This window comes from Lampetra fluviatilis, chromosome 59 (assembly GCF_964198595.1).
Source record: "Lampetra fluviatilis chromosome 59, kcLamFluv1.1, whole genome shotgun sequence".
Taxonomy (NCBI): Eukaryota; Metazoa; Chordata; class Hyperoartia; order Petromyzontiformes; family Petromyzontidae; genus Lampetra; species Lampetra fluviatilis.
In genome coordinates this window covers 1,695,348-1,767,436 of record NC_136333.1, presented here as the reverse complement: position 1 = coordinate 1,767,436, position 72,089 = coordinate 1,695,348, and the positions used below count along the sequence as shown (strand labels likewise).

Genomic DNA, 72,089 nt, shown 5'->3' with positions numbered 1-72,089 from the left:
ACGTTTAACCTACTCACGCCGGCTTGTGCCCGCCCTCACAGTCGGGCATATTTGCGGAATACACCACGCCGCCGTTGACCCTGCAGGCCATTGACCGAGCAACCCAACGTTCCTACCAGCTCCCTCCGCAGATGAATGTGTTTTTGTCCGCGTGGGAGGTAATCGTAGCACTCTGGGGGGGGGCACAAAAAACCCCCCACGACCGCCTGCGATGGGGGGGGGAACAATTTGTCCTGTCGGACATCCGTGCAAAACAAGAGCTTGCTAGCTCATCGGATTCCTCCAGTCGAAATGAAGAGATCCTCATTGTGGACAATGGCACGGCTGGAGATTCGTTCCCGTTGCTGGAGCCGCCTTCTCGTGGCGAGCCAGGGTAACGGTTCCCCTCCTCGCCGTTATCGATAACCGATAACCGGTAACCGTCATCCGGTAACCGTTAACCGATTACCGAGCACGCGGGCGCGCGCGCGCCTCGCGCTCCGCCGAGCCACGTGACGCCGGCCGGGCCGGTGACGTCACGCGGCCCCGGGCCCCGCTCCTCCGCGCCCGAGAAAGAAGAAGAAATTTTTTGGCGCAAAAAAAAAAAACCTCTCGGGGACCCCCGTAAGGACCCCCGCAAGGGACCCCCTCTTTGGGCAGGGACCCCCCCCCGACCCCCGCCACTCACCAGGGGGACCCCGTCCCCCCCTCGTCGACCCTCATCCTCGCTCCGTCGACAGCGCCGCTCTCCGCCCCAGGTGCCGCTCGCAACCCCCCCCCCCCGACTTCGGCGCGCGGGGTCTGGAGCCGGTGACCCCCGCATCGCCTGAATCGGCGGCCGCAGCCTGAGGCCCAGGCCACGGGCAGCAGAGAGGACGGGGGGCACCCCCTTGCTGAGGCGGTCCCCTAATCGGGGGTCGCGCGGTTTGGCCGGTCAGCACCCCTAAAGGGGGTCCCCACACCCCCCTCTCCCCCCCCCCTCAGCTGTCGCGTCGCGTACGGCGTCGCGAACCAGACTTGAGTACTGTATGTACAGTAGGGGCCTCAGCCTGCTTTGTGGGGGTCCGGCTTAGGGGGTCCGCCGAGGGGACCCCGGGGGGGGGGAGGGGGGGGGGATCAGGGCGACGAGAGGGCCCCGTTACTCCTGGAGGGGGCGGCCGCGGGCGGGGACGGGCGGGCGGGAGGGGGCGCGGGGGAAGCGCGTGAGGGGTGAGTGGGGGAGGTGAGTGTGGGGTGTGGGGTGAGTGGGTGGTGAGGTGTGTGGTTAGTGAGGTGTGGGTGAGGTGTGTGCGGTGAGTGGTGTGTGGGGTGAGGTGAGGTGTGTGGTGAGTGAGGTGAGGTGTGGGGTGGGGTGAGGTGAGGTGTGTGGGGTGAGGTGTGTGGGGTGAGGTGTGTGGGGTGAGGTGTGGGGTGAGGTGTGTGGGGTGAGGTGTGGGGTGAGGTGTGTGAGGTGAGGTGTGTGGGGTGAGGTGTGTGGGGTGAGGTGAGGTGTGTGGGGTGAGGTGTGTGGGGTGAGGTGTGGTGTGTGGGGTGAGGTGTGTGGGGTGAGGTGTGGTGTGTGGGGTGAGGTGAGGTGTGTGGGGTGAGGTGTGGTGTGTGGGGTGAGGTGAGGTGTGTAGGGTGAGGTGAGGTGTGTGGGGAGGTGTGGTGTGTGGGGTGAGGTGTGTGGGGTGAGGTGAGGTGTGTGGGGTGAGGTGAGGTGTGTGGGGTGAGGTGTGTGAGGTGAGGTGTGTGGGGTGAGGTGTGGTGTGTGGGGTGAGGTGAGGTGTGTGGGGTGAGGTGAGGTGTGTGGGGTGAGGTGTGTGAGGTGAGGTGTGTGGGGTGAGGTGTGGGGTGAGGTGAGGTGAGGTGTGTGGGGTGAGGTGAGGTGTGTGGGGTGAGGTGTGTGAGGTGAGGTGTGTGGGGTGAGGTGAGGTGTGTGGTGAGTGAGGTGAGGTGTGGGGTGAGGTGAGGTGTGTGGGGTGAGGTGTGTGGGGTGAGGTGAGGTGTGTGGTGAGTGAGGTGAGGTGTGTGGGGTGTGTGAGGTGTGTGGGGTGAGGTGTGTGGGGTGAGGGGGGTGAGGTGAGGTGTGTGGTTAGTGAGGTGTGTAGTGAGGTGTGTAGTGAGGTGTGGGGTGAGTGGGGTTAGGGGTGAGTGAGGTGTGTGGGGTGAGGTGTGTGGGGAGAGGTGTGTGGGGTGAGTGGGGTGAGGTGTGTGGGGTGAGGTGAGTGGGGTGAGTTGTGTGGTGTGGGGTGAGGTGTGGTTGTGTGGGGTGAGGTGTTGGTGTGTGGGGTGAGGTGTGGGGTGTGGGGTTAGCTGTGAGGTGTGTGAGGTTAGGTGTGTGGGGTGTGGGTGAGGTGTGTGGGGTGTGGGTGAGGTGTGTGGGGTGTGGGTGAGGTGTGTGGGTGAGTTGTGTGGGTGTGTGGGTGAGGTGTGTGGGGTGTGGGTGAGGTGTGTGGGGTGAGGTGTGGGGGTGAGGTGTGTGGGGTTAGGTGTGGGGTGAGGTGTGGGTGTGTGAGTGAGGTGTGTGGGTGAGTTGTATGGGTGTGTGGGTGAGGTGTGTGGGGTGTGGGTGAGGTGTGTGAGGTGAGGTGTGTGAGGTGAGGTTTGTGGGGTGAGGTGTGTGGGGAGTGTGGGGTGAGGTGAGTGGGGTGAGGTGTGTGGGGAGAGGTGTGTGGGGTGAGTGGGGTGAGGTGTGTGGGGTGTGGGTGAGGTGTGTGGGGTGAGGGGTGATGTGTGGGGGTGAGGTGTGTAGGGTGAGGTGTGTGGGGAGAGGTGTGTGGGGTGAGTGGGGTGAGGTGTTTGGGGTGTGGGTGAGGTGTGTGGGGTGAGGGGTGAGGTGTGGGGGTGAGGTGTGTAGGGTGAGGTGTGTGAGGTGAGGTGTGTGGGGTGAGGTGTGGGTGTGTGGGGTGAGTCGGGTGAGTGGGGTGAGGTGTGTGGGGTGAGGTGTCGGTGTGTGGGGTGAGGTGAGTGGGGTGAGGTGAGTGGGGTGAGGTGTGTGGGGTGAGTCTGGTGAGTGGGGTGAGGTGTGTGGGGTGAGGTGTCGGTGTGTTGGGTGATGTTTGTGGGGTGAGGTGTCGGTGTGTGGGGTGATGTGAGTGGGGTGAGGTGTGGGTGTGTGGGGTGAGGTTTGGGTGTGTGGGGTGAGGTGTGGGTGTGTGGGGTGAGGTGTGTGGGGTGAGGGGTGTGGGGAGAGGTGTGTGGGGTGAGGTGTTTGGGGTGTGGGTGAGGTGTGTGGGGTGAGGGGTGAGGTGTGGGGGTGAGGTGTGTAGGGTGAGGTGTGTGAGGTGAGGTGTGTGGGGTGAGGTGTGGGTGTGTGGGGTGAGTCGGGTGAGTGAGTGGGGTGAGGTGTCGGTGTGTGGGGTGAGGTGAGTGGGGTGAGGTGTGTGGGGTGAGTGGTGAGTGGGGTGAGGTGTGTGGGGTGAGGTGTCGGTGTGTTGGGTGATGTTTGTGGGTTGAGGTGTCGGTGTGTGGGGTGATGTGAGTGGGGTGAGGTGTGGGTGTGTGGGGTGAGGTGTCGGTGTGTGGGGTGATGTGAGTGGGGTGAGGTGTGGGTGTGTGGGGTGAGGTTTGGGTGTGTGGGGTGAGGTGTGGGTGTGTGGGGTGAGGTGTGGGTGTGTGGGGTGAGGTGTGGGCGAGCGGTGTGCGTGGGGGTTAGCGTGGAGTGGGTGAGCGTGGTATTGGTGAGCGTGGAGTGGGTGTGCGTGGTGTGGGTGTGCGTGCGGTGGGTGAGCGTGGCGCTGTGGGTGAGTGTGGCGCTGTGGGTGAGCGTGGTGTAGGTGAGCGTGGTGTGGGTGAGTGTGGCGCTGTCGGTGAGCGTGGGGTGGAGTCATGGCCCCGTAGTGGGGCCTGGGGATGAGAGGGGGCAGCGGGAATGGGGTTGGGGTTATGGAGGAGGGGTAGTATAGCCATGACTGGGTTTGGGGTCAGGATTAGGGTCAAGAATGCAGTCGAGTTTGGAGTTGGGTTTAAGGGTCAGGGCTGGGTACAGAGTCAGGGCTGGGGTCATGGTAAAGGCCAGGCCTGGGTGGAAGGGTTGGGGGTTTGTGCTTCGTGGTGAGTGTTCATGGTGATTTTAGACTTGAAGCTTTCGTGACGGCAAGGATTCATATTCTTAGGTTTTTTCGGTAAAGTCACGTAGGTAAAAAATTAAAATTAATAAAAGTAAAGTAAAAATAAATTAAATAGCTGTATCAGCTATCGTGCTGTGACGGTTCCATCTGAAGACGGAAGTTTGTGTTGCCTCCGAAACGTCGTGCTTTTTATTTTATTTTACTTTTATTAATTTTAATTTTTTACCTACGTGACTTTACCGAAAAAACCTAAGAATATGTTCATGGTGAGTTTGGTGCGGGTTCAGGGCTTGGGTGAGGAGCCCATGCAGTCTAATTGAAAAAAGAAGCCGCACACCCTTGGGGTCTCGCCACGGTGGCGAGATGTTAACTACCTCGCCTGCTATGCAGGAGATCGTGGGTTCAAAGCTGACCCCTGTTGTATATTTCGAGTTTGCATGTTCTCCCCGTGGTATCATGGATTTTTCTCCGGGTCCTACGTTTTTTTCCTCCTCCAAATTCCGAAGCACGCATTTAGAATTTTGGCTCCGATACATTTCCACGTGACAAGCCACTTCGTTGAGCTATCATTTGTGGCCAGGTCGCTTCTGAAAAATAGCTACATACTGTAGCTCAATGGGCCTTACCTGGTAGAATAAAAATTTACCCGTAAAAACAAAGTTTTTCACTATAAATCCTTTATATGCGTGGCATTGGTTTTAGTTTATTATTCATTTCTGTTTTTCTTGAGTAAGAGTTTCATTTTTATCACATTGGTATTTTAAATTAAATATGAAATTTTAGTTTTTCCTAAAAAGTGGAAAATTTTGGAATTTTTTTTCACGAAAATAAATTGTCACGCACAACGAGTCTGTGTGCAAAATGTCCGCTCGATTGGATCACGGGAAGTGGGTTAAAAAACGACCGAAAGATTTGCACGGTCGTAAGCGCGCAAGCAAGCAAGCAAGTGAACTTAATATAAAGGATTTAAAAATAGTTTTCGTTTTTCGGGCACTGGCACCCATGGTGGTGGTGGTTGTGTTTCTGGTGGCGTGTGTAGTGATGGTGGTGGTTTTGCTGTGGGTGTGTCTACCAGTGTGTGATCAGATTTGGTGGTCGTGATGGTGTTTACGGTGGTGAATGTAGTCGTATTGCGTTTTGGTGGTCACGGAGTTTGTGTTCATGGTTGTGACGGTGTTGGTTGTGCTGTGGTTACAGCTGCACTCATGGCGGAGGTGCTGGACAGAGGTGTGAAGCGCGGCCGTGAGGATCTCCACGGGGACGCGGAGGGGGGCGCGCCGGGGGGGGGCACGCCGGGGGGGGGCACGCCGGGGGGGGGGCACGCTGGGGGGGGGCACGCCAGGGGGGGGCACGCTGGGGGGCGAGGAGGAGGAGCGTGCGGCGAAGGTTCCTCGCACGGAGCCCCCAGCGGACGCGGAGCCCGGGAGGCGGCCAAGCACAGAGGGGGCCCCCGGTAACGCTCACCACCACTCTCACCACCACTCTCACTAGCGCTCACCGGCACTCGCCACTCATCGATCGCCACTAAATTGCTCAACACTCACCACACACAGCCATCCATCACTCATCACCACGCTCACCGGCACTCGCCACTCAACACTCACCACACACAGCCATTCATCACTCATCACCACGCTCACCGCTCACCCACTCGCAGCTCGGCACTCACCGTGCACTGCGGTGAGTTTCCCGTGGTTTGGCGGCCGGTGCCTGGCATCTTCCAATAACAAAAATTGGTTGCTGCTTCATCAGTTCTTGTGTCAGGTGTTCGGTTGAGTCGCGTGGTGGCCAATAAGTGGATAGCAAAATTACTTGTTGTAGATCTCAGGAGAAATCTGAATAAACACTCAAATAACCGGACAACAATTCTCATTGTAGCTGATGACAAATAAAAAAAATATCCCAGATGAAGAATTCCTGCAACTGCCAGGGATACATCCATCCGGGTAATTGTTGGTCAAAGCTTTCTGGTGGTGGATCGCGAGGTTCACCAGAATGTATCCTCACGGTGCTCGGTGAATTGACCGCCGCTCGGTGAGTCCGTTACTCATCCAACGTGACTGGGGCTGTGGGACCGGATGCATCCTGTCTTTCAGCTACGGAGCTGGCGCCCCCATCACCCCCATCGCCCCCATCGCCCCCATCGCCCCCATCGCCCCCATCGCCCCCATCGCCCCCATCGCCCCCATTACCCCCATCATCCGCGGCCCCCCCGTCACCCCCGGCGCCCCTAGAGCCCCCAGAGCGCCTACCCTTGGACGAGGAGGGAGGGCGGCCCGACCCGGCCGCTCCGCCTGATGGCACCGGGGCCGTCGCCGTCGCGAGCGTCCCGCCGGACATGGAACCCGAGCGGAGCGCGGAGCCAGAGCCGGCGAACCGGAGCCCCGTGCCGGAGGCCGAGGCTCGCCGCGACGGCCCCACACCGCCGCCTGCGCCGCCTGCACCGTCACCGCCCGACGCCGCTGATGCCGCCGCCGCCGCGGTGCGGGTCAAGGCAGAGCCGCCCGACTGGAGCGAGGAGCAGCAGCAGCAGCAGCAGCAGCGCTCACCGGCGCTGGCCGCGGCCCGTGCCGCCCGTGCCAGGGCCAGGGCGGGCAAGGAGAACGTGCAGGGTGGTGGCGGCGGCGGCGGCGGCGGCGGAGAGGAGCCCGTGGACATGTCGACGGCGCGCGGGTGAGAGCGCCGCACAGCTCGCACACAGACGAAGGTGACCCGTGGCAAGGCACACAGACTGTGGGGGCAAGTGGTGATAGTGAGCACCTATGAAGGCTGACACGGTGCACGAGGTGGTGTGGCAGCCACCTTTGTCTCCCCAGTACTGATGTTTACTAGGCGAGGCCCAGGACTTAACTACCATAAGCTGTTCTTGTTTTAGCAGCTAAGGCCCACTGAGGAGATTTAGAGCTCTTGTTCAGAAGCGACCTGGCCACAAATAATAGCTTAACGAAGTGGCTTATCATGTTGAAATGTATCGCAGTCAAATACTCGAAAACGCATATTTCTAAATATGGAGGGGAAAACCGGGGAAACCGCAGGAAAATCCACACGACCACGCGGAAAAGGAAATACAGGGGTCAGGGTCGGGATCGAAACCACGACTTCCTGCATACCAGGCGAGGGACTTAACATCTCACAGGCGTGGACCGATTAATATATTTGTAAGCGATGTTGGCCATGAGCAAGAATTTAATTCGGGTCGCTGGTTTTGTAGCACAGTGCGCTAACCACTGCGCCACCACTCCCCACTATACACACACATACACAGCACCCTCGGATTATACCAACAGCCCACTGGGGATTATTGTGTCCGTCTGTCCGTCCGTCGTACAGGGAGGGGCTGGGTGGGGAGGGAGGGGCTGGGTGGGGAGGGGCTGGGTGGGGTGGGGAGGGGCTGGGTGGGGAGGGGAGGGGGAGGGGAGGGGGAGGGTGGAGAGGGACTGGGTGGGGAGGGTGGGGAGGGGCTGGGTGGGGAGGGTGGGGCTGGGTGGTGGATGGGAGGGGTGGGGCTGGGTGGGGAGGGGCTGGTCACCCCGTGGTGCCCTTATAAAACTCAACGTTTAACCTACTCACGCCGGCTTGTTCCCGCCCTCACAGTCGGGCATATTTGCGGAATACACCACGCCGCTGTTGACCCTGCAGGCCATTGACCGAGCAACCCAACGTTCCTACCAGCTCCCTCCGCAGGAGGAATGTGTTACTAGTGACAGGAAAAATGCGGACCGCGACGCGGGCACACACAGGCGGCCTGCTGCTCCTTCTCTAGTAATGTCATGGGATCTTTAGCGCTCGCGGCGAAGGAGACGCTGCCGAATGTTGTCATGGTTGATGCGTACGGTGGTATTAGCCAGGGTGGCCTCTGGGGATTGAACCCTGAACCTCTGTAGACGTGAGACTTCTCCCGTCAGTGAGCTGCGTCTCCGGCTTCCGGGAACCACGGCGCTGGCGCTGTCACTCGCTGACTCCGCCCCTCCTGGACATCTGTGACAAAGAGCTATGCAGCTGATCGGATTCCTTCAGTCTAAATAAAAGATTCTGATTCTGTCACCATTACCACCTCCTCCACCGCGTGCCGTTACCCAGGGACCTCAAGCGCGACAAGCGACCCCCGACCCCGGAAGTGATCGTTCTGTCGGATAACGAGTCGTCAAGCCCCCACAACAACAACAACAACCACCACCACCACCATGGTGGAGGAGGCGGCGGCGGTGGTGGAGGTGGTGGAGGCGGTGGAGGCGGTGGCGGTGGTGGTGGCCACTCTAACGGCATCACAGGCCCGGAGGACCTGAAGGTTTGTGAAGGTGCCAAGGGTCACCGTGCGCCATGAGGCACCTTGGGTGGGGCATGAGGCACCTTGGTTGGGGCATGAGGCACCTTGGGTGGGGCAAGGGTGGCAGCGCTGTGGTGACACTTGTGCCGCCTCACAGCAGCAAGAAGGACCCGAGTTCGATTCCGCTCCGTGTGGAGTTTGTATGTTCTCTCTCCCGTTGTTCCACTTGAGTTTGATCCGGGTTCCCCCGGTTTCCTCCCATAGCCAAACACACACACACAGCATATAATACTGGTAGGAACCTCCTGGTTACACCAGCCCACAGGGGATTATTGTGTCCGTCCGTCCGTCGCGCAGGGAGGGGCTGGGTGGGGAGGGAGGGGCTGGGTGGGGAGGGGCTGGGTGGGGAGGGTGGGGCTGGGTGGGGAGGGGCTGGGTGGGGAGGGGCTGGGTGGGGAGGGGCTGGGTGGGGAGGGGCTGGGTGGGAGGGGTGGGGCTGGGTGGGGAGGGGCTGGTCACCCCGTGGTGCCCTTATAAAACTCAACGTTTAACCTACTCACGCCGGCTTGTGCCCGCCCTCACAGTCGGCCATATTTGCGGAATACACCACGCCGCCGTTGACCCTGCAGGCCATTGACCGAGCAACCCAACAACGTTCCTACCAGCTCCCTCCGCAGGAATGTGTTTACATTGCTGCTGCCTAAACATCCCAATGTAGCAGGACGCTCCCGATTAAGAGTCTTTGGCCTTTCCCGTGATAAATAAGCTTTGCTGAGTAATGTGGCCAGCTCTCCCCTCTGTGTTGTTGAGGCCATCTTTCCGCCCCGTGTTGAAGCCGGTCCTCTGCCCCGTGTCCCCGCAGCGCTTCTGCTCGGAGGAGCGGTCCCGCCTCATCAAGCGGCTTGCTGATGAGCTGCGTCTGGAGGAGACGAAGCTTGTGCTGCTGAAGAAGCTGAGACACAGCCAGATCCACACGACGTCTCACAAGGAGAACAGCCAGCTGCGGGTACGCTCACCACCCACCCACCACGCAACGCCAATCTGACCTCGCGCGGACACTCGCCGCGGACACTCACCCACTGCGCTCGTTGTCGCCAGGGCCCCCTGGAGAGGCACGGAGTGCCGGGGGGAGGCCCCCCCCCACTCATGAGGGGGGGGCAGGGCACCCCCGCCCGGCCACTCCCCCAGCCCCCCGGGAAGACGAGCATCATGCCCCCCCTGCTACGCGGATCCCAGGTGAGGGTGAGAGTCGGGGTGTGAGAGAGGGTGTGAGAGTGGGGGTGTGAGAGAGGGTGAGTGGCGGTAGTGTAGTGGTTAGCACATCGCGCTATGAACCTGCCGTCCCGAGTTCGATTCCCGCTCATGGCCAACAACAGCGGTGATTATCGGAACTGCTCCTGGGCCACCCCTAGGTCAACTCAGCCTCAAGTGACTACCTGGTACGGTGTGTAAACATCGCCACTCGGTAGACAAAGGCGGCCGGGCGTGGTGCTGGCCACCCACCCCCTCGTGTGCCGTGCCGGCCTTCGTAGGTGCTCGCTAACAGCACTTGCCCTAACAGCCTGTTCAGGGTATATGGGGATCTTTGTGAGTGTGTGGAGGAGGCTCGTGAAGGACGCTACTCGTCAGTTGGAGGCAGACGCCCTCCAACAACAACGGAGGGCGGAGGAGCGACGCTCGCAACGAGCTGAGTACTGGGCGGCTAAAATGCATAACGTTTGCACAGTAGGGGGCACAGCTGGTGCATCTGCCAATCATCGCAGTCAGCCGATGGCACCAGGGTCTATCCCATGACCTGTCAGCGAGCCTTCGACACTTCATGTGGCCCCAAGGTGCACCTGGCTTGGCACGACCACCCTAGTGACGTCACCGTGACTTAGCGGCGAACGGCGGGTGTTGCTGTTGTTGTGTGGGAGAGAGTACATGAGGGTTAGTTGTGTAAAAGTGTTGAGGGTGTCCGAATGATTGGGGGTGAATGTAAGTCTGCTGGGGGCGAGTGAGAGTGTGAATGGCACAGTTGGGAGCACAGGTGGTGTGCATCTGTCAGTCATTTCGGTCATTCAACCCATGGCACCTGGGTCTGTCCTGTAACCTCCTGTCAGAGCCTTCGACACTCTACATGGCCTGTATCGTTGTGTGCGGTTGTGTGGCAATCTCACCGTTGTCGCCCCCCTTCTCCAGGGGTCGGTGGTGCGTGCCCCCCCTCCTCTGCTACTGGCCCCCCGCCCGGGGGCCCCCTCCCCTCGCTCCATGCAGCAGAACGCTGGCATGCACGTCTCCGCGGCAAACAAGCCATCCTACAGCCAGGTTCCCACAGCAGCTCACACTCTCTCTCTCTCACGTCGGGCAGCGTGGCTCGGTGTGGTTGAGGGCTGACGTGGCGAGACCACAGCCATGGCGGCTGCCTCCATCTCGTCGTGCTTATCGCTCGAGGAGCTTGTCCGTGCGGCAAGCGGTTTGAACCGGTTTTCTCGTGCGGCTACTGGTTACCCATCGGAGCCGATAGTGACGGCGCTACGGGTCGGGACGCGCCCCGACTGAGCTTGGCTGCCACCCCCAACCATATTCTTAGGTTTTTTCGGTAAAGTCACGTAGGTAAAAAATTAAAATTAATGAAAGTAAAATAAAAATAAAATAAAAATCACGACGTTTTGGAGGCAACACAAGCTTCCGTCTTCAGGTGGAACAGTCACAGCACGATAGCTGTATCAAGTGAGAGAAATTCCAAGAAAACAGTCCTTGTATATATACTGGTTGAGGTTGGGAGGAGCCAAGGTAGGCTCTAGATAGTATTTTTGTGAGGTTCGGTGCGGCTGAAGCACGCTGTTAGGAATGAGCCTTTGTTGCGTAGACTAGGTGCGGCTGCTGTAAAGGTGCGTGTGAAAGGGACTGAGCCTTTAGTTATGTAGAGGTGATGCGGCTGATACCGCTGCCAGGAAATGAGTCTTTGTTGTGTAGGCCACGCTCGCGGTTTCAGTGCCGCGGCGGCGGTGACATCGCTGACGATGCCCCCCCCCCCCATTCCGCGCCCTCCTACAGCACCCCGCCATGTCTATGGGGGGCCGCGGGGGCGCCGTCTCCGTGGCGACCGGCTCCAAATCCGGGCTGGTGGTGAGCCCCGCCGGTGGCATGGGGGGCCCCCAGGGACCGGCGGGATCGCTCCCCTCGCACCAGCAGCCCAAGGGGCCGGCGGGCATGGGGGGCGGGGTGGGTGGCGGGGGTGGCGGTGGCGGGGGGGGAGGCGTCGGCGGAGGGGGCGTGCTGGCCGAGTCCCCGGCGAGCCGGCAGGCGGCCGCCAAGTTGGCGCTGCGCAAGCAGCTGGAGAAGACGCTGCTGGAGATCCCGCCGCCCAAGCCGCCGGCGCCCGAGCTCGCGTTCATGCCCAGCGCCGTCAACGCCGAATTCATCTACCTGCTGGGCCTCGAGCAGGCCGTCACCACGCTGCTGCAGGGCAACGGTGAGGGCCCGCGGGGCGCCGGGAGGGGCCGACGTCGGTCTTTCCGACAGACCTGTTCTTCACCTGAGGACGGCTGCTTGCGTTGTGGCCGAAACGTCGTGAGAATTTAATTTTATTATTTTTATTATTTTATTATTTCCCTTCTACGTGACTTTACCGAAAGAACCAAGAAGATGAATCCCTGCAGTCACGAAAGCTTTAAATCGAAATAAAACTAAACCCTTTATTTTTTATTTGACCAGGTAAGGCCCACTGAGCTATGTAGCTCTTTTTCAGAAGCGACCTGGCCACAAATGATAGCTCTACGAAGTGGCTTATCACGTGGAAATTGACACCAGCCAAATACAGTGAAACCTTGGATTGCGAGCATAATTCGTTCCGGAAACGCGCTCGTAATCCAAAGCACTCGCATATCAAAGCGAATTGCCCCATAAGAAATCGAGGAAACTGAGATGATTCGTTCCACAACCCCAAAATACTTTATTCATATAAAAATGATTAATACAAAATACCTTTTTATATTTGTATAATTTAAATTTAATACAAAGCAATCAAATTTATTAATTACATTTAATCGTGGCTGGTGTGAGGGAGACGAGAGAGAAGAGAGGAGGAGGGTTATTGTGTAGGACGACTTTCACTTGCAGTACAGCTACTAAAGAACAGCCGCAACACTTGGACACAAGAAAAATCAATTCTTTACGCACACACACGTGGTCACAATACTACAGTAAACAGTCTACGCTCGCACGGATGTTGACTATACGAGTGAGGCATGCCGACTGAGACCGAGCATGGGAGACGATTACCCACAATCCCGCAGCGAGAGAGAGAGAGAAGAACCATTGGCTCAGTTGTGATCACGTGACGCTCAGCAGACGAAGCGTATGCTGTACGTACTGCTCGTATTGCAAGACCTCGCTCGTTTATCAAATTATTATTTATTTAAACAATTTGCTCGTCTTGCAAAACACTCGCAGACCAAGTTGCTCGCAATCCAAGGTTTCACTGTACTCTTAAACGCGTGATGTCGATTCTAACTGTGGAGGGAAAAACCGGAGGACCTGGAGGAAAATCCACGAGACCACAGGGAGAGAGAAATGTAAACTCCAAATATACAGGCATCATGGTCGGGATTGAACCCACGACCTTTTGTCTACTAGGTGAGGTAGTTATTATCTCGCAACCGAATCCGGCAGGCCGCCCTGGCAGAGGTCGCAAACGGGTTTTGATTCCTTACCCGTACCCGGCCGCACCAGGGTCGCAAACAGGTACCCGTACCCGGCCGGGTACGGGTAGCCAGGTATCGGGTAGGGTACGGGTATCGGGTACCCGGTTGCGACCTCTGCGCCCTGGTTAATCCTGCGGCTGTTAACTGCGTAATTTACACGTGCCGTCCGCTTCACATTTGAATCTAAAACACCGTGCGTGTGTGTGCGTGTGTGCGTGTGTGTGTGCGTGCGTGCGTGTGTGCGTGTGTGCGTGTGTGTGTGTGTGCATGTGTGTGTGTGCATGCGTGCGTGTGTGTGCGTGCATGTGTGCGTGCGTGCGTGTGTGTGCGCGTGTGTGTGCCGCGCACGGCAGGCAAGGTGCGCCTGCTGCACGTGGAGCCGTTTGCGTGCGGCCACTGCGGCACGGACTTCACTCCGCGCTGGGCGCGCGACCGCTGTGGCCTGGTGCTGTGCGAGCGTTGCCTCGCCGTGGGGCACAAGCGCGCGCTGCGCGCCGAGCACACGGAGCGCCTCAAGGCCGCATTCCTGCGCGCCCTGCAGCAGGAGCAGGTGCCCCCCACACCGCAGCAGCGGTTGCAGTAGCAGTAGCAGCAGCAGCAGTAGCAGCAGCAGCAGTAGCAGCAGCAGCAGTAGCAGCAGGGTCCGGGTACCACTACAACATACGGATCCCCCCCACCGTATAGCGGGAGCAGGTGACCCCCCCCCCCCTACACTGTAGCAGCAGCAGGGGTCCGGGTTCCACTACAAAATACAGATCCTCCCACCCGTGTAGCCTACGCAGGCGAACTGGGCAAGTTCTGTTAGCGAGCGCCTATGAAGACCGGCAACGGCACACAAGGGGATGGGTGACCAGCGCCACGCCCAGCCGCCTTGGTCTCCCCAGTGCCGATATGATACATCGTGCCAGCTACGCGTTTACGGCTGAGTCGACATAGGGGAGGCCCCATACCGGTCCAGAAATTCGTTGCCGATTGTTGGCCCTGAGCGGGAACCGACCTACTGGACATGTGCGAAGAAGAGCTTCATAGCTCATCGGATTTCTTCAGGATAAATAAAGATTCTGATTCTGACCTCGGGTTGGTAGCGCAGTGTGCTAACCACTGCGCCACTGCTCCTTTGCTGCGCCGCGACAGACACACGAGCGTACTGCCTTTGTACAGGCGCGGGTACCGCCACGGCTCCGTCGGGCACTCGCTACACCACCACCACCACGATGCTGCCGCAACACAGCCACTGACAAAGCCGCAATGCGACCACGGGTGCCCCGGTGCGTGTGTGGTGGCGTTGTGCAGCGGTGTGTGACCGTGCCGTGCGATTCATGTCGCTGCTGCTGCTGTTGCGCAGGAGATTGAGCAGCAGTTCAAGCAGCAGCAGCAGCAGCAGTCGTCCCTAACTCCGGGGAAGGGAGAGTCGGTGATTCACCACCGGCCCACGCTCAAGCAGGTGAGGGAGATGTACACATTCACTAAGACGCACCACACATCCAGCCATAAGTGGGCCCTGTTCCTGACCCTTCTTTCATTTGTTCTGCTGCAGTCCCAGCCACCCATGCTGCAGCAGAGGGGTCCCCAGGTGGGGGTGCGGGGTATGGGGCCTCCCTACTCTCCTGCAGGCAGCTTGCTGGGCGGAGCAGGTACCTCCACACACCGCGCACACACACGCGCACACACACGCGCACACACGTGCACACATACGTGCACACACGTACACACATACGTGCACACACACGCACACACATACGCGCACACACACGCGCACACACGTGCACACATACGTGCACACACGTACACACATACGTGCACACACACGCACACACATACGTGCACACACACGTGCACACACACGCGCACACACACGCGCGCACACACGCGCACACATACGTGCACACACACGCACACACACGCGCACACACACGCGCACACACACGTACACACATACGTGCACACACACGTGCACACACACGCGCACACACACGCGCACACACACGTGCACACATACGTGCACACACACGCGCACACATACGCGCACACATACGCGCACACACACGTGCACACACACGTGCACACACACGTGCACACACACGCGCACACACACGCGCACACACACGTGCACACATACGTGCACACACACGCACACACATACGCGCACACATACGTGCACACACACGTACACACATACGTGCACACACACGTGCACACACACGCGCACACATACGCGCACACATACGCGCACACATACGCGCACACATACGCGCGCACACACGCGCACACATACGAGCACACATACAAGCACACACACGCGCACACACACGCGCACACACACGTGCACACACAAGTGCACACATACGTACACACACACGTACACACATACGTACACACATACGTGCACACACGTGCACACACACACGTACACACACGCGCACACATACGTGCACACACACGCGCACACACACGTACACACACGCGCACACATACGTGCACACACGTGCAGTGCGCGCGTGTCCACACACACACAACAACAAACACAGATCTTCGTGTAGCCCAAATAGACTTTTGGGGAAAGTGCTGTTTGCGAACATCTAAAACTAAACTATTTTTATTTTACCAGGCAAGGTCGACTGAGCAAAATCGCTCTTTTTCATAGGCGACCTGGCCACGAATGATAACTCAACTTAGTGGCTTATCACGTGGAAATGTATCGCAGCCGAATACCCTAAACGCGTATATCTAAATGTGGAGGGAAAAACCGGAGGACGCGGGTAAACATTCACACGACCACGGGGAAAACACGCAAACTCCAAATATACAGGTGTCAGGGTCGGGATCGAACCCACGATCTCCTGTAAACCAGGCGAGGTAGTTAACATCTTGCCACCGTGCACACTCACCACCCAGTGCACACTCACCACCGTGCACACTCACCACCGTGCACACTCACCACCGTGCACACTCACCACCGTGCACACTCACCACCGTGCACACTCACCACCCAGTGCACACTCACCACCGTGCACACTCACCACCCAGTGCACACTCACCACCGTGCACACTCACCACCGTGCACACTCACCACCGTGCACACTCACCACCCACTACACACTCACCACCCACTACACACTCACCACCCACTGCACACTCACCACCCAGTGCACACTCACCACCCAGTGCACACTCACCACCCAGTGCACACTCACCACCGTGCACACTCACCACCCACTACACACTCACCACCCAGTGCACACTCACCACCCAGTGCACACTCACCACCCAGTGCACACTCACCACCATGCACACTCACCACCGTGCACACTCACCACCCACTACACACTCACCACCCACTACACACTCACCACCCAGTGCACACTCACCACCCACTACACACTCACCACCCAGTGCACACTCACCACCGTGCACACTCACCACCGTGCACACTCACCACCCACTACACACTCACCACCCACTACACACTCACCACCCAGTGCACACTCACCACCCAGTGCACACTCACCACCCAGTGCACACTCACCACCCACTACACACTCACCACCCACTACACACTCACCACCCACTACACACCCACCACCCACTACACACTCACCACCCACTACACACTCAACACCCACTACACACTCACCACCCACTACACACTCACCACCGTGCACACTCACCACCCACTACACACCCACCACCCACTACACACTCACCACCCAGTACAGACTCACCACCGTGCACACTCACCACCCACTACACACTCACCACCCACTACACACTCACCACCGTGCACACTCACCACCCACTACACACTCACCACCCACTACAGACTCACCACCGTGCACACTCACCACCCACTACACACTCACCACCCACTACACACTCACCACCCAGTGCACACTCACCACCCACTGCACACTCACCACCCACTACACACTCACCACCCAGTGCACACTCACCACCCACTACACACTCACCACCCACTACACACTCACCACCCACTACACACTCAACACCCACTACACACTCACCACCCAGTGCACACTCACCACCCACTACACACTCACCACCCACTACACTCACCACCCACTACACACTCACCACCCACTACACACTCACCACCCACTACACACTCACCACCCACTACACACTCACCACCCACTACACACTCACCACCCACTACACACTCACCACCCACTCACTACCCAGTGCACACTCACCACCCACTACACACTCACCACCCAGTGCACACTCACCACCCACTACACTCACCACCCACTACACACTCACCACCCACTACACACTCACCACCCACTACACACTCACCACCCACTCACTACCCAGTGCACACTCACCACCCAATACACACTCACCACCCAGTACACACTCACCACCCACTCACCACCCAGTGCACACTCACCACCCACTACACACTCACCACCCACTACACACTCACCACCCACTACACACTCACCACCCACTACACACTCACCACCCACTACACACTCACCACCCAGTGCACACTCACCACCCACTACACACTCACCACCCAGTGCACACTCACCACCCAGTGCACACTCACCACCCAGTGCACACTCACCACCCAGTGCACACTCACCACCCAGTGCACACTCACCACCCACTACACACTCACCACCCAGTGCACACTCACCACCCAGTGCACACTCACCGCCCAGTGCACACTCACCACCCACTACACACTCACCACCCAGTGCACACTCACCACCCACTACACACTCACCGCCCAGTGCACACTCACCACCCACTACACACTCACCACCCAGTGCACACTCACCACCCACTACACACTCACCACCCACTACACACTCACCACCCAATACACACTCACCACCCACTACACACTCACCACCCACTACACACTCACCACCCACTGCACACTCACCACCCACTACACACTCACCACCCACTGCACACTCACCACCCACTGCACACTCACCACCCACTGCACACTCACCACCCACTGCACACTCACCACCCACTACACACTCACCACCCACTACACACTCACCACCCAGTGCACACTCACCACCCACTACACACTCACCACCCAATACACACTCACCACCCACTGCACACTCACCACCCAATACACACTCACCACCCACTACACACTCACCACCCACTGCACACTCACCACCCACTGCACACTCACCACCCACTACACACTCACCACCCAGTGCACACTCACCACCCACTACACACTCACCACTGTGCACACTCACCACCCACTGCACACTCACCACCCACTACACACTCACCACCCACTACACACTCACCACCCACTGCACACTCACCACCCACTGCACACTCACCACCCACTACACACTCACCACCCAGTGCACACTCACCACCCACTACACACTCACCACCCAGTGCACACTCACCACCCACTACACACTCACCACCCAGTGCACACTCACCACCCACTGCACACTCACCACCCACTGCACACTCACCACCCACTACACACTCACCACCCAGTGCACACTCACCACCCACTACACACTCACCACCCAGTGCACACTCACCACCCACTGCACACTCACCACCCACTGCACACTCACCACCCACTACACACTCACCACCCAGTGCACACTCACCACCCAATACACACTCACCACCCACTACACACTCACCACCCAGTGCACACTCACCACCCACTACACACTCACCACCCACTGCACACTCACCACCCACTACACACTCACCACCCACTACACACTCACCACCCAGTGCACACTCACCACCCAATACACACTCACCACCCACTGCACACTCACCACCCACTACACACTCACCACCCACTACACACTCACCACCCAGTGCACACTCACCACCCACTACACACTCACCACCCAATACACACTCACCACCCACTGCACACTCACCACCCAATACACACTCACCACCCACTACACACTCACCACCCACTGCACACTCACCACCCACTGCACACTCACCACCCACTACACACTCACCACCCAGTGCACACTCACCACCCACTACACACTCACCACTGTGCACACTCACCACCCACTGCACACTCACCACCCACTACACACTCACCACCCACTACACACTCACCACCCACTGCACACTCACCACCCACTGCACACTCACCACCCACTACACACTCACCACCCAGTGCACACTCACCACCCACTACACACTCACCACCCAGTGCACACTCACCACCCACTACACACTCACCACCCAGTGCACACTCACCACCCACTGCACACTCACCACCCACTGCACACTCACCACCCACTACACACTCACCACCCAGTGCACACTCACCACCCACTACACACTCACCACCCAGTGCACACTCACCACCCACTGCACACTCACCACCCACTGCACACTCACCACCCACTACACACTCACCACCCAGTGCACACTCACCACCCAATACACACTCACCACCCACTACACACTCACCACCCAGTGCACACTCACCACCCAGTACACACTCACCACCCTCTACACACTCACCACCCAGTGCACACTCACCACCCACTACACACTCACCACCCAGTACACACTCACCACCCACTACACACTCACCACCCAGTGCACACTCACCACCCACTACACACTCACCACCCAGTGCACACTCACCACCCAGTGCACACTCACCACCCAGTACACACTCACCACCCTCTACACACTCACCACCCAGTACACACTCACCACCCACTACACACTCACCACCCAGTGCACACTCACCACCCACTACACACTCACCACCCAGTACACACTCACCACCCTCTACACACTCACCACCCAGTACACACTCACCACCCTCTACACACTCACCACCCAGTACACACTCACCACCCACTACACACTCACCACCCAGTGCACACTCACCGCCCAGTGCACACTCACCGCCCACTACACACTCACCACCCTCTACACACTCACCACCCAGTGCACACTCACCACCCACTACACACTCACCACCCACTACACACTCACCACCCACTACACACTCACCACCCACTACACACTCACCACCCACTACACACTCACCACCCAGTGCACACTCACCACCCAGTGCACACTCACCACCCACTACACACTCACCACCCACTACACACTCACCACCCACTACACACTCACCACCCAGTGCACACTCACCACCCACTACACACTCACCACCCACTACACACTCACCACCCACTACACACTCACCACCCACTACACACTCACCACCCAGTGCACACTCACCACCCAGTGCACACTCACCACCCACTACACACTCACCACCCACTACACACTCACCACCCAATGCACACTCACCACCCACTACACACTCACCACCCACTACACACTCACCACCCACTACACACTCACCACCCACTGCACACTCACCACCCACTGCACACTCACCACCCACTGCACACTCACCACCCACTACACACTCACCACCCACTACACACTCACCACCCACTACACACTCACCACCCAGTGCACACTCACCACCCACTACACACTCACCACCCACTGCACACTCACCACCCACTACACACTCACCACCCACTGCACACTCACCACCCACTGCACACTCACCACCCACTACACACTCACCACCCAATACACACTCACCACCCACTACACACTCACCACCCACTACACACTCACCACCCAGTGCACACTCACCACCCACTACACACTCACCACCCACTACACACTCACCACCCACTACACACTCACCACCCAGTGCACACTCACCACCCACTACACACTCACCACCCACTACACACTCACCACCCACTACACACTCACCAACTACTACACACTCACCACCCACTACACACTCACCACTGTGCACACTCACCACCCACTACACACTCACCACCCACTACACACTCACCACCCACTACACACTCACCACCCACTACACACTCACCACTGTGCACACTCACCACCCACTGCACACTCACCACCCACTACACACTCACCACCCACTACACACTCACCACTGTGCACACTCACCACCCACTGCACACTCACCACCCACTACACACTCACCACCCACTACACACTCACCACCCACTACACACTCACCACCCAGTGCACACTCACCACCCACTGCACACTCACCACCCACTGCACACTCACCACCCAATGCACACTCACCACCCACTACACACTCACCACCCACTACACACTCACCACCCACTGCACACTCACCACCCACTGCACACTCACCACCCACTGCACACTCACCACCCAATGCACACTCACCACCCACTACACACTCACCACCCACTACACACTCACCACCCACTACACACTCACCAACTACTACACACTCACCACCCACTACACACTCACCACTGTGCACACTCACCACCCACTACACACTCACCACCCACTACACACTCACCACCCACTACACACTCACCACCCACTACACACTCACCACCCACTGCACACTCACCACCCAATGCACACTCACCACCCACTACACACTCACCACCCACTACACACTCACCACCCACTGCACACTCACCACCCAATGCACACTCACCACCCACTACACACTCACCACCCACTACACACTCACCACCCACTGCACACTCACCACCCAGTACACACTCACCACCCAGTGCACACTCACCACCCAGTGCACACTCACCACCCAGTACACACTCACCACCCAGTACACACTCACCACCCACTACACACTCACCACCCAGTACACACTCACCACCCTCTACACACTCACCACCCAGTGCACACTCACCACCCACTACACACTCACCACCCAGTACACACTCACCACCCACTACACACTCACCACCCAGTACACACTCACCGCCCACTACACACTCACCACCCAGTACACACTCACCACCCAGTGCACACTCACCACCCAGTACACACTCACCGCCCACTACACACTCACCACCCACTACACACTCACCACCCACTACACACTCACCACTGTGCACACTCACCACCCACTACACACTCACCACCCACTACACACTCTCCACCCACTACACACTCACCACCCAGTACACACTCACCACCCACTACACACTCACCACCCAGTGCACACTCACCACCCACTACACACTCACCACCCAGTGCACACTCACCACCCACTACACACTCACCACCCACTACACACTCACCACCCACTACACACTCACCACCCACTACACACTCACCACCCAGTACACACTCACCACCCACTACACACTCACCACCCAGTGCACACTCACCACCCACTACACACTCACCACTGTGCACACTCACCACCCAGTGCACACTCACCACCCAGTGCACACTCACCACCCTCTACACACTCACCACCCAGTGCACACTCACCACCCACTACACACTCACCACTGTGCACACTCACCACCCACTACACACTCACCACCCAGTGCACACTCACCACCCTCTACACACTCACCACCCAGTGCACACTCACCACCCAGTGCACACTCACCACCCAGTGCACACTCACCCAGTGCACACTCACCACCCACTACACACTCACCACCCAGTGCACACTCACCACCCAGTGCACACTCACCACCCACTACACACTCACCACCCAGTGCACACTCACCACCCACTACACACTCACCACCCACTACACACTCACCACTGTGCACACTCACCACCCACTACACACTCACCACCCAGTGCACACTCACCACCCACTACACACTCACCACCCACTACACACTCACCACTGTGCACACTCACCACCCAGTGCACACTCACCACCCAGTGCACACTCACCACCCACTACACACTCACCACCCACTACACACTCACCACCCAGTGCACACTCACCACCCAGTGCACACTCACCACCCACTGCACACTCACCACCCACTACACACTCACCACCCAGTACACACTCACCACCCACTACACACTCACCACCCACTGCACACTCACCACCCAGTACACACTCACCACCCAGTACACACTCACCACCCACTACACACTCACCACCCACTGCACACTCACCACCCTCTACACACTCACCACCCACTACACACTCACCACCCACTACACACTCACCACCCAGTACACACTCACCACCCACTACACACTCACCACCCACTACACACTCACCACCCAGTACACACTCACCACCCACTACACACTCACCACCCACTGCACACTCACCACCCAGTACACACTCACCACCCAGTACACACTCACCACCCACTACACACTCACCACCCACTACACACTCACCACCCAGTGCACACTCACCACCCTCTACACACTCACCACCCAGTGCACACTCACCACCCACTACACACTCACCACCCAGTACACACTCACCCAGTGCACACTCACCACCCAGTGCACACTCACCACCCACTACACACTCACCACCCAGTGCACACTCACCCAGTGCACACTCACCACCCACTACACACTCACCACCCAGTACACACTCACCACCCACTACACACTCACCACCCACTACACACTCACCACCCAGTACACACTCACCACCCTCTACACACTCACCACCCAGTGCACACTCACCACCCACTACACACTCACCACCCACTACACACTCACCACCCAGTACACACTCACCACCCACTACACACTCACCACCCAGTGCACACTCACCACCCACTACACACTCACCACCCAGTGCACACTCACCACCCAGTGCACACTCACCACCCAGTGCACACTCACCACCCAGTGCACACTCACCACCCACTACACACTCACCACCCAGTGCACACTCACCACCCAGTGCACACTCACCACCCAGTGCACACTCACCACCCAGTGCACACTCACCCAGTGCACACTCACCACCCAGTGCACACTCACCACGCAGTGCACACTCACCACTCACTGCACACTCACCACCCAGTGCACACTCACCACCCAGTGCACACTCACCACCCAGTGCACACTCACCACCCAGTGCACACTCACCACCCAGTGCACACTCACCACCCACTACACACTCACCACCCAGTGCACACTCACCACCCAGTGCACACTCACCACCCAGTGCACACTCACCACCCAGTGCACACTCACCACCCACTACACACTCACCACCCAGTGCACACTCACCACCCAGTGCACACTCACCACCCAGTGCACACTCACCACCCAGTGCACACTCACCCAGTGCACACTCACCACCCAGTGCACACTCACCACGCAGTGCACACTCACCACTCACTGCACACTCACCAGCGTGCACACTCACCACCGTGCACACTCACCACCCACTGTGCACTCACCACGCCCACACTGCCCTGCTGCGTGGGGAGGTGACGTGCTCTGATGCATCCGTTCATCGATCACAATCCATTCTCGTGATGCAATTACATTTCACGCGAGTTCCATGGCTAATGAGAGGCGGCGCCACTTGAGCCGGTGGCACAAAACTGCACGAGGGAGGCAGAGAAAGCGAAGGCGAAGACGGGTGGCGACCCTTGACGTTTATTATCGACCACAAATCCGCGAGCCGTCGCTCACACGGGCTCCGTCTGGTGACGCTGCTGCTGCTGCTGCGTGAGCAACAGCAGCAGTAGCTGCGTAAGCAACAGCAGCAGCTGCGTGAGCAACAGCAGCAGCAGCTGCATGGGCAACAGCAGCAGCAACAACAACGTGTGTGTGTGTGGCCTTTAAAGGGAAAAAATATATAAAATATATAAAATAGGCGACGTTTCAGGTAACGGCCCTCCTCCTTAGCATGTGAAGTCGTGCTATGAAGAAGGCCCATTGCCCAAAACGTCACCTAGTTTCTATATTCCATACTCTTTGGTTCTTTCGGTAAATTCTAGATTTGAAGCTTTCGTGACTGCAAGGATTCATATTCTTAGGTTTTTTCGGTAAAGTCACGTAGGTAAAACATGTAATTAATAAAAGTAAAATCTAAATAAAATAATAATAATAAAAATCAAATAAAAATCACGGCAACACAAGCCTCCGTCTTCAGGTGGAACCGTCACAGCACGATAGCTGTATCAAGTAATTGATACAGCTATTATTTTATTTTTATTTTACTTTTATTAATTTAATTTTTTTTACCTACGTGACTTTACCGAAAAAAACCTAAGAATATCTTTCGGTAAAGTCACGTAGGTAGAAAAATAATAGATCACGACGTTTCGATCGCAACACAAGCAATCGTCATCAGGTGGGACAACCACAACAAGAAACAAAACTGCTGTGTTTCCTTGCGCACGACGTTGATATCGACACGGCTCGCTCCCGGTTGCTTCAATCGACCCGCACCGGCTTCGTGCCTTGCCTCCCATGCGGCAGGGGTCTCGAGATACCAACAGCGGCACTCGCCAGCAAACGGAGTGTCAGTGACTGGGTGGGTGGTACCTGTGTGTGTGTGTGTACTCCTTGCTTCTTTCGGTAAAGTCCCGTAGGTATAAAATGAAATCACGGCGTTTCGGGCGCAACACAAATCACGACGAAACTTCGTGGTTTCATTTTATTTAATGTCCACGTGACTTTACCGAAAGAATCAGAGTACGGATCCCTGCAGTCACGAAAACTTCAAACCTGTGTTTTTATTGTTTACGTATGCGATGTTTAGATTTGTGTACAATGAATTTTAGGCGTATCTTGTAATTGTATTGCTTGTTGCGGTTGCACCCAAATCAAGAGCCGAATGGCTCACAGGGTAAATCCCAATGAATGAAACTCAAACTGTGTTGTCCCCACCTACCCACCCACTGCCCCCCCAGCCGGCATGAACATGCTGTACGTGCGTCCGGGCAGCATGGGCGTCCACAAACCGCCGGGTTCCCCGTCGCCCGCCGACCGCCAGAGGGAATACCTCCTCGACATGATCCCGTCCCGCTCGCTGCCCAAACCCGGCACGCCAACCCCGTGGAAGTGAGCGCAGTGGACCGGTCCGGCCCGGGGCGTTGCGCTCGGGTGGGGGCAGACGCACACCACCACCCCCCCCCCAACACCACCACCACCACTCCCTCCCTCCGCACAAACTCCCACCGCACGAGGCGAGATGGACCGGCCTGCCGGGGACGTGGAGTGGAGGCAGAGCTCTAGCAAACACCACCTGCACTTCCCGAACCATCACCCCCCCCTCTGCGTGACATGGTGAAGTCCGGCTGTCAGAGGTGGGGGTGAGGGGTGCAGCCGGGCACGACTATTGCATGGCGGGCACTACCATTGCGTGGTGGTCAAGGGGGGGAAGGGGGGGGGGGTTTGTGGGCCCGTGTGGTGTTCGTGTCTTTGCACTTGTATTAGCAGAGGAAGAGCCCATTCTCTTTACATTGAAAATGTTAGTGATGTAGTGGAGCTGAGCGTCAATCATAATTGTAATATTGAAACAAATGGAGGGTGGGGGAGGGCGGGGGGGGGGTGGGGTAAGATTTCTTATTGCATTTTTTTTTACCAAGACGTACGAAGATAAAGCACTTTCACTCGAATGCAGAGCATCGTGCAGAGCATCGTACCATTATAGCATCATGCATAGCATCGTACAGAGAGCATCATGCATAGCATCGTACAGAGAGCATTGTGTAGGGGCATCGTGTAGGGGCATCGTGTAGGGGCATCGTACAGAGTGAGTGGTGGTGGCGACGACGGGAGATCCGCACGACACGGCCCCGGCCCCATCACTGCCCTCGCAGCAGCGAAGACGCCCCCTGCCCCCCGCCCCTGCCCCCCGCCCCTGTCCCCCCCCTCTTGAAAAACAGCAACGCAGCCAATCACAGTTCAGCTGTGGGGGGGGCGGCAGCGGCCCTGTCACGGGGGAGAAAGTCGGTGGCAGCAGCAGAAACATTCAATTCCATTTGCTTAGGGAGCATGTGCGAACCCCTGCTGAGCGTGGACGTGTCTCTCTCTCTGTCAAAGGGTGACACCTGGGGCCCAAATCTGTGGCACCAGCCCCCCAAAGGGGCTCAGCCCCCCAAAGGGGCTCTGGTGCCACAGATTGCAACTTCGGGGCGGTTACAATCAGTTTTGATGCGGGACCGGTGGCCGCATGGAACAAACCGTTGAACGCCGGTTTGCAGGACACACAGATGTGTCCAGCAATAAACACAACACGGGCAACTGAGACGGGAGGGAGGCCGGTTGCCACACCGTGGTGGTGTAGCGACTGGCTCCAGTGACTGGTAATCCAGCTCGCCTGTTCGGCGTGGCAGTTGTGTAAAATCCCCGTTGCACGTCCGGCGTGCACGGCTGGCTACGTACGATGCGTAAGAATTTCAACATAGAAGAGACTTACATTGCTGACTTTGGTAAGCTGTTAACCCGGTTTAACTGACAACCAACGCGAATCGGAACTTGATTTGGTGGCGCTGCCACTGCTGCGTCGCCAGTGGTACAACAGCGAATGCAAGAAGTTCTCAAGTGTTATTGACGGACGCGTTGAGGGTTTTGTGTCAAATCAGATCGCAGAGTGCTAAATAAGACAGGCAGGCGGCATCGTAACAAAACGGGCATCCTCACAGTGCGGGCAAATTAACCCACGGCACTTAAATATAAACATCACCATGACACAACACCACAACATCCAAACGGTTACAGCTCGCCGCTGCACCACCCATCGACACACCGCGTTCTTCCACGGTGACCAATCTAAACAGCTATAAACATCGCATCCAGTTCAAGAATAACAAATTAAGACACAAGCCAACGGCGTCACAACAGCACGGTCTAATATAACACAGGAGGGAAACACCGCCGCCTGGGTGCCCCGTGTGTGCGGGGTGAGGATGACAGTCTCTGTGCTGCTACGTTTGCCTGGCGCTGTGAGTTGCGCGATGTCAGAGTGTGTGTGTGCGTGTGTGGGGAGCGGTGGTGCAGCGGTCAGCGCACTGAACTGCGAAACCCACAACCCGAGTTCGATTCCTGCTCATGATCGATAACAGTGGAAGCGAATGCGAACCGGTCCTGGGCTTTCCCCAGGTCGTCTCGGCCTCAAATTAGTAGCTGGTGTGATGTGTAAATGGCAGCACTGGGGAGACAAAGGCGGCCGGGGGTGGTGTTGGCCACCCACCCCCTTTATGTGCCATTGCTGGCCTTCATAGGTGCTCGCTAACAGCACTTGCCCCCACAGTCTTAAAGACTACACGGGGGATCTTTGTATTAGTGTGTTAGTTTGTGTTAGTGTGTGATTGTGCGTGTGTATTCTGCATGGCTTTCAGTCGCGTTCATTGTTTATGATCTTGTGGTTAGTCCTCCCAGCCCCGTGGTGGCGCCCGGTGTCACCCACCAACCAGAGCAGTGGTTCTCAAAGTGTGGTTCCTGGACCAACAACAATGCCACGGTCCTCCAGCTGGGCCGCGGGGATGTGAGGCAAATGCAGGTTGATGCGGAAATAATGACAATGTTTATACCTTTTTGGTTCTTTCGGTAAAGTCACGCAGAAGGGAAATAATAAAAATAAAACATAAAATAATTCTCACGACGTTTCGGCCACAATGCAAGCAGGACGGCTGCTTGCGTTGTGGCCGAAATGTCGTGAGAATTATTTTATTATGTTTTATTTTTATTACCTGTTCTTCACCTGAGGACGGCTGCTTGCATTGTGACCGAAACGTCGTGAGAATTATTTTATTATGGTTTATTTTTATTATTTTATTATTTCCCTTCTACGTGACTTTACCGAAAGAACCAAGAAGATGAATCCCTGCAGTCACGAAAAGCTTTAACTCGAAATTTAATGTTTATACCTTTTGCTTCGGACATTCGTTAATATTTTACTGATATTTAATTAAAAATTTAGGTTAAGTAAACTACCCTGATTACACTACCCTAATCCTAAGATCTAAATGCCACCCCCAAAAAAACCTTATATCTGCGTTAAAAAAAACCCAATGTTCCAGTAATATGAATCATTTTGTACGACTGGTACAGGGACTCCTCTACTTACGAACGAGTTAGGTTCTAGAGGTCTGTTCGTGAGTCCAACTTTACTCCTGTCGATTCCAAACATGTTGTACGGCATTGTACACTAAACACGGGGGAATGGCTTTAAAAGTTGTATAATATCCTGTACATCTAGATGCCATGGGTTATTCACGTTCTGTAGATGCCACTGGTTCTTCACGTTCTGTAGATGCCACTGGTTCTTCACGTTCTGTAGATGCCACTGGTTCTTCACGTTCTGCAGACGTGGATGCCACTGGTTCTTCACGTTCTGCAGATGTAGATGCCACTGGATCTTCACGTTCTGCAGATGTAGATGCCACTGGTTCTTCATGTTCTGTAGATGTAGATGCCACTGTTTCTTCACGTTCTGTAGATGCCACTGGTTCTTCACGTTCTGTAGATGCCACTGGTTCGTCACGTTCTGCAGATGTAGATGCTACTGGTTCTTCACGTTCTGTAGATGCCACTGTTTCTTCACGTTCTGTAGATGCCACTGGATCTTCACGTTCTGCAGATGTAGATGCCACTGGTTCTTCATGTTCTGCAGATGTAGATGCCACTGTTTCTTCACGTTCTGTAGATGCCACTGGTTCTTCACGTTCTGTAGATGCCACTGGTTCGTCACGTTCTGCAGATGTAGATGCCACTGTTTCTTCACGTTCTGTAGATGCCACTGGTTCTTCACGTTCTGTAGATGCCACTGGTTCTTCACGTTCTGCAGATGTAGATGCCACTGGTTCTTCACGTTCTGCAGATGTAGATGCTACTGGTTCTTCACGTTCTGCAGATGTAGATGCCACTGGTTCTTCACGTTCTGCAGATGTAGATGCCACTGGTTCTTCACGTTCTGCAGATGTAGATACTACTGGTTCTTCACGTTCTGCAAATGTAGATGCCACTGGTTCTTCACGTTCTGTAGATGTAGATGCCACTGGTTCTTCACGTTCTGTAGATGTAGATGCCACTGGTTCTTCACGTTCTGCAAATGTAGATGCTACTGGTTATTCACGTTCTGCAGATGTAGATGCCACTGGTTGTTCACGTTCTGCAGATGTAGATGCCACTGGTTCTTCACGTTCTGCAGATGTAGATGCCACTGGTTGTTCACATTCTGTAGATGTAGATACCACTGGTTATTCACGTTCTGCAGATGTAGATGCCACCCACTGGTTCTTCACATTCTGCAGATGTAGATGCCACTGGTTGTTCACGTTCTGCAGATGTAGATGCCACTGGTTATTCACGTTCTGCAGATGTAGATGCCACTGGTTGTTCACGTTCTGCAGATGTAGATGCCACTGGTTCTTGACGTACTGCAGATGCATATGCCACTGGTTCTTCACGTTCTGCAGATGTAGATGCCACTGGTACTTCACGTTCTGCAGAGGTAGATGCCACTGGTTATTCACGTTCTGCAGATGTAGATGCCACTGGTTGTTCACGTTCTGCAGATGTAGATGCCACTGGTTCTTGACGTACTGCAGATGCATATGCCACTGGTTCTTCACGTTCTGCAGATGTAGATGCCACTGGTACTTCACGTTCTGCAGATGTAGATGCCACTGGTTCTTCACGTTCTGTAAATGTAGATGCCACTGGTTATTCACATTCTGCAGATGTAGATGCCACTGGTTCTTCACGTTCTGTAGATGCCACTGGTTCTTCACGTTCTGTAGATGCCACTGGTTCTTCACGTTCTGCAGATGTAGATGCCACTGGTTCTTCACGTTCTGCAGATGTAGATGCCACTGGTTCTTCACGTTCTGCAGATGTAGATACTACTGGTTCTTCACGTTCTGCAGATGTAGATGCTACTGGTTCTTCACGTTCTGCAGATGTAGATGCCACTGGTTCTTCACGTTCTGCAGATGTAGATACTACTGGTTCTTCACGTTCTGCAGATGTAGATGCTACTGGTTCTTCACGTTCTGCAGATGTAGATACTACTGGTTCTTCACGTTCTGCAGATGTAGATGCCACTGGTTCTTCACGTTCTGCAGATGTAGATACTACTGGTTCTTCACATTCTGCAGATGTAGATGCCACTGGTTCTTCACGTTCTGCAGATGTAGATGCCACTGGTTCTTCACGTTCTGCAGATGTAGATGCTACTGGTTCTTCACGTTCTGCAGATGTAGATACTACTGGTTCTTCACATTCTGCAGATGTAGATGCCACTGGTTCTTCACATTCTGCAGATGTAGATGCTACTGGTTCTTCACGTTCTGCAGATGTAGATACTACTGGTTCTTCACATTCTGCAGATGTAGATGCCACTGGTTCTTCACATTCTGCAGATGTAGATGCCACTGGTTCTTCACGTTCTGCAGATGTAGATGCCACTGGTTCTTCACATTCTGCAGATGTAGATGCCACTGGTTCTTCACGTTCTGCAGATGTAGATGCTACTGGTTCTTCACGTTCTGCAGATGTAGATGCCACTGGTTCTTCACGTTCTGTAGATGTAGATGCCACTGGTTCTTCACGTTCTGCAAATGTAGATGCTACTGGTTATTCACGTTCTGCAGATGTAGATGCCACTGGTTCTTCACGTTCTGCAGATGTAGATGCCACTGGTTCTTGACGTACTGCAGATGCAGATGCCACTGGTTCTTCACGTTCTGCAGATGTAGATGCCACTGGTTGTTCACATTCTGTAGATGTAGATACCACTGGTTATTCACGTTCTGCAGATGTAGATGCCACCCACTGGTTCTTCACATTCTGCAGATGTAGATGCCACTGGTTGTTCACGTTCTGCAGATGTAGATGCCACTGGTTGTTCACGTTCTGCAGATGTAGATGCCACTGGTTCTTGACGTACTGCAGATGCATATGCCACTGGTTCTTCACGTTCTGCAGATGTAGATGCCACTGGTACTTCACGTTCTGCAGAGGTAGATGCCACTGGTTATTCACGTTCTGCAGATGTAGATGCCACTGGTTGTTCACGTTCTGCAGATGTAGATGCCACTGGTTCTTGACGTACTGCAGATGCATATGCCACTGGTTCTTCACGTTCTGCAGATGTAGATGCCACTGGTACTTCACGTTCTGCAGATGTAGATGCCACTGGTTCTTCATGTTCTGTAAATGTAGATGCCACTGGTTATTCACATTCTGCAGATGTAGATGCCACTGGTTCTTCACGTTCTGTAGATGTAGATGCCACTGGTTCTTCACGTTCTGCAGATGTAGATGCCACTGGTTCTTCACGTTCTGCAGATGTAGATGCCACTGGTTCTTCACGTTCTGTAGATGCCACTGGTTATTCACGTTCTGCAGATGTAGATGCCACTTGTTCTTCACGTTCTGCAGATGTAGATGCCACTGGTTCTTCACGTTCTGCAGATGTAGATGCCACTGGTTCTTCACGTTCTGCAGATGTAGATGCCACTGGTTCTTCACGTTCTGCAGATGTAGATGCCACTGGTTCTTCACGTTCTGTAGATGCCACTGGTTATTCACGTTCTGCAGATGTAGATGCCACTTGTTCTTCACGTTCTGCATATGTAGATGCCACTGGTTCTTCACGCACTGCAGATGGAGATGCCACTGGTTCTTCATGTTCTATAGATGTAGATGCCACTGGTTCTTCACGTTCTGCAGATGTAGATGCCACTGGTTCTTCATGTTCTATAGATGTAGATGCCACTGGTTCTTCACGTTCTGCAGATGTAGATGCCACTGGTTCTTCATGTTCTATAGATGTAGATGCCACTGGTTCTTCACGCTCTGCAGATGTAGATGCCACTGGTTCTTCACGTTCTGCAGATGTAGATGCCACTGGTTCTTCACGTTCTGTAGATGTAGATGCCACCACCGCCGTCTATTACGCGACGCGGTTGAACTTACGACTCTCAGTCCGAACAGGCAACTGGACGTACGGGACAGGTTTGTTTGCATTTCTGAAAGTTCATAACTCGAACGTTCGTAAGGAGAGGAGTCTCTGTATTTAGAGAGACAAGTGAATGCATTTTGTCACCAGGGGTGTCGGGGGGGGTGGCTGGGTGGTCCGCGGGCTCATACAAGTTTGAGAAACACTGCTCGAGAGGGATGGTCGGAGGTCAAACCCCTCGGGCCCCATGTGTCCTCCTCCCCCCCACAATTTTTTTTACATCCACCGGTGCCGCGACGTGGTGAGAGTTGCTTGGCCCCGGCCCTGCTCCGTGGAGTGGAGGTAAGCGAGTGACTGCATCACAGGGAAGGCGAGCGGAGGGGGAGGTCAATGCTGCCTCTTCTTCAAAGGTCTCTACCACTTTTTGTATAAGGGAAATAATGAAAATAAAACAATAAAATGAAATTCTCACGACGTTTCGACCACAACGCAAGCAGCTGTTGGAAAGACAGCGTCAAGACGGCTGCTTGCGTTGTGGCTGAAACGTGAGAATTTCATTTTATTAGGTCTCTACCACCTCCATTATCCAGTGGGGGTTCCTTTGGGGGGGGGGGTCCTTTGCCCCCCCCCCATAAGAAAGGGGGGGGGGGCCCTGGGTGGTTCTCAATTGTTGGGTGGGGGGGGGGCAGGACGCCTGGCTGGGGTTGAGGGGGCCCATCTGTGCTCGTGTTGCTGTTGCAATGTAGGCTCCTATTTAATGACGAGTGCCCACGTGCTTTGTGAAACGTTGTGTAGGGGCGCTTACCACGGTCGTCGTCGTCGTCAGTATTGGAGGAGTCGTCTTCCTCGCTTAGGCTAGCTGCTTGTGAACACTACGATTATTATCATCATCAACATTAACAATAAACACGTGGTGCCGAGACCCACCAAGTCCGACTCCTGCTGCTGCTGCTGCTGCACGCGAACCGCGTGGAGGGGACACACGGGGGGGGGGACACGTGACACGTTCAGGCACTGAGGAGTGAGACAGGGACACGGTCAGTCACAGAGAGAGATGAGAGAGGACACAGGGACAGGTTCACTTAAAGAGACCGTGGGCACGCGTAAATTGGGGTCGGTCATTTTTCAAAGGCGCATGCATGGTCAGACAAGCACGGGGCGGCGGGGGGGCACGGGATTCTCTGTGCTGGTGCGGCCAAGGGGACTGTGGCCTCCACTCTGCGGCCTTCACCAGACCCTGGGGCCCCTCGTGGCAGCCTCTGGGCCCGCGGTAACCCCCCCCCTCCCCGCGGTGGGGGGGGGGGGGGTCCCGACTCCGAATCGAATTCCGCGGGCGGCGGTACCCGGGGTCAGACGCGATGACCCCGCGGCCTCGGCTGAGTTACGAGGGGGGCCAGTGGCGAAGGCCGCTCGACCCGAATTCGCTCGCTGGCCTGACTACAACAATCACCACAAACACCAACAACAATCACAACAATCACCACAACCACCACAACAATCACCACAACAATCACCAGAATCACCACAAACACCAACAACAATCACAACAATCACCAGAATCACTACAAACACCAACAACATTCACAACAATCACGAGAATCACCACAACAATCACAACAATCACCAGAATCACCACAAACACCAACATCAATCACAACAATCACCACAACCACAACAATCACCAGAATCACCACAAACACCAACATCAATCACAACAATCACCACAACCACAACAATAATCACCAGAATCACCACAAACACCAACAACATTCACAACAATCACCACAATCACCACAAACACCAACAACAATCACAACAATCACCAGAATCACCACAACCACGACAACAATCACCACAACAATCACCAGAATCACCACAAACACCAACAACAATCACGAGAATCACCAGAATCACCACAACAATCACCACAATCACCACAAACACCAACAACAATCACCACAACCACCAACAACAATCACAACAATCACCAGAATCACCACAAACACCAACAATAATCACCAGAATCACCACAACCACCACAACAATCACCACAATCACCACAAACACCAACAACAATCACCACAACCACCAACAACAATCACAACAATCACCAGAATCACCACAAACACCAACAATAATCACCAGAATCACCACAACCACCACAACAATCACCACAAACACCAACAACAATCACCACAACCACCAACAACAATCACAACAATCACCACAAACACCAACAACAATCACAACAATCACGAGAATCACCACAACCACCACCACAATCACCACAAACACCAACAACAATCACCAGAATCACCACAAACACCAACAATAATCACCAGAATCACCACAACCACCACAACAATCACCACAAACACCAACAACAATCACCACAACCACCAACAACAATCACAACAATCACCACAAACACCAACAACAATCACAACAATCACGAGAATCACCACAACCACCACCACAATCACCACAAACACCAACAACAATCACGAGAATCACCACAACCACCAACAACAATCACCACAACAATCACCAGAATCACCACAAACACCAACAACAATCACAACAATCACCAGAATCACCACAACCACCACAACAATCACCAGAATCACCACAACCACCACAACAATCACCACAACAATCACCAGAATCACCACAAACACCAACATCAATCACAACAATCACCACAACCACCACAACAATCACCAGAATCACCACAACCACCACAACAATCACCAGAATCACCACAACCACCACAACAATCACCAGAATCACCACAAACACCAACAACAATCACGAGAATCACCACAACCACCACCACAACAACACAACAATCACCACAAACAACAACAACAATCACCACAACCACCAACAACAATCACAACAATCACCAGAATCACCACAAACATCAACAACAATCACAACAATCACCAGAATCACCACAAACACCAACAACATTCACAACAATCACGAGAATCACCACAACCACCACAACAATCACCACAAACACCAGAATCACCACAAACAACAACAACAATCACAACAATCACCAGAATCACCACAAACAACAACAATCACAACAATCACCAGAATCACCACAAACACCACAACAATCACCAGAATCACCACAAACACCAACAACAATCACGAGAATCACCAGAATCACCACAACAATCACCACAATCACCACAAACACCAACAACAATCACCACAACCACCAACAACAATCACAACAATCACCAGAATCACCACAAACACTCACAACAATCACCAGAATCACCACAACCACGACAACAATCACCACAACAATCACCAGAATCACCACAAACACCAACAACAATCACGAGAATCACCAGAATCACCACAACAATCACCACAATCACCACAAACACCAACAACAATCACCACAACCACCAACAACAATCACAACAATCACCAGAATCACCACAAACACCAACAATAATCACCAGAATCACCACAACCACCACAACAATCACCACAATCACCACAAACACCAACAACAATCACCACAACCACCAACAACAATCACAACAATCACCAGAATCACCACAAACACCAACAATAATCACCAGAATCACCACAACCACCACAACAATCACCACAAACACCAACAACAATCACCACAACCACCAACAACAATCACAACAATCACCACAAACACCAACAACAATCACAACAATCACGAGAATCACCACAACCACCACCACAATCACCACAAACACCAACAACAATCACCAGAATCACCACAAACACCAACAATAATCACCAGAATCACCACAACCACCACAACAATCACCACAAACACCAACAACAATCACCACAACCACCAACAACAATCACAACAATCACCACAAACACCAACAACAATCACAACAATCACGAGAATCACCACAACCACCACCACAATCACCACAAACACCAACAACAATCACGAGAATCACCACAACCACCAACAACAATCACCACAACAATCACCAGAATCACCACAAACACCAACAACAATCACAACAATCACCAGAATCACCACAACCACCACAACAATCACCAGAATCACCACAACCACCACAACAATCACCACAACAATCACCAGAATCACCACAAACACCAACATCAATCACAACAATCACCACAACCACCACAACAATCACCAGAATCACCACAACCACCACAACAATCACCAGAATCACCACAACCACCACAACAATCACCAGAATCACCACAAACACCAACAACAATCACGAGAATCACCACAACCACCACCACAACAACACAACAATCACCACAAACAACAACAACAATCACCACAACCACCAACAACAATCACAACAATCACCAGAATCACCACAAACATCAACAACAATCACAACAATCACCAGAATCACCACAAACACCAACAACATTCACAACAATCACGAGAATCACCACAACCACCACAACAATCACCACAAACACCAGAATCACCACAAACAACAACAACAATCACAACAATCACCAGAATCACCACAAACAACAACAATCACAACAATCACCAGAATCACCACAAACACCACAACAATCACCAGAATCACCACAAACACCAACAACAATCACGAGAATCACCAGAATCACCACAACAATCACCACAATCACCACAAACACCAACAACAATCACCACAACCACCAACAACAATCACAACAATCACCAGAATCACCACAAACACCAACAATAATCACCAGAATCACCACAACCACCACAACAATCACCACAAACACCAACAACAATCACCACAACCACCAACAACAATCACAACAATCACCACAAACACCAACAACAATCACAACAATCACGACAATCACCACAACCACCACCACCACAATCACCACAAACACCAACAACAATCACAACAATCACCACAACAATCACCACAAACACCAACAACAATCACCACAAACACCAACAACAATCACGAGAATCACCACAACCACCAACAACAATCACCACAACAATCACCAGAATCACCACAAACACCAACATCAATCACAACAATCACCACAACCACCACAACAATCACCAGAATCACCACAACCACCACAACAATCAACAGAATCACCACAAACACCAACAACAATCACGAGAATCACCACAACCACCACCACAACAACACAACAATCACCACAAACACCAACAACAATCACCACAACCACCACAAACATCAACAACAATCACAACAATCACCAGAATCACCACAAACACCAACAACATTCACAACAATCACGAGAATCACCACAACCACCACAACAATCACCACAAACACCAACAACAATCACAACAATCACCACAACAATCACCACAAACACCAACATCAATCACAACAATCACCAGAATCACCACAACCACCACAACAATCACCACCACCACCACAACAATCACTACAACTACCAGAACAATCACAATAAGCATCACAACCACCACCACAATCACCACAGCAACGACCACAACAACCACAAAAATCACCAAAACCACCACATCACCACAACCAATACCCGCCATTCGCCACTAAGTGGCGGTGACGTCACCACGATGCTTGTGCCAGGCCAAGTGCACCTTGAGGCCACGTGAAGTGTCGAACGCCCGCTGGCAGGAGGTCACGGGGCAGACCCAGCAGGTGCCACGGGTCGACTGACTGAGATGACCGAGATGACTGAGATGAGTGGCCGATGCACCACCTGTGCCCCCTACTGTGCCAACTTGCTGTGCTTTAGCCACCCGGCGCTCCGCTCGTTGTTGTGAGCGTCGCTCCTCCGCCCTCCGTTGTTGCTGGGGGGCGACTGCCTCCAACTGCCCAGCAGCGTCCTTCATGAGCCTCCTCCATCACCACAACAACAACAATAGCCACACAGTGGAGGTGACGTCACCACGGCGCGATGATTTGGTGGTTGCTGTTGTTGCGGTGGTTGGTGGTTGCTGTTGTTGGTGGTTGTTGTAGTTGCTGCTGTTGGTGGCGTTCTGCACCGGGGTCGGAGAGGCGGGCCGAGTGGGCGGGGCGAAGGGGGGTGGGTGGACCGAGTGGGCGGGGCGAAGGGGGGTGAGTGGGCGGGGCGAAGGGGGGTTGGGTGGGCCGGGTGGGCCGAGTGGGCGGGGCGAAGGGGGGTGGGTGGGCCGAGTGGGCGGGGCGAAGGGGGGGTGGGTGGGCCGAGTGGGCGGGGCGAAGGGGGGGGTGGGTGGGCCGAGTCGGCGGGGCGAAGGAGGGGTGGGCTGAGTGGGCGGGGCGAAGGAGGGGTGGGCTGAGTGGGCGGGGCGAAGGGGGGTGGGTGGGCCGAGTGGGCGGGGCGAAGGGGGTGGGTGGACCGAGTGGGCGGGGCGAAGGGGGGTGGGTGAGCCGAGTGGTCGGGGCGCAGGCGGAGTGGGTGGGCCGAGTGGGCGGGGCGAAGGGGGGTGGGTGGGCCGAGTTGGCGGGGCGAAGGGGGTGGGTGGGCCGAGTGGGCGGGGCGAAGGGGGTGGGGGCCGAGTGGGCGGGGCGAAGGGGGGTGGGTGGGCCGAGTGGGCGGGGCGAACGAGGGGTGGGCGGGGCGAAGGGGGTGGGGGGGTCGAGTGGGCGGGGCGAAGGGGGGTGGGGGGCCGAGTGGGTGGGGTGGGTGGGCCGAGTGGGCAGGACGAAGGGGGTGAACCCAGTGGGCGGGCGGTTGGGACGAGGGGGGCGGACTGAGGGGGCGGGGACACTCGGGAAGGGGGTGGGGCGTGTTAGTGACGTCACGAGTTGATGCGGCGGTGACATCACGAGGAGGAGGACGAGGAGGAGGAGAGGCGTTTATTGCTCACGGGCTCCCGCTTCCGTCCCCGGCTGTCTCCCCTCCGTCTCTCCCCCCCCCCCAACAACAACACATCGCGGCTGCTCCCCGTGTCTTCTCGACCGCCCGCCGCTGAGCCTCTCCCCCCGCCGTCGGTTTATGGTCTCAGGCGCGGGGCTCCCGCGAGGGGCGTCCCGTCGCGCCGCGCAGTGACCGGCGCCGGCCGCCGCCGTTGCCGCCAGGACAATGGATTCGGACGAGGGCTTCATCTACGATGAAGACGAGGTGTACAGCGAGGAGGAGACCGACGAGGACGATGACGAAGACGAGACGTCCGAGATGGGCGAGGTGGAGATGCAGGAGCCCGTGCTCGAGGCCGGCCAGGCCGGCGACGGGGACGAGTTCCCGCACGAGGTGCTCACGGCCGAGCAGGTGGTGCAGCACATGGTGGAGTGCATCAAGGAGGTGAACGAGGTGATCGAGGTAAGGCGGAGAGAGGTCGGGGTGGGCGATGCGACGCTGTCTCGGGCCCCCCCTGGGAACTTGGGACAGGCCGATGGGGTCGGGCTGTCACTGGGAGGGTTGTCTCACCTATGGGGGTACGGAGACTCGCTGTCTACAAGACACGGCAAGATCTGTCTCCCCGTGTAATGAGAGAGAAGGGGGGGTGCTTGGCTCCAGGAAGACAGGAACACACGGGGAGACGAGGCACAGAAAGACACAAACACAGGGGTGACGATGACACGGGGAGACACAGTGAGACTCGGGGATAAACAGACACAGGAAGACAATGACACGGGGAGATCGAGACACAGGGACGCTGAGCCATAGAGATGAACGCGGAAACGGAGACACAGGGACACGGGAATACCTACACAGGGAGGGAGACACGGGGACATACGAGACAGACACGGGGACACAGCTGTAGGGAGACACGAGTCGATGGGGAGACACGAGTAGATGGGGAGACACGGGTATATGGATGGGGAGACACAGGAGGACACACCGCAGTAGGGAGACACGGGTAGATGGGGAGACTCGGGTACATGAGGAGACACAGCGACGGAAGAGAGAGAGACACGAGGACACACAGATGTAGAGAGACACGGGTAGATGGGGAGACACAGGAGGACACACCGCAGTAGGGAGACACGGGTACATGGGGAGACACAGCGACGGAAGAGAGAGAGACACGAGGACACACAGATGTAGAGAGACACGGGTAGATGGGGAGACACAGGAGGACACACCGCAGTAGGGAGACACGGGTACATGAGACACACGAGGACGCAGCTGTAGGGAGACACGGGTCGATGGGGAGACACGGGTACATGTGGAGACACAGGAGGACACACCGCAGTAGGGAGACAAGGGTACATGGGGAGACACGGACGGAAGACAGAGAGAGAGACACGAGGACGCAGCTGTAGGGAGACACGGGTACATGGGGAGACAGAGAGAGACACGAGGACGCAGCTGTAGGGAGACACGGGGGTGGAGGGGTGCCCGCGGCCCGGGTCGTCTGTCTGGCCCCGGCTGTAAGATGGCGGCTTCCCCGCGTCTCCCCCGCGTCCCGCGGAGGCCGCGACTTGTGGAGTTGCGAGGCTGCGGCTCGCGAGGAGCCGCGGGGCCGCGGGCTCCGTCTCCCCGGAGTCCGTGCCCAGGCCCCGCGCCGCCTGCGCCATCAAAATCCAGCCGAGTCACCCGTGCCGGGCCGAAGCCTCGGGCACTCCTTGCGGCCTAGGGGGAGCAGGCGGCCTCGGGCGTGGGGAAGAATCAGGAAAGTGCCTAGGCTGCTCGTCAGCGAGTAGGCCTCGCCTGGTCGAGTTTCCAACGGCAAAAAACGGCGAAACCAGCGGGGGGAGAGGAGGGGGGAGAGAGACAGCGAAGGGAGAGACGGGAGATAGACAGCGAAGGGAGAGACAGAGAAGAGAGACGGAAGGGGGAGAAGGGAGCTAGACAGAGAAGGGAGCTAGACAGAGAAGGGAGAGACAGGGAAGGGGGAGAGACGGGAGATAGACAGAGAAAGGGGGTACACAGAGAATGGAGAGACAGGGAAGGGGGAGACGGGAGAAGGGGGATAGACAGCGAAGGGAGAGACAGAGAAGAGAGACAGAGAAGGGGGATAGACAGAGAAGGCAGAAAGGGTAGAGACAGGGAAGAGAGAAAGGAGATAGACAGAGAAGAGCGACAGAGAAGGGGGATAGACAGAGAAGGAAGAAAGGGTTGAGACGGAGAAGAGAGAAGGGAGATGGACAGAGAAGAGAGACAGGGAAGGGGGAGAGGGGGATAGACAGAGAAGGACGAGGGGGTAGAGACGGAGAAGAGAGAAGGAAGAGAGACAGAGAAAGGGGAGAGACAGAGAAGAAAGAGGGGGGGTAGACAGAGCAGAGAGACATGGAAGGGGGAGACGGGAGGAGGGGGATCTACAGAGAAGGGAGACAGGGAAGGGCAGCGAAGGGGGATAGACAGAGAAGGGGGGAGACAAAGAATGGCAGAGCAGGGAGGGGGGAGAGACAGAGAAGGGAGACCGGGAAGGGGGAGACATGGAATGGCTAGACAGAGAGGGGGGGGGGTAGGCAGAGGGGGGAGAGACGGAGAAGCGGGAGAGACAGAGAATACAGAGAGAGACAGAATAGAGAGAGACAGAATAGAGGGATAGACAGAATAGAGAGGGAGAGACAAGAGAGAGAAGAGGGAGAGACAGAGAAGAGAGCGACAGAGAAAAGGGGGAAACCGAGAAAGGGAGAGACAAAGCAGAATACAGAAGGGAGAGAGAAACAAGAGAGCGGCGCAAAGACAGTCCACCACGGCACGATGGAGGGAAAGACAGCCGTGCAGTAGGATTAGAGAGGACTCGGGGGGTTTCCGAGGGGTGCAGGGGACGTGAGCGGTCGGGCCATGGGTGAGATAGTGAAGGTTGGAACATGGGGACCGCGACATTAAATATAACCAGCCATGCTCAATCCACTGGTGGATTAAGCCCCCCTCTCCCCCCCCTAAGCTGCCGCCACCTCTCACGATCATGCGCTGTAACAATCCACCCAGCACATGGCACCTGAGCTGAATTAATAAGCACCTACATTACCCTACATGACCCTTTACACTACCCCCTACAGGATCCTAACACTACCCCCTACAGGACCCTGACACTACCCCCTACAGGACCCTGACACTACCCCTACAGGACCCTGACACTACCCCTACAGGATCCTGACACTACCCCTACAGGATCCTGACATTGCCCCTACAGGACCCTGACACTACCCCCTACAGGACCCTGACACTACCCCTACAGGACCCTGACACTACCCCTACAGGATCCTGACACTACCCCCTACAGGACCCTGACACTACCTCTACGGGATCCTGACACTACCCCCTACAGGATCCTGACACTACCCCCTACAGGACCCTGACACTACCCCTACAGGACCCTGACACTACCCCTACATGACCCTTTACACTACCCCTACAGGATCCTGACACTACCCCCTACAGGACCCTGACACTACCCCTACAGGACCCCGACACTACCCCTACAGGACCCCGACACTACCCCTACAGGACCCCGACACTACCCCTACAGGACCCTGACACTACCCCTACAGGACCCTGACACTACCCCTACAGGACCCTGACACTACCCCTACAGGACCTCGACACTACCCCTACAGGATTCTGACACTACCCCTACAGGACCCCGACACTACCCCTACAGGACCCTGACACTACCCCTACAGGACCCTGACACTACCCCCTACAGGATCCTGACAATACCTCTACGGGATCCTGACAATACCCCCTACAGGATCCTGACACTACCCCTACAGGACCCTGACACTACCCCTACAGGATCCTGACACTACCCCTACAGGACCCTGACACTACCCCTACAGGACCCTGACACTACCCCTACAGGACCCTGACACTACCCCTACAGGACCCTGACACTACCCCTACAGGATCCTGACACTACCCCTACAGGATCCTGACACTACCCCTACAGGATCCTGACACTACCCCTACAGGACCCTGACACTACCCCTACAGGATCCTGACACTACCCCTACAGGATCCTGACACTACCCCTACAAGACCCTGACACTACCCCTACAGGACCCTGACACTACCCCTACAGGACCCTGACACTACCCCCTACAGGACCCTAACACTACCCCCTACAGGACCCTGACACTACCCCTACAGGACCCTGACACTACCCCTACAGGACCCTAACACTACCCCCTACAAGACCCTGACACTACCCCTACAGGACTCTGACACTACCCCTACAGGATCCTGACACTACCCCTACAGGATCCTGACACTACCCCCTACAGGACCCTGACACTACCCCTACAGGATCCTGACACTACCCCTACAGGACCCTGACACTACCCCTACAGGACCCTGACACTACCCCCTACAGGACCCTGACACTACCCCCTACAGGACCCTGACACTACCCCCTACAGGACCCTGACACTACCCCTACAGGATCCTGACACTACCCCTACAGGACCCTGACACTACCCCTACAGGACCCTGACACTACCCCTACAGGACCCTGACACTACCCCTACAAGACCCTGACACTACCCCTACAGGATCCTGACACTACCCCTACAGGATCCTGACACTACCCCTACAAGACCCTGACACTACCCCTACAGGATCCTGACACTACCCCTACAGGATCCTGACACTACCCCTACAGGACCCTGACACTACCCCTACAGGATCCTGACACTACCCCTACAGGATCCTGACACTACCCCTACAAGACCCTGACACTACCCCCTACAGGACCCTGACACTACCCCTACAGGACCCTGACACTACCCCCTACAGGACCCTAACACTACCCCCTACAGGACCCTGACACTACCCCTACAGGACCCTGACACTACCCCTACAGGACCCTAACACTACCCCCTACAAGACCCTGACACTACCCCTACAGGACCCTGACACTACCCCTACAGGACCCTGACACTACCCCTACAGGACCCTGACACTACCCCTACAGGACCCTACAGGACCCCCTACAGGACCCTGACACTACCCCTACAGAATCCTGACACTACCCCCTACAGGGTCCTGACACTACCCCTACAGGACCCCGACACTACCCCTACAGGACCCTGACACTACCCCTACAAGACCCTGACACTACCCCTACAGGATCCTGACACTACCCCCTACAGGACCCTGACACTACCCCTACAGGATCCTGACACTACCCCTACATTACCCTATTTGACCCTTTACAATACCCCCTACAGTGACTTGCACTACTCCCTACATCACCCTCTATTACCCACACATTACCCCCTACAGGGCTCTTACACGACCCCCCCCCCAAATTATCCCCTCCATTACCCCTACACCTACATTTCTCCTACAATTTACCCGCTTACTTATCCTTGTTGGCGTTATCCAATGCCTGTCTGGTTTATCCCTTTTTCGTGCTGTCAACGCTGTCTGTGTTGATGAATTTATTAGAATCCGTGACATTTGCTGTTAGACGTAGCGGCCTCTAGTGGCTGCAAAGGGTATAGGTGTAGCTATGACTGCACAGAGCATGCAGCTGCACGTAGGGAATCGAGTAGCGTCGATTCCTGCACTCGCGATTCTATGTTTAGGAATCAATTATATTGCATCGTACGTCTAAACCGTGTGGTTGCCTTCGCCTGTGTGGTTACCCATATGTGGCTACTGACGTGTGCTTACCGTACCCTCGGTGGTTGCCGTCCTGTAATTACTCTCTGGGGTTACCTACCCCTACCTGGTTACCCTTGCAGTGTGGTTAACCACCACCCAATGTGGTTACCCTACCCCGTGTGGTTACCTCCCCCGCCCCGTGTGGTTTCCTGCCCCCCCCCCCACCACCTCCGTGTGCCCCCCCCCCCCGCTCGTGTGGGAGGTAGAGGGGGGGGTACTGCCCGCAGCTGTCAGTGTGAGCCACGCCGCCACGGCACTCGGCACGCACGTGACTCGTCATTACATAAGCGGCGCGTGTTTACTCCACTCCCGTGGGGGGCGCGATCACGAAGGCGGGGGTGGGGAGGCCCCCCTCCCCCCACCTAGGTAGCGAGGACATAGCAGAAGCCCCCCTTCCCCGTGCCCCCCCCCATCTCCCCCCCTCCCACGCGTGCGGGTGTTGATTTGTAATCCAGTGTGAATCTTGAGATTAACTGGGCTCCCCCCGTCGCTCGCCCCCCCCCCCTCCCACCTGTGCCCTTGTGCCTCCACAGATCCCCGCCACTACCACCCGCATCCTGCTCAGTCACTTCAACTGGGACAAGGAGAAGCTCATGGAGAGGCGAGTGGGGGGTGGGGGGGCTTGCTGCGGGGTCCTGTGGGGTCCTAGGGGGTCCTGGGGAGTGGGTGGTCCCTGGTAGGGGGTTAGGGAGTTGGCTTGGAGGGACCCGGGCTGTGTGTGTGTATGTGATGGACGAGTCTGGCGGAGTGGAGGTGGGATGAAGTGGGTAAGCGTGTTGGTGAGTGTTGCCAAAGTATGTTGAGTATGGGGAAGTGTTTGGTGAGTGTGGTATAGTGTGGGTCCGTATTGGTGAGCACGAGTTGGTGTGGCTGACTTGGGCCCTGGAAGCGGCGTCTGTGTGTGCGTTGAGCTCGGGGGGAGGTACACAGGCTTTAACCCCTGTGCTGTGCTATGTGTGTGTGATGGTGAGTGACCCCGTGCCGTGCGAGCGAGCGAGTGACCCAAATGCGGGACGGAGAGTGACACCGGTCCGTGCGGCGCAGGTATTTCGATGGCAACCTGGACAAGCTGTTTGCCGAGTGCCACGTGATCAACCCCAACAACCGCAAGCTGCGCTCGGCGCGGCCCACGTCCACGCGCTCCTCCTCCCAGGAGGTCTTCTGCTGGATCTGCTACCTGACCTTCCCTCCCTCGGTCAGTCTCTGCATGTTCGCTCGCTCGTGTCTGTGTGCCGCAACTCGCGTGAAGCCCATACGCATGCGTAGAGACCCATAGGCAGACATAGAGACCCATAGGCAGACATAGAGACCTATAGGTTTACATTGAGACCCATTGGCTCACGTAGAAACCCATAGGCTCACGTAGAGACCCATAGGCTCGCGTAGAGACCCATAGGCAGACATAGAGACCTATAGGTTTACATTGAGACCCATTGGCTCACGTAGAAACCCATAGGCTCACGTAGAGACCCATAGGCTCGCGTAGAGACCCATAGGCTGACATAGAGACCTATAGGTTTACATTGAGACCCATTGGCTCACGTAGAGACCCATAGGCTCACGTAGAGACCCATAGGCAGACATAGAGACCTATAGGTTTACATTGAGACCCATTGGCTCACGTAGAGACCCATAGGCTCACGTAGAGACCCATAGGCAGACATAGAGACCTATAGGTTTACATTGAGACCCATTGGCTCACGTAGAAACCCATAGGCTCACGTAGAGACCCATAGGCTCACGTAGAGACCTATAGGTTTACATTGAGACCCATAGGCTCACGTAGAGACCCATAGGCTCACGTAGAGACCCATAGGCTCACGTAGAGACCCATAGGCTCGCGTAGAGACCCATAGGCAGACATAGAGACCTATAGGTTTACATTGAGACCCATTGGCTCACGTAGAAACCCATAGGCTCGCGTAGAGACCCATAGGCTCACGTAGAGACCTATAGGTTTACATTGAGACCCATAGGCTCACGTAGAGACCCATAGGCTGACATTGAGTCCTATTGGCTCACGTAGAGACCCATAGGCTCACGTAGAGACCCATAGGCTCACGTAGAGACCCATAGGCTCACGTAGAGACCCATAGGCTCACGTAGAGACCCATAGGCTGACATAGAGACCTATAGGTTTACATTGAGACCCATAGGCTCACGTAGAGACCTATAGGCTCACGTAGAGACCCATAGGCTCACGTAGAGACCCATAGGCTCACGTAGAAACCCATAGGCTCACGTAGAGACCCATAGAATAATAATAAAACAAGTTTCAGGTACATTTTTGTGTAACCAGGTGAGAAGTCAGGAGACCAGGATGTGAGTCTCATTTGCAAGAGTGAGTGGCATGGGGCACCAAAACGACAAGAGCAAAGCAAATGAAGTAAATTTCGATTTAAAGCTTTCGTGACTGCAGGGATTCATCTTCTTGGTTCTTTCGGTAAAGTCACGTAGAATGGAAATAATAAAATAATAAAAAATAATAAAAATCTAACTTTTATTTTTATTCTTTTATTATTTCCATTCTACGTGACTTTACCGAAAGAACCAAGAAGACAAATGAAGTAAGGCACGACAATACTACTATTTGTGTTAAGTCTAAAGAGCACTTCGATTCTAGTTGGCCGATTCTGAAAAAGATAAGTTTCGTAACAGACAGCATCTTCACGTGACAACCATTGACCGGTGGTTATATCTTCGCATGGGCTAGGGTTCTGGGACCCCCCTGATGTAGGAGATCTCCTCTGCCTTCAAGAATTGTAACAGTATCAGTTCCACATTACGGAGCAGGATGATGATAAACTTAACTAAAACTCATCTTCTTGGTTCTTTCGGTAAAGTCACGTGACTTTACCGAAAGAACCAAGAAGATGAATCCCTGCAGTCACGAAAGCTTTAAATCTAAATTTAACTAAAACTGTTTTTTATTTTACTAGGTAAGGCCCACTATATATTAAGAAGCGACTTGGCCACAAGTGATAGCCCAACGAAGTGGCTTATCATTTGGAAATTTACATCAGCCAAATTCTCTAAAGGCATGTTTCTAAATGTGGAGGGAAAAACCGGAGGACCCGGAGAAAAATCCACACGACCATAGGGAGAAGATGCAAACTCCATACATACAGGCGTCAGCCGGGATTTGGACCCACGACCTCCTGAATACCAGGCGAGGTAGCTAGCATCTCACCACCGCGGCGCCCACATCATCATGATGATGATGTTGTCACAAGAAGGCAATGCTGGTGTGATTTGTGATTTGTGATGAGAGAATTGGGGAGGGGGGGGCTGAGTTACGGACCCCAGGCTGGGACCTGTAACTTGGCGTTTTCAGGCGCTTGCAGCGGGGGTCCCTGTGTGTCAGACCCATCACGGAGTTTTGGTAAATAACACTATGTTACACAATTTTTGTTCCTGGGTAGTAAGTGTTATTTTGTAATTTCTTATGCCAAAAAAGTAATAAAATGGCTTATTCCCCACAAACTTTGCTTTTGTGACCAGGACAGTGATATTTTGAAATTTACCTATTTTCAACGGGCAAATTTGGGTCTTTTCGTTCACATAAAGTCAGAAAAAAACCAACATATGACTCAAAATTAACATGTATTTATACTAGAGTAATACAAAAAGGACTACAAAAGATTTAGAAATGAGTAGTTTTTCGAGATTTACGATGATACTGTAAATCACTTTCACGAATCAGCCACCAAATGTAGTCTCCCATCATGTTCTCGTTAAACTGTCCTTGGTAGCGGCATTCAAAGTCCAGTATATCCTGGTGGAAGCGCTCGCCTTGCTCCTCCGAGTACGCTCCCATGTTCTCCTTGAATTTATCAAGATGAGCATCAAGGATATGGACTTTGAGGGACATCCTACAGCCCATTGTGCCGTAGTTCTTCACCAGAGTCTCAACCAGCTCCACATAATTTTCGACCACGAACCACTGCAACAAAGCTGTCCCAAGCCGCTTTCTCCTTACTAGTGAGCTTCTTGGGGAATTCATTGCGCTCCAGGATCTTCTTTATCTGTGGTCCGACGAAGACACCGGCTTTGACCCTCTTAGGGAAGAAGTCTTGAAGGTACTTGATGGCTGCCAACTACTTATCTACAGTCTTAATTTTAGAACTTTCGTGACTGCAGGAATTATTATTTGTTTCTTTCGGTTAAGTCACGTCTAAAGATAAAATAATAAATTAAATTAAATAATAGAATACGACGTTTCGATTGCAACACAAGCAATCATCATCAGGTATAATGAAATAGCGACATAAAATCTAACCAGAAAACTATAGACAGACATATTAGCAGACAGATATCACCAAGATACATAGCGAGAGCAACACAGGTAACAGAGAGGGGTGATCGTCTCTGTGTGGTGGCCTTAAATAGACAGAGGGGGGGGCGGAGGCAGAGAGAGGGAGGAGGGTTAGAGAAAAAATTAGCATATCAATGAGTGGTCAACAGACGTGGTGCTGCGAATGCGATGGCACGGCAAGCAAGCCTGAAAATCAGGAGAAGGACACACTAAAATTAAATAACCTAGTAAAATATCGAAATGTAATGTAATACAACACAGAGGGTCGGTCAACACACAATTAACGCATAGCCTGGTTGATTACGTATTTCAAAGATTGCTAAGTTAGAATTTAAGTGTGAACAATCTAAAGAGAGGACACAGGCAGAGAAAACAAGTCGCCAGAGAGAGAGAAAAAAGATAAGCTTAAAACTTCCCCGTAGAAGTGGTTCAATCTTAATTTTAGAACTTTCGTGACTGCAGGAATTATTATTTGTTTCTTTCGGTTAAGTCACGTCTAAAGATAAAATAATAAATTAAATTAAATAATAGAATACGACGTTTCGATTGCAACACAAGCAATCATCATCAGGTATAATGAAATAGCGACATAAAATCTAACCAGAAAACTATAGACAGACATATTAGCAGACAGATATCACCAAGATACATAGCGAGAGCAACACAGGTAACAGAGAGGGGTGATCGTCTCTGTGTGGTGGCCTTAAATAATTATCTACAGCTCTGACATTGTTTCATAAGGCCCAATTTGATGTGCAGTGGTGGCATCAGCACCTTCCGGGGGTCCACCAGTGGCTCCCACTTGACGTTGTTCCTCCGCACAGAGAACTCGGTCCGCTGTGGGCAGTCCCGCCTGTAGTAGTGCGCCTTGGTTTCCCTGCTGTCCCAAAGGCAAATATAGCAGGGAAACTTGGTAAAACCGCCTTGGAGACCCATCAGGAATGCCACCATTTTGAAGTCTCCGATGACCTCTCAGCCATACTCATCATACTTCAAGGCGTCCAGCAAGGTCTTGATGCTGTTGTAATCCTCTTTGAGGTGCACCGAGTCAGCCAGGGAAGAGACGGGTACTTGTTACCATTATGGAGCAGCACGGCTTTGAGGCTCCTGGGTGAGCTGTCAATGAAGAGGCGCCACTCATCCTGGTTACAGGAGATTCCGATTGCCTCGAACAGACTGGTCACATTGTGGCAGAAGTAGAGCCCATCTTGACGGGCGAAGAAGCTGCAGAAAGGTTGGGACGTTTCCTCTGATCTGCGACTTGCACACTTTATCCAACAAGTTCCACTGCTTGAGCATAGATGTCAAAAGCTCGGCATTGGACTTGGTGAGACCAAGATTTCTGATCAAGTCGCCAAGGTCTTTTTGGTTGGGGTAGTATGGGTTTCTCTCCTCAGCTCCACCTCTGAAATTGTTATCTGGATCTACATCGTCCTCCTCGCTCCCTGACTTGCTGCTCTCTTCTAAAGACGGCTGCTCTCTCTCCGGAGGAGTGGGTACGGGGAGCTAATGGAAGTGTGGCACCGGGGCGATGAATGAAGGAAGGTCCGGATACGTGATAGCAGGTGCATTCTTGCCAGTCTGACGTTTGGAAGGGTCCACCATGCAGAAGTAGCAGTTGCTTGAGTGGTCAGTAGGTTCTCGACAAATTCTTGAGATAGCGAACTTCATGGCTCTCTTTTCCCCCTCTGTACCATCCTACAAAAATACATTTATTTCACCCATGACTAATGTGTAAGATTTTCTCACAACATTTTTTCATATGATATATTTTTTCAATGACATTGAAAATTGTAAAATATTTCAAAATAAAAAAACTATTACAATAAAAATTTGTAAACAAATTTTAGAACGTAAAATTCCGTGCAACAATTATCCATCTTACCTTCCAGAGTGTTTTAGCATTGCTCGCAGTTGAAATGAGGTGCCCAGGGTTTTGTCTTGATCCCCGACAGGCATGCCGAAATATGCCTTGTAGGCCTCGCACATCTTAGCAGATGCGCCCACAGAGTCCTTTTTCGCTCTTGTCTTGATAAATTGTCTGCAGACATCGCAAAATGCGTCTGCCGGATGCTTGCAGCCTCTTGATGCCCTCTCAGGAAAAAGCAGATATGTATCCACTTAGGCAGCTGGAACTAAACTGAACTGGTGGGCTTAAGGCCCCTATATTTATACTACTATTGATATTACTGGAAAGTTCTAGAATGTTCTAGAAGTTACTCCAAGTTTACTCGGCACTGAATCTATCTGGAATGTTCTGGAAAAGAGGTACATTTCAAAATATCACTGTCCTGGTCACAAAAGCAACGTTTGTGGGGAATAATAGCCATTTTTAAATCCTTTATATTAAGTTCACTTGTTTGCTTGCTTGCGCGCTTACGACCGTGCAAATCTTTCGGTCGTTTTTTAACCCACTTTCCGTGATCCAATCGAGCTGACATTTTGCACACAGACTCGTTGTGCGTGACAATTTATTTTTGTTAAAAAAAATTCCAAAATGTTCCACTTTTTAGGAAAAAAAATATTTCATATTTAATTTAAAATACCAATGTGATAAAAATTTAACTCTTACTCAAGAAAAACAGAAATGAATAATAAACTAAAACCGATGCCACGCATATAAAGGATTTATAGTGAAAAACGGTTTTTACGGGTTAATTTGTTATACTTTTGAGGCATAAGCAATTAGGAAATAACACTTACTGCCCAGGAACAAAAAAAAAACCTGCTCCACAGTGTAATTTTCTGAATGTTTTTCCAAAACTTCATTTTGTAATTGCACTGTAATGGGTCTAAAAATATCTCTGCCTGAGTCGGTGCACGCTGCGGGGAATCGATGACTTGCGCTTGGGCGGTGGCTCTGCTGCACGTGGCCTGCGATCCGTGGCCTGCGATCCGTGGCATGCACAGCGAAGCCACCGTCGGTGACTCACACCGAGGTGTTGTGAGACACCCTTGACCGTGGGCGTATCGGAGGAGCTTTCCCATGGCTCGCCCAGAGAATGCAGTACGGCAAAAAAAAAGTGGATTCCACCGGTTCCGTCTATATGGAGCAGAGTGTGGGTTTTTTCCGGTTTTCACCCCAGTTTCCTCAACATGAATTGGCCGATAACACCTTCATTTAGTAGTAGGTTTTTACCCTTTAAACTGGTACAAAACTGACACCTTTATACAAGGCATGTTTGCAATAACCGCAACACAAGCAGTCAAAATGCAAACAAAAAGAAACAACTCTGATAATGGTAATGATATGCACTGTCCTTGGGAGTTAGCGCCATCTGCTCCAACACCAATGGAGACTAGGCTCTAAGGAAAGCTGTCTCGGGTGTGTACCAATCATCTCCAAGGAAAGTGCATATCATTACCATTATCAGAGTTGTTTCTTTTTGTTTGCATTTTGACTACTTGTGTTGCGGTTATTGCAAACATGATGCCTTGTATAAAGGTGTCAGCTTTGTACCAGTTTAAAGGGTAAAAACCTACTACTATATTTCGCCACTGGTAAAGGAGATGTCTCATAGTGTAAACACCTTCATATGTAGAGGACCTACGAGCTTGGGGAGGAATTTGGTGCAGACTCACCACGCGTGGTTGCTGCTGCTGCCTTCCCGCTCGTCTGCGGTTCCTCCTCCTGGTGGCGCCTCTGAGTCCACCCCCACCCTCTCTCTGCCTACGAGAGCGAGCGAACGCACTTGCGGTGGCGGCGCAGCGTTACACGTCGAGATTATTGTTCATATAATTTCACATTGATTTACGTTTGCGCAATATTTTTCACGTGAAGATGCAGTTCATGTGGCTTTGTAGCTATTTTTTAAAAACTTTTTTTTTGGAGACCCAGGTCACTCACTCTTGCAAATGAGACTCGTCACCCGGCCCTGGTTACACAAAATCAACATGAATCTTGCAGCTATTATTATTGTTATTATCATTCCGCTCGCTTACCCAGAAAAGCCTTGCTGAGTCTCAAGGCTCTTTCAGGAGGAGGGGTCCTGCCAAGGTTTTGCAGGAGTGGGGCGTGACGTTTGCCATGACGCACAATATTCCCTTGACGTTCCCACGCTGTTGAAGCTGCACGTTGGGCCCATTGCGTTGGCGTGGTTTTTGTAAGGAATTTATTTTCCTTTTTTAGAAAAATCTATTCCGCCCGCGTGCCTGCGTGCTAATGTAAATACAGGGTGACATGTCACCTGGGTACACGTACAGTGTGAAAGAAGTTCAACATACATACATGTATACAGCTCGTGTACACTTCCAGTGACTGGGTACAGATCCGTTTGCGTGTCGCTGAGAAGTATTTACTGGCTAGGCCTTATAAAGACAAAGATCTCCCGTATAGCCTCGAACAGACTGTTGGGGCAAGTGCCGTTGGTGAGCACCTGTGAAGGCCGGCACAGCACACGATGGGGTGGGTGGCCAGCACCATGACGGGTCACGTTTGTTTCCCCAGTGGCGATGTTTACACACCGCACCAGGCGCTCATTTAAGGCTGAGTTGACTTCGGGGAGGCCCAGGACCGATTCAGATAAACTCGGGTCACCAGGTTTCTTCGAGTGCTAACCTCACAAAGCCGTCACCACACACAGTGTTGGGGGAAGCTAACGTGAATGAGTAGTGAGCTACTTTGACACAAGTAGCTGCTATTCTAAAAGTTACTTCCAAAACGTAGCCTCCACTGTATCCATATTAAAACTGTATCCATCTTAAAACTGTATCATATTAAAACTGTATCCATCTTAAAACTGTATCATATTAAAACTGAATCCATCTGAAAACTGTATCATGTTAAAACTGTATCCATGTAAAAAATGTATCCACGTGAAAAGTGTATCCCATTTAAAAACTGCACCCCATTTTAAAAAATGTATTCTGTGTCACATGACACTCATGCGAGCGTCTCAAATGTACACGGCCCAGCGATATCAGAATGGGTGCGCCGTTGCTATGCCAATGCAGCCGCACGATCGCACTCGCTCGACGTGTTAGACGCTCGGTAAATGAATGCAACGCATGCGTGGAAAATTACCCTAAAAGTATAAAGACGTTTAGCAAGCGGTAGAGCTCATGAACTTCTCAACGAGGGAGGTTTTCTCCTTTGAAGTCTCCTGCCAGTGAGAACTTCCTCGTGGTTTTCTACCGCTGGACGTCCGCAAACGGCACATCGTGATTTTCAACCGGCGGCGACGTCGTCATTTGAGGTCGTTGGCGGCGGCGGCAAAAAACACCGCCGCCAAAATGTCACCGAGATTCGGATTTTCCCCTCGATGCTACGAATTGCCGCAAATGCCACCCACCACTTGGGTTATAAAAACCATCGCTGCGTGTAGCACGCGCGGCTATAGTGACGATAAGAGATGTGCGTAAATTGGTAGTTTTCCCGGAGAATGAGTTGTGATTGCGCTGATGGTGGTGGGGTCAGCGTGAGGTCAGCGTGGCCTCTCCCTCCCCCGCCCCTCCTCTCTCTCCGCCGCAGTTCATGACGGGCCTGGAGTGCGGCCACCGCTTCTGCGTGCAGTGCTGGAACGAATACCTCAAGACCAAGATCATGGACGAGGGCATGGGCCAGACCATCTCCTGCCCCGCGCATGGCTGCGACATTCTGGTCGATGACAGCACGGTCATGTGAGGCCCCCACCGCCCACCGCGCCCATGCCCGGAGCGCCCCCCCCCCCTCCTGACCCATCCACCCCGCACCTGCCGTGAACCCCCCCCACCCACACACCTGGTGCTCACCCAACACTGTGTATCAATCCCCTGCCATTCCTGAGCCTCCTCCACCACCTCGCTCCTTCGCTCTCTCCGTATGGAGGTTGCCCAGGGTTGAGCTGCATTGTTGAAGCAGAGTTTTGAGTTGTGAAAGGGATGAGGTGAGAGCATGACCCCCGAGGTCCCCTCACCCCGCGCGCCCCCTCACCCCGCGCGCCCCCTCACCCGCTCCCTCACCCCACGCGTCCCCTCGCCCCTCACCTCGCCCCTCACCTCGCCCCCTCGCCCCTCACCTCGCCCCTCACCTCGCCCCTCACCTCGCCCCTCACCTCGCCCCTCACCTCGCCCCCTTGCCCCTCACCTCGCCCCTCACCTCGCCCCCTCGCCCCTCACCTCGCCCCTCACCTCGCCCCCTCACCCCGCGCGTCCCCTCGCCCCTCACCCCGCACGTCCCCTCACCCCCACCCCTCACCTTCACCCCTCACCCTTCTCCCTTCTACCCTCACCTCTCACCCCTCTCCGCTCACCCCTCTCCCCTCACCCCTCACCCGTCCCCTCACCCGTCCCCTCACCCCTCACCCGTCCTCTCACCCGCCCCCTCACCCCGCGCGCCCCCTCACCCGTCCCCCCACCCCACGCGCCCCCTCACCCTGTGTCTCCTCACCGCGCGTGTCACAGGCGGCTGATCGCGGATCCAAAAGTGAAGCTCAAGTATCAGCACCTGATCACCAACAGCTTCGTCGAGGTGAGCACCCAGCGGCACTCACCGGCTGTGTGGTTGTCTTGTGTTGGGTGTGGTTGTGTAACGGTTGTGTGGTGTAAAACAGCTGTTGTGGTTGTCACATTCGTTTGACCGGCTCTGCGATTGTGCCACTCTATATATCGGCTGTGCAGTCGTGTGAGCGGCTGCGTGGCTGTGTTTGCGGTTGTGCAAGCGGCCGTGCGGTTGTATAAGTCGTTGTGCGGCTGTGTGTGCGGCTGTGTGTGCGGCTGTGTGTGCGGCTAGTTTAACCGTCCGCGTGGCTTGTGTAAGCGGCTGTGTGTGCGCCTGTTGAAGTGGTTGTGTGTGCGGCTGTGTGTGCGGCTGTGTGTGCGGCTAGTTTAACCGTCCGTGTGGCTTGTGTAAGCGGCTGTGTGTGCGCCTGTTGAAGTGATTGTGTGTGCGGCTGTGTGTGCGGCTGTGTGTGCGGCTAGTTTTAACCGTCCGCGTGGCTTTGTAAGCGGCTGTGTGTGCGCCTGTTGAAGTGGTTGTGTGTGCGGCTGTGTGTGCGGCTGTGTGTGCGGCTATTTTAACCGTCCGCGTGGCTTGTGTAAGCGGCTGTGTGTGCGCCTGTTGAAGTGGTTGTGTGTGCGGCTGCGTAAGCGCTTGTGTAAGCGGTCCGTGCGCGGTGTGGCGGGCAGTGCAACCGGCTGCTCAAGTGGTGCCCGGCGCCCGACTGCCACCACGTCATCAAGGTGCCCTACCCCGACGAGAAGCCCGTGCGCTGCACCTGCGGACGCCAGTTCTGGTGCGTCACCCCCCCCCCCCCCTCGTGTTACTCCCCCCCCACCCACCTCACCCACCCCTCACTCCCACCCCCCCCCACTTCTCGACCACACCCTCCCTCATCCCCCCACTCCCACCCGTTCCCCCCGCCCCCCCAACTCCACCGAGCCTCCAGTAATGACCGCGGGTAATGGGGGGGCGGCATTGCTAATGGCCCCGTGCCTTAATTTGCCTCTCTTACCATGCCCCCCACCGTGCCCCCCACCTCTGTCTGTGCCCACAGCTTCACGTGCGCAGAGAACTGGCATGACCCGGTCAAGTGCAAGGTGAGTGGTGGTGGTGGTGGTGGGGGTGGTGACGCTGGTTGTGGTGATGGTGTGGCGCTTGCGGTGACGTCACCACCCATTGGTGACGAATGGCGGCTGTTGCGTTTGAGAGTGTGGGTGGGTGAATGTGAGCGAGTGTGAGTGAGTGTGGATAAGGGTGAGAGTGTGAGCGAGGGTGGGCAAGGGTGAGAGTGAACGGTTGAGAGTGTGAGTGAGTGCAAGTGCGGTTACGTAAGAGTGAGCGAGTATGGTGAGAGTGAGCGAGTATGGTGAGAGTGAGCGAGTATGGTGAGAGTGAGCGAGTGTGAGTGTGAGCGAGTGTGTGTGCGGTGAGAGTGAGCGAGTGTGAGAGTGAGCGAGTGTGTGTGCGGTGAGAGTGAGCGAGAGTGAGCGAGTGTGAGAGTGAGCGAGTGTGTGTGCGGTGAGAATGAGCGAGGTTGAGTGCGGTGAGAGTGAGCGAGTGTGAGTGCGGTGAGAGTGAGCTCACACTCGCGAGTGTGAGTGCGGTGAGAGTGAGCGAGTGTGAGAGTGAGCGAGTGTGTGTGCGGTGAGAGTGAGCGAGTGTGTGTGTGGTGAGAGTGAGAGTGAGCGAGTGTGAGTGCGGTGAGAGTGAGTGCGGTGAGAGTGAGCGAGTGTGTGTGCGGTGAGAGTGAGTGCGGTGAGAGTGAGTGCGGTGAGAGTGAGCGAGTGTGTGTGCGGTGAGAGTGAGCGAGTGTGAGTGTGTGTGCGGTGAGAGTGAGAGTGAGCGAGTGTGTGTGCGGTGAGAGTGAGGGAGTGAGTGTGAGTGAGTGTGAGCGAGTGTGTGTGCGGCGAGAGTGAGCGAGTGTGAGTGTGAGCGAGTGTGTGTCGCCTCCGTGTGGAATCTCCGAGTGCAGTGGCTAAGGAAGTGGATCAAGAAATGCGATGACGACAGCGAAACGTCCAACTGGATTGCAGCCAACACAAAGGTGCATGCACGAAACACACACGGTACACACACCACACACACACGGTACAAACACCACACACACGGTACACACACCACACACACACACACGGTACACACACCACACACACACACACGGTACACGCACCACACACACGCGGTACACGCACCACACACACACGGTACAAACACCACACACACGGTACACGCACCACACACACGCGGTACACGCACCACACACACGCGGTACACGCACCACACACACGCGGTACACGCACCACACACACGCGGTACACGCACCACACACACGCGGTACACGCACCACACACGCGGTACACGCACCACACACACGCGGTACACGCACCACACACACGCGGTACACGCACCACACACACGCGGTACACGCACCACACACACGCGGTACACGCACCACACACACGCGGTACACGCACCACACACTCTCGACACGCACGACACACGCACACTACACGCGATACACACGCACGGGGTACATGCACGCCACACACACACGAATACTAAACACACGCGAACTCGCGTGCAAAGGCCGTTACTGCGCGTGGCTGTGTCTTGTCTGCCTGGCTGCGCGTCGGTGCGGCTGTGCGTGGTTCTGTGACGGTGCCTGACGGTGTGGCTGCGCGTGGCTCTGTGTGTGTGTGCAGGAGTGCCCCAAGTGCAACGTGACGATTGAGAAGGATGGCGGATGTAACCACATGGTTTGCCGTAACCAGAGCTGCAAGGCGGAGTTCTGCTGGGTTTGCCTGGGGCCCTGGGAGCCACATGGCTCCTCCTGGTACTGCTCGCTGGCTCACTCGCACTCGCTCACGCACACACACACGCACACGTTTACCCATGTTCAAACAAAGAAAAAGATCCTCCGAGGAGCCTTAACAGACTGTTGAGGCAAGTGCTGTTAGCGAACACCTATGAAGGCTGGAACGGTACATGAGGGGGTGGGTGGTCATTACCACGCCTGACTGCCTTTGTCTCCCCAGTGGCGATGTGTACACATCACACCAGGTCCTCATTTGAGGTTGAGTCGACCTAGGGGAGGCCCAGGACTAGTTCAGATAATCGTCACTGGCGTTGGCCGTGAGCGGGAATCTTGGGTCAATGGATCCGGAGCGCAGCGTGCTAACCGCTGCACTCCCGCTCTCCATGCTCGCAAACGTACACACACGCACACTCACGCGCACACTCACGCGCACACTCACGCGCACACTCACGCGCACACTCACGCGCACACTCACGCGCACACTCACGCGCACACTCACGCGCACACTCACGCGCACACTCACGCGCACACTCACGCGTACACTAGCATAGACAACGTATATGGACATGCGCACACTAGTGTATGCACATGTGCACATGCACAAGACATGGACAAAGGTGCCCTGTGTAGCCTTTAACAGGCTGTTGGGGCAAGTGCTGTTCCTGAGCACCTATGAAGGCCGTGACAGCACTTAAGTGTATGATGTTGAACTTCTTTCACACCGTACGTAGCCAACCGTGCTAATCGGAGGTACAGGGGAAGAACTACAAACTAAAAGCAGTTCTAAATGAATGGGCTTTCAATCTACATGATGTAAAAGTGCATAGCTCCACAGTGGTGTCCCAATATCCGAAGATGCAGTGACCGTCTTTGCTTACCCGGTGCCGATGTGAACACGCCTGTGTACCCCGCCCCCTGTCCCACCCCTCCCCACTCCCAACCTCCCAGGTACAACTGCAACCGCTACAACGAGGATGACGCCAAGGCCGCGAGGGACGCGCAGGAGGTGAGCCCTCACGTGGGTCTCGCCACGGGCACCTGGGCCCCAGTGTGGGGGGAGGGGGGGGGGCACCTGGGCCCCAGTGTGGGGGGAGGGGGGGCACCTGGGCCCCAGTGTGGGGGGAGGGGGGGGCACCTGGGCCCCAGTGTGGGGGGAGGGGGGGCACCTGGGCCCCAGTGTGGGGGGAGGGGGGGCACCTGGGCCCCAGTGTGGGGGGAGGGGGGGGCACCTGGGCCCCAGTGTGGGGGGAGGGGGGGGCACCTGGGCCCCAGTGTGGGGGGAGGGTGGGGGCGATTGGGCCCCAGTGTGGGGGGAGGGGGGGGGCACCTGGGCCCCAGTGTGGGGGGAGGGGGGGGCACCTGGGCCCCAGTGTGGGGGGAGGGGGGGGGCGATTGGGCCCCAGTGTGGGGGGAGGGGGGGGGGCACCTGGGCCCCAGTGTGGGGGGAGGGGGGGCACCTGGGCCCCAGTGTGGGGGGAGGGGGGGGCACCTGGGCCCCAGTGTGGGGGGAGGGGGGGCACCTGGGCCCCAGTGTGGGGGGAGGGGGGGGCACCTGGGCCCCAGTGTGGGGGGAGGGGGGGGCACCTGGGCCCCAGTGTGGGGGGAGGGGGGGGCACCTGGGCCCCAGTGTGGGGGGAGGGGGGGGCACCTGGGCCCCAGTGTGGGGGGAGGGGGGGGGCGATTGGGCCCCAGTGTGGGGGGAGGGGGGGGGCACCTGGGCCCCAGTGTGGGGGGAGGGGGGGGCGATTGGGCCCCAGTGTGGGGGGAGGGGGGGGGCACCTGGGCCCCAGTGTGGGGGGGGGGCACCTGGGCCCCAGTGTGGGGGGAGGGGGGGGGCACCTGGGCCCCAGTGTGGGGGGAGGGGGGGGGGCACCTGGGCCCCAGTGTGGGGGGAGGGGGGGGGGCACCTGGGCCCCAGTGTGGGGGGAGGGGGGGGGGCACCTGGGCCCCAGTGTGGGGGGAGGGGGGGGGGCACCTGGGCCCCAGTGTGGGGGGAGGGGGGGGGGCACCTGGGCCCCAGTGTGGGGGGAGGGGGGGGGGCACCTGGGCCCCAGTGTGGGGGGAGGGGGGGGGGGCGATTGGGCCCCAGTGTGGGGGGAGGGAGGGGGGGGGTTCAGGGCGATCGGGCCCCAGTGTGGGGGGAAGGGGGGGGGCACCTGGGCCCCAGTGTGGGGGGAGGGGGGGGGGCGATTGGGCCCCAGTGTGGGGGGAGGGAGGGGGGGGGTTCAGGGCGATCGGGCCCCAGTGTGGGGGGAGGGAAGGGGGGGGGGTTCAGGGCACCTGGGCCCCAGTGTGGGGGGAGGGGGGGGGTTCAGGGCAATCGGGCCCCAGTGTGGGGGGAGGGGGGGGCACCTGGGCCCCAGTGTGGGGGGAGGGGGGGGTTCAGGGCAATCGGGCCCCAGTGTGGGGGGAGGGGGGGGCACCTGGGCCCCAGTGTGGGGGGAGGGGGGGTTCAGGGCAATCGGGCCCCAGTGTGGGGGGAGGGGGGGGCACCTGGGCCCCAGTGTGGGGGGAGGGGGGGGTTCAGGGCAATCGGGCCCCAGTGTGGGGGGAGGGGGGGGCACCTGGGCCCCAGTGTGGGGGGAGGGGGGGTTCAGGGCAATCGGGCCCCAGTGTGGGGGGAGGGGGGGGGCACCTGGGCCCCAGTGTGGGGGGAGGGGGGGGGTTCAGGGCGATCGGGCCCCAGTGTGGGGGGAGGGGGGGAGGGGGGGGGCACCTGGGCCCCAGTGTGGGGAGAGGGGGGGGGTTCAGGGCAATCGGGCCCCAGTGTGGGGGGAGGGGGGGAGGGGGGGGGCACCTGGGCCCCAGTGTGGGGGGAGGGGGGGGGTTCAGGGCAATCGGGCCCCAGTGTGGGGGGAGGGGGGGGGGTTCAGGGCGATTGGGCCCTAGCAGACACCGACAGAGAAACCGTGCCGATGGAGTTGGCGCTACGGCAAAAGAAGGCCCGGGTAACGCGGAATGGCGGACGGAACGTGGCGGCGATGCGTGGAAATCCCCCGGGCGCGCGTGCGTGCGTCTGCGTGCGCAGCGATCGCGAGCCGCCCTGCAGCGCTACCTCTTCTACTGCAACCGCTACATGAACCACATGCAGAGCCTGCGCTTCGAGCACAAGCTGTACGCGCAGATCAAGCTCAAGATGGAGGAGATGCAGCAGCACAACATGTCGTGGATTGAGGTGCAATTCCTCAAGAAGGCGGTGGACGTGCTGTGCCAGTGCCGCACCATGCTCATGTACACCTACGTGTTCGCCTACTACCTCAAGAAGAACAACCAGTCCATCATCTTCGAGGTGAGCATGCAGGGTGGGCGTTTACGGAGATCGTTGTGTATGTCTTGCGGGGGCGACTGATTTGAGTTGCGACGCTGCTACCGCCCCTGCCACCACCTCCCTTACCACCCACGCGGGTGACCCCGAGAGACGGAGGAACGTGTGGCGTTTGCGGGGGGGGTGGGGGGTTCCCGCCATCCACCACGTCAGTTGTGACGCAGAAGCAGCACCACGCGCTGTGACGCAACAGCACACGCACACGCTTACATGAGGTCACGTATGTCAGGGTGGCGGGTGCCGTGGTGACTGATGTGGTTATTGGGGTCCCTTGGTGACGGGTGCTATGGTGACTGATGTAGTTATTGGGGTCCCATGGTTACGGGTGCCATAGTGACCGATGTGGTTATTGGGGTCTCATGGTTACGGGTGCCATAGTGACCAATGTGGTTATTGGGGTCCCATGGTTACGGGTGCCATAGTGACCGATGTGGTTATTGGGGGCCCATGGTTACGGGTGCCATAGTGACAAATGTGGTTATTGGGGTCCCATGGTTACGGGTGCCATAGTGACCGATGTGGTTATTGGGGGCCCATGGTTACGGGTGCCATAGGGACAAATGTGGTTATTGGGGTCCCATGGTTACGGGTGCCATAGTGACCAATGTGGTTATTGGGGTCCCATGGTTACGGGTGCCATAGTGACAAATGTGGTTATTGGGGTCCCATGGTTACGGGTGCCATAGTGACCGATGTGGTTATTGGGGGCCCATGGTTATGGGTGCCATAGTGACCGATGTGGTTATTGGGGTCCCATGGTTATGGGTGCCATGGTGACCGATGTGGTTATTGGGGTCCCATGGTTACGGGTGCCATAGTGACCGATGTGGTTATTGGGGTCCCATGGTTACGGGTGCCATGGTGATGAGCTTGTGAGGAGGTTGTGACGAGGCCGACGCTCGTCTCGCTTCCCGTGCGGTGAACGCAGAACAACCAGGCGGACCTGGAGAACGCCACGGAGGTTCTGTCCGGGTACCTGGAGCGCGACATCTCTCAGGAGGCCCTGCAAGACATCAAGCAGAAGGTGCAAGATAAGTACAGGTGAGGTACCCTAACCCCGCTGATGTGGTGGTGAGATGTTGTTGGTTGGTGTGGTGATGGGATGTTGAGATGGTGGGGTATCGTGGTGCTGCCGTGGGTTGTGACGGCAATGATTGTGTTTTGGCGGCGAGTGGTAAAGTGACGTGGTGGTGAATGAGTTTTGTGGTAGAGTGGTAAAATGGTGGTGGTTGTGTCTGGCAAAAACAACCCCCACCTCCTCCTCGGTGGTTGCCGGTCGGTACCGCTGCGGTGCTGGTGCTATTGTTTATAGTGCGGCGGCATGCTGATGGTGGAGATAAGGTGGTGAAATAATGTCAATGGTGGTGGTGGCGGCATTTCCGTCGGCCATTGGAGACGTTGAGCCGTTGACGACGTTGCTTGTGCCGCGACGGTGCAGGTACTGCGAGAGCCGGCGCAAGGTGCTGCTGAAGCACGTGCACGAGGGCTACGAGAAGGACCTGTGGGAGTACACGGAGCAGTGACGCCACCACCACCGCCACCATCCACAGCGCCGCCACAGCGCCGCCGGCGCACGCCGGGAGGTAACGGGCGCCGCCACGAGGCGCTCTCGCCAGCCGGCGGACGGGGAAGGGGGGGGGGTGCCGGGTGGGGGGGGCCCTCCCGCTCTCGCCACCGCGCACCCCCCGCTCCCGTCCCAGTGGCACGAGCGTTTTTATTCCCTCCGCCGTTTGTTCTGTTTTTTTTCTTTAATAATAATAATAAAATCCACCCTCCCCCCGACCCCGTCCCCCCCCCTCGCTCTCCGCCGAGCACCGTGGCGACGTCCGAAATCCGCGCCGGCAACCCGGGAGCCGGCGCCCCCCGCCACAGCAGGGTGTGGGGGGGGGGGTGGTGGGGGATGCCGCTCGCCGTAGTCAACAACACTTTGTAAGATAATGCCTAAAAGTGATATTTTTGGATTGTAAATAACCATATGCATGGGAATTGTGGCTACGTGAAGGTGTTGAGATATTTATTGCGGGAGAGGGCGCGGGGGGGGGGGGGGGGGGCCGGCGCCCCCCTCCCCCCCCCCCCCCGCGTCTGCGTGCGCCTTCTATGCAAAACCCTGCGTGAGCGCCGGCCAGACGCGCGCCGTGGCGCCCGCCCTCGCCTCCCCCCCCCCCACCCTCTCCCCCGTGCATCCCCCCAGCTCCAGCCCCCGTTTCTGTTGAACAAAAATTTGATGTCGAGACCGGAGCCGGGAGGCGGCTCTCAGCTGCAGCCGCCGTCCGGCAGGGGCGCTGCCAAATCCGGGGCGACGCCCCCCCCCCAATCACAACCACGAGAACTACCACAACCAGCAATCACCACATGCACTATCGTCAACAACACTACCGCCACCACCACATGCACTACCGCCACCACCACCTCCACGACCGCCACCACCACTACCGCCACCACCACCTGCACTACCGCCACCACCTCCACTACCGCCGCCACCACCTGCACTACCGCCACCACCTCCACTACCGCCACCACCACCTGCACTACCGCCACCACCTCCACTACCGCCGCCGTTGTCGCCACGTGACCTCGGCCCCATGGGACCGCCACCCTCCTCGAGAGCCGCGCCGCTGGAGCCCCCCCGGCCCTCCGGGGCCCCCCCCCACTTACCGTCCTTGCAGCAGGGGGGGGGGTCCGCTCAGCCGCAGGGATCTTCCCACCTGGATGCAACGCCCATCTGAAGATACCCCCCCCCCCCCGGAGGCCCCCCCCCACCACCCACCACCTCCCCGACCCCCTTCCATCCCCGCTTTCTCCACCGCGCTCACCGCACACTTTGATGTAACGTGGACATGGGGATCCCACCGTGACCCCCCCCCTCTCCCTCACCTCCTCCCCTTGGGTCTCAGTGCCCCGTTCCCCCAAGGCCCTGGGCTCCCACCTCCTGCCCCCCCCCCACCCCCCCGGGCCACGCCGTTCGCGACGACTCGTGTCCGTGTTGCTGTTGTCCGACCCGACCCGCGTTTGCTCCATTAAACCCGATTCTCCAAAACGTCTCTGTGTGTGTGTGAGAGTCGGGGAGCGGTAGTGTAGCGGTTAGTGCTACACCGCACTACGAATCTGGCTCGCCGAATTCGATTCCCGTTCACGGCACCAGTGACGATTATTTCAACGGGTCTAGGGCCTCCCCTAGGTCCACTCAGCCTCAAATGAGTGCCCGGTACGGTGTGTAAACATCGCCACTGGACAGCCACCCACCCACTCGCGTGCTGTGCCAGCCTTCATAGGTGCTCGCTAACCGCACTTGCTTCCTACAATCTACGTGTGCCTATGTGTGTGTCTCTCTCGGTGTGTCTCTGTGTTATCTTTCTCTGCTTGTGTGTCTGTGTGTCTCCGTGTCTGTGTTTTGTCTCTCTCTCAAATTTAGCAATCTTTGGAAGAACGTAATCAACCAGGTAGGGTGTTGACTGTTATGTTAGCCGACTCTGTGTGTTGTATTGCATTATATTTCTAAGTTTACTATGTTTGTTTTCGCTTTCATTTGTACCTGATGATGATAGTTTGTGTTGCAATCGACACGTCGTATGCTAGTATTTAATTATTATTTTCTTTCTACTTGACTTTACCGAAAGAACCAAAGAGTAATTCCTCCAATCTGTCGAGGCTGTACGGGGGGGTCTTTGTCTTTGTGTTGACACTGCTTGCTCCTGTGAGAGTCGAGGTTGTACGGGAAACATGAAGAGGCAGCCACAATGACCACACGGACAATCGCATACCGCCATGGTCCGTCCATCCTTGACGTAACTTTCAGGGCTCGCTTTCAGCGAGGGTAGCAAAGCCTCTCGGCACCCAACATCAACTACTAGTCACGTGCCGAATTCATTATGGGGGTGCCACAGTGTTTCAGTTTCATGTATTAGGTATAGCCCTGTGAGCCATTCGGCTCTTGAATCAGGTGCAACCGCAACAAACAAAAAACATGAACAAGAAAACACCTTAAAGTGACTGTATGCAAACAAAAAAATCCAGGAAAAAACAGCAAAAAATCTTCCAGAAAAGCACCGTACACCAACGCTGTGTGCAAAAATCCAGTGGCATGCAAGTCAAACAACAACAACCACAAGACAACTTAGATTAAAGCCATCAGTCTAACTCCGTACTACAACAAACAAACATGGCCAAACCAAAATAATAAAAATAAAACAATAAAATAATTCTCACGACGTTTCGGCCACAACGCAAGCAGCCGTCTTCAGGTGAAGACCAGGTCCGTCGAGGTGACAGCGTCTGAATGAAACAGCACCACGCTTGGAGCATATATTTAAGCTGGGTTGGAAGGGGGGGAAATGGCGCCTTGACAAAAGAATTTGCTTAAATATATGCTCCAAGCATGGTGCTGTTTCATTCAGACGCTGTCGCCTCGACAGACCTGGTTTTCACCTGAAGACGGCTGCTTGCGTTGTGGCCGAAACGTCGTGAGAATTATTTTAATATGTTTTATTATTTTATTACTTCCCTTCTACGTGACTTTACCGAAAGAACCAAAAAGATGAATCCCTGCAGTCACGAAAGCTTTAAATCGAAAAAGACCAAATAGTTTATGGTTTCCTTAGTTGATGCATTCCCAGCAGCACACCATGGAATGTTGTGTTGGTAATTGCGCCCTGGTTTTTATTTAGTTTCCACTCACAAATAAACACACAAGTCAACGCGTACCGTGTCAACAACACCCACCACCACCACCACCGTGTGTGGCCTTAGAGTTGTAACATGTGTAACATCACACAGTCGACGTTTCGTGCAATGGTCCTTCACAGCACGTAAATGAGATGTTTATAGGCGAAGGACACTTAAGTAAACGTGTTTTTTATAATGTATTATTAACATAAATTCGTTTAATGCTGTGGCCTGTACAACGCTTTGAGATCCTTGATGAAAAGCCGCTACATAAGTATAATTATATTCTTGGTTCTTTCGGTAAAGTCACGTAGAAGGGAAATAATAAAATAATACAAATATTAAACAATAAAAAATATAATTGTAATAATTCTTATTTTTAGCGTCCAATCAGCAGCCAGGCCCACATGACGTCACAGTTTCATCGCCGGTGATCGTGACGTCACGGTTAGTTGCATTTCAATCGAGACGTGACGTCATTCGATCGCGGCGGACGTGATGTCATACCAGAGCGGCGGCAGACATGACGTCAATTGCAAAAAAAAACCCCGCGGGTCAGGGGTGGGGGCAGTTTATGGCGTCACGGACGACGTTTAGATTTTGGCTGCGTTCACCGAAGTGACGTCACGCGCCGAACGGCATCGACAGAAGTGACGTCACGCGTGCCGGACGGCATCGACAGAGGTGACGTCACGCGCTCGGCGGGAAGTGCGTCACGCGAGGGGGGTGGGGTAGGGCAGGGGGGTTCCGTGGGCTGAGGGAGACGGAGCGGGGGGGGACTTCTCCGCGCTTCGTGATCGCGGCGACGGCGGCGGCGGTGGCGGCAGCGACGACGACGAGGAGGAGGCGGAGACCCGAGCCGGGCCTCGGCTGCTTCTTCATCATCCGCTCGGTGAGAGCGACGGAGGGCGACTGAGACGGGGGGGGGGCGGAGGGAGGGAGGGAGACGCGGGGGGGGGGGAACCCGCGGAGTAACGGGTCTCGCGCTCCCCCCCCCTCCCGTCCGGAGTCGCCTCCTATTGGTCCGCGCGGAGCATGTGACCGGCGGAGCTCACGCGTGATTGGCTGCGGGCTCTGGGAGAGGCGGGGCGAGCGCGCGGAATGGGAAGAGGGGGGTGGAGAGGGTGGAGTGGGGAGAGACTCGGAGACCTGAGACTTGGGGGATCAGAGACTTGGGGATCAGAGACTTGGGGGATCAGAGACTTGGGGGATCAGAGACTTGGGGGATCAGAGATTCAGAGACTTGGGGGATCAGAGATTCAGAGACTTGGGGGATCAGAGTCTCAGAGACTTGGGGGATCAGAGACTTGGGGGATCAGAGACTCAGAGACTTGGGGATCAGAGACTTGGGGGATCAGACACTTGGGGGATCAGAGACTTGGGGGATCAGAGACTTGGGGGATCAGAGACTTGGGGGGATCAGAGACTTGGGGGATCAGAGACTCAGAGACTTGGGGGATCAGAGACTTGGGGGATCAGAGACTCAGAGACTTGGGGGATCAGAGACTTGGGGGATCAGAGACTTGGGGGATCAGAGACTCAGAGACTTGGGGATCAGAGACTTGGGGGATCAGACACTTGGGGGATCAGAGACTTGGGGGATCAGAGACTTGGGGGATCAGAGACTTGGGGGATCAGAGACTCAGAGACTTGGGGGATCAGAGACTTGGGGGATCAGAGACTTGGGGATCAGAGACTTGGGGGATCAGAGACTCAGAGACTTGGGATTCAGAGACTTGGGATCAGAGACTTGGGGATCAGAGACTCGAGACTCAGAGACTTGGGGATCAGACACTTGGGGGATCAGAGACTTGGGGGATCAGACACTTGGGGGATCAGACACTTGGGGGATCAGAGACTTGGGGGATCAGAGACTCAGAGACTTGGGGGATCAGAGACTTGGGGGATCAGAGACCTTGGGGATCAGAGACTTGGGGGATCAGAGACTCAGAGACTTGGGGGATCAGAGACTTGGGGATCAGAGACTTGGGGGGATCGGAGACTCAGAGACTTGGGGGATCAGAGACTTGGGGGATCAGAGACTTGGGGGATCAGAGACTTGGGGGATCAGATACTTGGGGGGTCAGAGACTTGGGGGATCAGAGACTTGGGGGGTCAGAGACTTGGGGATCAGAGACTTGGGGGATCAGAGACTTGGGGGGTCAGAGACTTGGGGGATCAGAGACTTGGGGGATCTCAGAGACTCGGAGACTCAGAGACTTGGGGGATCAGAGACTTGGGGGGTCAGAGACTTGGGGATCAGAGACTTGGGGGGGTCAGAGACTTGGGGGATCAGAGACTTGGGGGATCAGAGACTCGGGGATCAGAGACTTGGGGGATCAGAGACTTGGGGGATCAGGGACTTGGGGGATCAGAGACTTGGGGGTCAGAGACTTGGGGGATCAGAGACTTGGGGGATCAGAGACTCGGAGACTCAGAGACTTGGGGGATCAGAGACTTGGGGGGGTCAGAGACTTGGGGGATCAGAGACTTGGGGGGTCAGAGACTTGGTGGGGATCAGAGACTTGGGGGATCAGAGACTCGGAGACTCAGAGACTTGGGGGATCAGAGACTTGGGGGGTCAGAGACTTGGGGGATCAGAGACTTGGGGGATCAGAGACTTGGGGGATCAGAGACTTGGGGATCAGAGACTCAGAGACTTGGGGGATCAGAGACTCAGAGACTTGGGGGATCAGAGACTTGGGGGATCAGAGACTTGGGGGATCAGAGACTTGGGGGATCAGAGACTTGGGGATCAGAGACTCAGAGACTTGGAGACTCAGAGACTTGGGGGATCAGAGACTTGGGGGATCAGAGACTTGGGGGATCAGAGACTTGGGGGATCAGACACTTGGGGGATCAGAGACTTGGGGGATCGAGACTTGGTGGGATCAGAGACTTGGGGGATCAGAGACTCAGAGACTTGGGGGATCAGAGACTTGGGGGATCAGAGACTTGGGGATCAGAGACTTGGGGGATCAGAGACTCAGAGACTTGGGGGATCAGAGACTTGGGGATCAGAGACTTGGGGGATCAGAGACTTGGAGACTCAGAGACTTGGGGGATCAGAGACTTGGGGGATCAGAGACTTGGGGGGTCAGCGACTTGGGGGATCAGAGACTTGGGGGGGTCAGAGACTTGGGGGGATCAGAGACTTGGGGGATCAGAGACTTGGGGGATCAGAGACTTGGGGATCAGAGACTTGGGGGATCAGAGACTCGGGAGACTCAGAGACTTGGGGGATCAGAGACTTGGGGGGTCAGAGACTTGGGGGATCAGAGACTTGGGGGGTCAGAGACTTGGGGGATCAGAGACTTGGGGGATCAGAGACTCGGGGGATCAGAGACTTGGGGGATCAGAGACTTGGGGGATCAGGGACTTGGGGGATCAGAGACTTGGGGGGTCAGAGACTTAGGGGATCAGAGACTTGGGGGATCAGAGACTCGGAGACTCAGAGACTTGGGGGATCAGAGACTTGGGGGGTCAGAGACTTGGGGGATCAGAGACTCGGAGACTCAGAGACTTGGGGGATCAGAGACTTGGGGGGTCAGAGACTTGGGGGATCAGAGACTTGGGGGATCAGAGACTCGGAGACTCAGAGACTTGGGGGATCAGAGACTTGGGGGGTCAGAGACTTGGGGGATCAGAGACTTGGGGGATTAGAGACTTGGGGGATCAGAGACTCAGAGACCTGAGACTTGGGGGATCAGAGACTCGGAGACTTGGGGGGATCAGATACTTGGGGATCAGAGACTTGGGGGATCAGAGACTTGGGGGTTCAGAGACTTGGGGGATCAGAGACTGACTTGGGGTTCAGAGACTTGGGGGATCAGAGACTCGGAGACTTGGGGGATCAGAGACTTGGGGGATCAGAGACTTGGGGATCAGAGACTTGTGGGATCAGAGACTTGGGGGGTTCAGAGACTTGGGGGATCAGAGACTCAGAGACCTGAGACTTGGGGGAACAGAGACTCGGATACTTGGGGGATCAGATACTTGGGGATCAGAGACTCAGAGACTCAGATACATGGGGGATCAGAGACTCAGAGACCTGAGACTTGGGGATCAGAGACTTGGGGGATCAGAGACTTGGGGATCAGAGACTCAGAGACCTGAGACTTGGGGGTTTCAGAGACTTGGAGACTTGGGGGATCAGAGACTCAAGAGACCTGAGACTTGGGCGATCAGAGACCTGAGACTTGGGGGATCTGAGACTCGGAGACTCAGAGACTTGGGGGATCAGAGACTTGTGGGATCAGAGACCTGAGACTTGGGGGATCTGAGACTCAGGAATCTGAGACTCGGGAATTTCGGTCATCTGAGACTCGGGGATCTGAGACTTGAGGACTCTGGGATCTGAGACTCGGGGTGCGTTGTTGGTTCACCTGCCGCCAGGCGCGACGTGACGAGAGAAGCCAACACGGTCTCGTTCTCAAGAGGAGAGACCCGTGGGTTGGTCGTGCGAGAGGGGGTGGGTGGCTCGCGGAAGATTCGTGAAACTTGCAGACCTGCTGCTGATGATAGTGGCCAGGAGGAGGCAGCAGAGGGAGCGGTCTCCTCAACACGTGGACCATCATCCTAGATTTGAAGTTTTGGTGACTGCAAGGATGCATACTCTTTGGTTCATTCGGTAAAGTCACGTAGGTGAAAAATAATGAATAAAATAATTAATATTCACGTGAAAATTATAAATTTAATAAAATGGAAATAACTATTAAATTACGACGTTTCGGAGGCAACACGAGCTTCCGTTATCAGGTAGGACGGCCACAGCAAAATTACTCCAGTAAAAATTAGTCGGTAAAAATGAGTCAGTAAAAATTAGTAAAAATTTGTCAGTAAAAATACTCAGTAAAAATTAGTAAAATGACTCAGTAAAAATTACTCGGTAAAAATTACTCGGTAAAAATTACTCAGTAAATATTACTCAGTAAAAATTTTGTCAGTAAAAATTAGTCAGTAAAAATTAGTCAGTCAAAATTACTCAATTAAAATTACTCAGTAAAAATTAGTAAAACTACTCAGTAAAAATTAATCAGTAAAAATTTGTCAAAAATACTCAGTAAAAATTACTCCGTAAAAATTACTCAGTAAAAATTAGTCAGTAAAAATTAGTCAGTAAAAATTAGTCAGTAATTTTGCTGTGGCTGTTCCATCTGATGACGGAAGCTGGTGTTGCCTCTGAAACGTCGTGAGTTAATTTAGTTATTTTAATTTTATTATTATAATTTTTCATCTACGTGACTTTACCGAAAACGAAAGAACATGGACCACA

General features: G+C 55.2%; 3 protein-coding genes across 4 annotated transcripts in view; all 3 read left to right on the top strand.

The window, feature by feature from the left end:
* The window catches only part of LOC144950727 (uncharacterized), a 90,038-nt gene extending 85,942 nt beyond the window's left edge, over window positions 1–4,096 (top strand). The window contains exon 7 of the mRNA XM_078880800.1: window positions 4,077–4,096. The gene's annotated coding sequence lies outside the window, so the exon portion shown is untranslated. The remainder of the gene's footprint in view (window positions 1–4,076) is intronic.
* On the top strand, window positions 463–26,208 carry LOC144950754 (transcriptional repressor p66-beta-like). Its single transcript, XM_078880827.1, has 13 exons — window positions 463–737; window positions 5,229–5,368; window positions 5,400–5,484; window positions 6,128–6,704; window positions 8,112–8,319; window positions 9,161–9,304; window positions 9,397–9,534; window positions 10,480–10,605; window positions 11,338–11,755; window positions 13,340–13,536; window positions 14,332–14,430; window positions 14,524–14,620; window positions 25,751–26,208. The coding sequence occupies exons 2-13, from the start codon at window positions 5,237–5,239 to the stop codon at window positions 25,903–25,905; spliced, it is 2,376 nt and encodes a 791-aa protein (XP_078736953.1). The 5' UTR covers window positions 463–737; window positions 5,229–5,236; the 3' UTR covers window positions 25,906–26,208.
* A 13,298-nt stretch (window positions 26,209–39,506) lies between these two features.
* ARIH1 (ariadne RBR E3 ubiquitin protein ligase 1) lies at window positions 39,507–65,189 on the top strand. 2 transcript variants are annotated; one of them, XM_078880825.1, is made up of 13 exons: window positions 39,507–40,035; window positions 45,813–45,880; window positions 46,324–46,474; window positions 55,011–55,213; window positions 55,976–56,042; window positions 56,699–56,805; window positions 57,067–57,109; window positions 57,985–58,056; window positions 58,715–58,845; window positions 59,776–59,833; window positions 61,856–62,116; window positions 63,081–63,193; window positions 63,591–65,189. In XM_078880825.1, exons 1-13 carry the CDS (start codon window positions 39,799–39,801, stop codon window positions 63,673–63,675), a joined length of 1,596 nt encoding a protein of 531 aa, XP_078736951.1. In that variant the 5' UTR covers window positions 39,507–39,798; the 3' UTR covers window positions 63,676–65,189. The 2 variants fall into 2 exon arrangements, with proteins under 2 accessions (XP_078736951.1, XP_078736952.1); XM_078880826.1 differs by having other exon boundaries at window positions 39,508–40,035; window positions 55,065–55,213.
* Window positions 65,190–72,089: the final 6,900 nt, after the last annotated feature.

Excerpts from the sequence above, each read along its gene's own strand:
- LOC144950754 (XM_078880827.1), top strand. The coding sequence starts at position 5,237 with ATGGCGGAGGTGCTGGACAGAGGTGTGAAGCGCGGCCGTGAGGATCTC. Across the intron at positions 9,535-10,479 it reads CCCTGCTACGCGGATCCCAG|GGGTCGGTGGTGCGTGCCCC; the intron begins GTGAGGGTGAGA and ends CCCCTTCTCCAG. Across the intron at positions 14,621-25,750 it reads CAGCTTGCTGGGCGGAGCAG|CCGGCATGAACATGCTGTAC; the intron begins GTACCTCCACAC and ends CTGCCCCCCCAG.
- ARIH1 (XM_078880825.1), top strand. The coding sequence starts at position 39,799 with ATGGATTCGGACGAGGGCTTCATCTACGATGAAGACGAGGTGTACAGC. Across the intron at positions 45,881-46,323 it reads AAGGAGAAGCTCATGGAGAG|GTATTTCGATGGCAACCTGG; the intron begins GCGAGTGGGGGG and ends CGTGCGGCGCAG. Across the intron at positions 56,806-57,066 it reads ACCTGCGGACGCCAGTTCTG|CTTCACGTGCGCAGAGAACT; the intron begins GTGCGTCACCCC and ends CTGTGCCCACAG.